This window comes from Amblyomma maculatum, chromosome 1 (genome assembly GCF_055883805.1).
Source record: "Amblyomma maculatum isolate TAMU_Amacu chromosome 1, ASM5588380v1, whole genome shotgun sequence".
Taxonomy (NCBI): domain Eukaryota; kingdom Metazoa; phylum Arthropoda; class Arachnida; order Ixodida; family Ixodidae; genus Amblyomma; species Amblyomma maculatum.
Window position 1 is genome coordinate 64696023 of NC_139344.1, and position 72089 is coordinate 64768111.

Here is a 72089-nt window from a genome sequence, read left to right on the forward strand (position 1 = left end):
ATGAAGTGGCGCCGCAATAGTTGCGAAATGCCTTATGAAACGCCGGAAATATGACGCCAGGCCGAGGAAACTGCGCAAATCTGTAGTCCGTTGTGGGCGAGGAAAGTTCAAGACCGCGCTGATTTTATCAGGGTCTGGACGAATGCCATTATGGCTAACCAGATGTCCCAATATTTTAATTTCCTTCTGTGCAAAGTGGCACTTCTTGGTGTTGAGCTGAAGGCCCGCTGAAGAAAGACACGTCAGGACTTCATTCAGGCGCGTGAGATGGTCGTTAAAAGTTGCCGAAAAGATAACAATGTCGTCCAAGTAACATAAACAGGTTCTCCATTTTAGGCCACGAAGTACCGTATCAATCATTCTTTCAAATGTCGCTGGTGCGTTACACAGGCCGAAGGGCATAACATTAAACTCGTAAAGTCCATCGGGAGTTGCGAAAGCGGTTTTTTCTTTGTCGCTCTCATGCATAGGTATTTGCCAATAACCTGAGCGGAGATCCAAGGTCGAGAAATATTCGGCCCCTTGTAGAGAGTCAAGGGCGTCATCTATTCGCGGCATAGGGTAGACATCTTTAGGGTAATTTTGTTGAGTGCGCGATAATCAACACAAAATCGTACCGATCCGTCCTTTTTTTTTAACTAATACTACTGGGGAGGACCATGGGCTTGTTGATGGACGAATAATATCGTGACGGAGCATGTCATTCACATTTTCTTCAATTACTTTTCGTTCCGAAAGAGAAACCCGATAAGGTCGTCGGCGTACGATCGAGTTACCTTCAGTAATGATGCGGTGGTGTGCAACACTAGTCCGTCCCAGTGGTGGGGAAGTGGCGTCAAAAATGGCTTGATGGGCTTGAAGCAATTCCATCAGTTCTTTGCGTTGGTGCGGCATGAGGTCCGGACTGATTGTGTTCGACAGCATGAGAAGAGAGACGTGCAATGAATCACGTTGCTGAGGTAGCGGGGCGGTGAGCACCATCATGGACATAGGGTGAACATCCACTATGCATGGCAGGGAAGTTCCTTTAGTCAGCACGGGGGATTCACGGGATGTGTTCGTGGCAGCTACTATCGCTGAGCCGCTGCGGAATCGTACAAGACTTGATGGGAAGACAATTCCACGTGCAAGATGACGATGAGATGGTGCGATGAGTACATCCCCGTCAGTGATGTGTTCTGACACAACGGTAACAAGCTTTTCGCACTGTGGAGGCAGTACAGTATCAACTGCGGCAATGAGGGAATGACGTCCTTCAGAAATGTCAGATGAAAAATCACTGTCTGTCATATGAATGACACGGTCGCCACAAGAAATTAACGCTGAAGCGGTCGACAAAAAATCCCATCCAAAAATCATCTGATGCGTACACGGTGAAAGCACAGCAAACTGCACATGGTGGCGGACGCCGTCTATAACAATTCGAACTGTACACTTTGCTGAAGGATGTAGAGGGACGTCATTTGCTCCACGAAGTTGAGGTCCATCGTATGGTGTCGTTACCTTCCGCAAACGGTGGCACAAATCAGCGCGAATAACAGAAATTGCATCCCCTGTGTCAAAGCTTCGACCGGTAATCCTTCAGCTGAAACGGAAATCATATTGTACGGGCGATGAGGAAGACTTTTGGTTAGTTCGCAGAGTACAGTTTCACCTCCGGAAACTGCATCGCTTAGTTTTCCGAGTGACGGATAGGAACAGTTGTTGCTGGTCGAAGTGGAGAAACAGAGCGGCGGTATGGGGAAAGGGACCGGTGTCGGGATACATGGGCACCACTTGGTTCAGACGAGGATACCGGCGGTGGCGAGGATCGACGAGGTGGGCCGGGATTAGGTCGTCGCTGATAATATGACGGTACGTCACTTTCGAAGGCGTCGTAACCACGCCGCTCGTTCTGAATGCGTCGACGACAGAAGCGGGATATATGTCCTCGTATTCCACAGTAGTAGCACACTGGGCGAGAGGGGCGCCAAGGTGCGTAGTAGGGTGGCGTAGGCTGAGCCGTCGTCACGGCGTTGATGTGGTTGTAGGGCGATGCCAGTTGGGGCGGCGGAACAAAAGGAGGGGGTGATGCTGTGACGTGCGCGTAAGTTGATGCTGGGCGGGGTGCAGGAGGGTCGGACGCCATAGGTCGGGTGATGGTTGCAAGCTCATCTTTAATGATGTTGCGGAGACCGGCGTCATTAGAAGGTACGGAAGAATGATCGCACCCATGTCGACAGACAGGCTTGAGGGCTTGCAGCTCTTCCCGGATGATGGCTCGAATCAGTGCTCACAGATCCAGGTCAGCAGAGGTCGGGCCAGCAGCAATGCTGGGCTGCAATCGGGAGGACTGCAGCTGGTCGATGCGTTGGCAGGTCGCAATAATGGCGTCAACAGTAGAAGGATTCTGGGCAATCAGGGTATTATAAGCCACAGAATTAATTCCTTTCAAGATGTGGTGTACGCGTTCAGGTTCCGGCATGGTGGGACTAATACGCCGGCAAAGTGCAAGTATGGCCTCTATGTAAGACGCGTACGACTCATCGGGACCTTGGAGGCGAGAGGCGAGCTTGTTCTTCGCGACCTCAGTCCGAACTGCTGGGTCCGCGAAATACTGGCGGAACTGCTGCTTGAATGTGGTCCAGTTAGTGGTGTGGGGTTCGCGGTTAATAAACCAGGTTCTGGCGACCTCAATGAGGTAGAAAGAAACATTCAGAAATTTTAGAGCATCGTCCCACCCGTTGTAGTTACTGCATCTTTCATAGGTGTCCAGCCAATCATCGACGTCTTCATCGCGACGACCAGCGAACAGCGGCTGGTCGCGTTGTCGTGTGGGCACAGTCGGAGGGGGTGGTGCAGCCGAGGTAGAGGGTCCTGCCGGTTCGTGGGTACTCTCGGTAGACATAACGATGGTGGCAGGTGGTAAACAGCGACCGGAACGCAGCTCCAGCGAGAGGCAGGGCACAAAACGGCAAGGGGATCAAGTCTTACCTCCACCACTTGTGGAAGAAGGCCACGTCGAGACGGCAAGGTCGAGACGGAAAGGCAACGGATTCCGTGTCTGGCGTTTTATTCCGATGGACAGAACCCAAGCGCGTGCCGGAGCCAGCGCCGCGGGACGATGATGATGGTATGTACAAGAGGAAGAAGAAGATCATGGTATGTACAAATGAAAGAAGATCCGTGGAGCCGATTACCATGTAAAACAGGTAATCGGCTCTGATATGTTCAACGCCTGATGCTCTGAAGAGAGCGACAACCATGTTCAACGCGCGTGACGGTCAGGAAAGAAAACGACGACGAAGCTCTATCTCCGACGCTCGTGCGTGCGCTTACAGAAGTGCAACGACTGACCGCAGAACGTTCCATTGACTATTGACGGCGTAGCGCCATGTTCAAGGAGTCCTATTTCAATATATATATATATATATATATATATATGTGTGTGTGTGACGCACGGTGGAAAAAAACTATAATCCGTCGTCTCTCCCGGGGTCCGGCCTTTTCCAAGGAATGCTCCTACATTCCTTGGCAAAGGCCGGACCCCGGCCGAAACGTCAGAATAAAGTATACTCTTTTTTCCACCGTGCGTCATCTGCTTTACGTTTATGCTCTACCGGACCCATTCCAGCTTCAACCCCCACCCTATATAAATATATATATATCAAAAAGAGTTCATGACAACTGATTAATAAATGTAAAATGAATCGCCAAGTGGAAATTCTAGTGGAAATTAAGAAGAAGAAATGGGCATGGGCAGGACATGTAGTGCGAAGAGAGGATAACCGATGGTCGCTTAGGGTAACAAACTGTATTCCAAGGGAAGGAAAGCGTAGCAGGGGGCGGCAGAAAGTTAGGTGGGCGGATGAGGTTAAGAAGTCCGCAGGGGTCAAGTGGATGCAGCTAGCACACAACCGCGTTAATTGGAGAAATATGGGGGAGGCCATCGCCCTGCAGTGGGTATTGTCAGGCTTATGGTGATGATGATGATGATGATGATGATTTTCGGCAAGATTAGTGGCACATAGCTCCCCTTGTTTCTTTAACCGTCGGGTTTTATGGTCGGGAACGAAGGCCTTCACGCATTCTTGCCTCTCGCCGGGGATATTTATCGATGCATAAGTGGCGATATAATGCCGGTTTTGTTATCCCTTTCACGTGGATATTTTTCAAGCTTCGAAGTTCTCATTGTGAACTGAACGTAGCCCTAGATTACCCTACTTCTTTCAGAATAAATTACTGTTGAATTCGCGGTTCTTATTCCTCCTTCATCTCGCCTTCATTCATTTCATGCTTCTCTTCCTGTCTGCGTGAATCTGCCTGATGAGTCTCTTCTCCAAGTGAAGCGCTACTGATGTTGGATCTTTTTTTACACCCCCTCCATTTTATTTACAGCTTTTACAATTTGTATATTATGCAGATATGTACGTATATGGTATGGTATGTGCGGTTAATATTCTCAAGATCCGCATGGGATGTGAGGGGTGCTATAATGGACGGGCCCGTGTTATTTTGTGCCACCTGATGTTCGCTAACGTGCGCAGACATCCCACCTCACACGGGTGTTTTTTTTTTTAATTAGCCTTCACTGAAATGTTTCCGAGCTGAGTCGCTGCACACCCAAGGTTATCGAAGCTGATTCAGACTCGAACTCATTTGCGTAGCCCGCTCGCCGGATGCGTGGTACTTAAGCGTGCTGTCCCGAAGCCTTAAAAGTCCGTGAGTCAAGAAGAGACAGCGAACCGAAGCGGAGCTATGAGCCCAAACTAAAGCACGGGTCGGCTGCAGCCATCAGTACAAATGAGGCCATAAGGAGAACGGATCCCCGAGTACGAATAAAGGCTTAAGTCAGGCATCCGAAGAAAGTTGCGAATTCAAATGAGAGCATTAGTAGGAAGAATTCCACAGTCTATATGAATGTATAGATCGGTGGACTCGTGGATGATGATTGCGGTGATAACTTCTCAGGACGTGCCGCCCGCAGGTATGGCGGTAGTTTACGCTGGCGTAGCTGCCCGCGATGGCTATAGTTTTGCTTGCACGCAGTCCTCCCCTGTGGCGATCGGCCAGCAGCTCCGTCGATGAAGGAGACAGCCGCGTTATTTCACTCAATGCGCATTGCAGTGGGCATTTATCGTTGGCTTGGACGAACGTCGAGGACGGTGTCATTTCGTAGTAGTTTCATTTATATATATTTTTTTCTTTAGCACTGATCGACCTACGGCAGTATCAAAAACCTCAAAGATCTCTTGTGAGACATTACATGAGGAAGTGGGCCTTATAGAGCAAACAAGTATACCGAAAATCACTATAAAACGTTTTCGATGAACCGCTTCAATACTTTGTGGTCGATGATTGTGGTGACTTCGGGGGGCATGCCATTCCAGTTCTGTGCTGTGCGCAGGAAAAATGATTGCGAAAACGTAGTAGTGGTATGTGCCTCTGGGGGATACACTGCATTAATGTGGATAGAGCGGGTGATTCGGTAGACTCTTTTTATGTACGGGTTATCAGAGCGCAAATAATGGAAAAATTTAAGAAAAAGGATCAGGGGCGCAATTCTTGGCCGTGAGCTAGACTGGGTAAGTTTATTTGGGCTTTTAGTGCTGAGATACTCGAATAATAAGAATAATTTGACAGAATGAATTGTGTCGTTTTGATCTGAACTGGTTCAAAGGCGTTAGCAAGACTATTTTGGTAAAGTTAAAAAATAGCATTAGGATATTCTAGTTTAAGATGCGCAAGCGTTTGTAAAGCAAGTTTTTTAATACGGGGAGAAGCGAGAGAAAGGTTACGTCTTATGGAACCTAGAGCACGGGTTGCAGAATTTATTATCTGGTTGACATGCTGTATCTATGTTAGGTCACATGAAATGTGCACACCGAGGTATTTCACTGATACAGTTTTTAAAATCTGGATGTTATTGATGCTTTAATCGCGAGCAACATAGTTACGATGGCGGTGAGTGGGTAAGTGAACATTTTTAGAGACATTTAATTACACCATTCCTGTATACGAGAAAGGTCCCTTTGTAATGCGAGATAGTGGAGTTTGTTATTGCTCGGTAAACAACACAGTCGTCAGCGGAGAGGCAGATATGGGAGGGAATATTTTAGGCAGGTCATTAATGTATGTTATGAAAAGGAGAGGTCCAAGCACGGTACCTTGCGGTACGCCTTAAAGCCCTGTTGTTAAGCTGTTGACGGTTGATTAAAAACCCTGGAATCCAACTCAGAATGCACAGATGAATGTTGAGACGCGATAACTTTACGAAAAGACGACAATAGGAAAACCTTATCAAATGCTTTTCCAAAAACTAAAAATACTGCGTCAGTTGGGATGTTGCTGGGTAGGCTCAAATGTAGGTCTTGAAGGAAAATAGCAAGCTAAGTGTCACAAGAATGATTTTTGCGGAAATCATGTTGATTTGGATTAAATATATATACGGGCGTTAAAAACTTAGTAATCTGCGAATTTAAAATACGTTCCATTATTTTTACAAGAGACGTTTGTTGTTAAAATCGGGTGGTAGTTACTCGCGGTGATGAACGGTTTTCTTTCTTGAAGACTGGGATGATCTTGTGCACCTGCCAGTCACACGAGACTGAACAGGTGTTGAGTGAATGTTAAGTGTTGTACTCCCGATTTTATTGTGCATATTCTAAAGTGCAGCTGTGTGTTTGCATGTTCTTATTGTCTTGTTTTTTTTTGTTTTGTTTTTTTTTTTGGCGTGGCAGATCGTCGATATCATTCTCTACAAAGTTGCATGTATATAAGAGCAACGCCGCCTCCAGATATGATTAGCTTTCCGCCAACCCCTTACGCAACTCGAGCAGCGGCGAGTTGCGCTGTCAGTCAATCATCTTTTGTTCAAGATGAAACATTGCTTTAGTGATCGCGCAGCCACAAAGAAAATGCATTTTAAAACAGCTCACTGTCTTCGAGGGTAGAGTGATGGCAATCGGCTCCTTTGCATCCTCGGTGCTTTGCGATCTCGACCGAACCTGCAGTAAATTCCCTTCTCATAATTGCCACTGCGATGCGATCATGTTTACATGCACTGCAAAAGTCGGCTTACTCCTCTCAGTCCACGTCGTCTGGCGCAATAATGCGACAAGCTTTCTTAGCGCGTTATCCCTGTTTAGATGAATGCGACGAGCTAGGAAGTCGAAGCGATGGGATGCGACGCGCCAGTTATTGCATTCGTGTAACCGGACTACTCACAGCCAGCGCGTCAGCGACGCTATATATATTGTTTGGGAATGCCGTTGTAGCCTTAGAGTCGGAACGTTCGGATTGTCAACCGGAAAGGATACCGCCACGCACGTTTAGGCCCGAATGTCAGATGCAGTGTCCAAGCTTGTTATACAAGCCAGTAATGTCCAGCAGTGCATACGTAGAGGACAAGCCACGAGACAAGATGATGACTAAAGCGAAGCTGCTTTTTCTCGGCATGACACTAAGGAAAAGACACTAAAAGAAAGGGCCGTTATATGGCTGTGCAGTTGCATTACTATGAAAAGGAAAGTGATAACCCCCTGAAAATGGGTGACTTTCGCAGACGCAAATGGCACGAATTTCTCATCTATGCTAGTATACCGCGTTTCCAAAGTTCACTGGCCTTAATCTGATCATTTATGTTGCAGCACGTGAGTACTTATTTGCATGCAGCAAGAGGACGAAACAATGTTTAATAATGATTTGGATAATAAATTGAACACGCACTTTGCGTAACGACCGAATGAGAATCTACAGTAAAATAGTTTCGGTATTTATTTTTTATCTAAAAAGTAGCGCATTAATTTCAGTTTATTTCTATTTTTAACACCCAAATACTGCTATTTCCTGAAATTAAGTTTAACTACTCAGCGTCCGTCCTCAATTTGAAGGAAAAAAGTGAATATTTTTTTTTTAAGCATCAATGCAGGAAAAAAGCGTGACTCGACTCGCAGCAAGATTCTGAATAAAGTTAATACTGGTACAAAAAAGCAGGGCGAGAAAGCCGCACTGACCATGCTTCAAACAAGCTCAGGTTTTTAGGCCTACAGTGCTACGTAGCTCTTTAGATCTACGATAAATCGGTGCGGTCATTGCTCACAAAGCGCACGCAGGCAAAGATCACCGACTGCATTCGTGGAAACCTAATTTGTAGCCCTCTCGGGCTCTTCTTGATGAATAACAATTTTTGTTTCCTATGTGCTACCGGCGTCGGTCATTTTCGCTAGCCATATTCCATTTTCGAAGCATTAAGGATTTCCAAGTATGATGCCGCGGTAGCTTTTGATACCGCCACACCTTATAATGGAATGCAACTAAATATAGGAACGACAAAGCTTCACTCGATTTAACGAAGTTCCCAATTTAACGAAATAATCACGGCTCCCCTCAAATTCATTAAATCGAGTTTTAGCTGTATTCATTTATTTACACATATTGCAGTCCCTAGTGCAGTGCAGTGCAGTAGCAGTGTGATTAAGGAAAATACATACTAAAACGGCTAGGTACAAAGCAAGCTTAATCATCATGTTTACACACATAATGGAGATGATATGGCACAGACAGACGCTGTGAAATGAAAAATAAAATAAAGCAATACATTAAACAGAATTATATAAGAATAAAAAAGGGAGTGGCATCGATGTCCGTGGATATATCTGCGCACGTGGTAGCGCTCACAACGAAAACATCAAAAACAAAATTAGGGGACATAAAGAAATAGCTGCAACCCCAAAGGGATTTCGCAACGCTAAATATGTAACCATGGAAATAAGCCAGACCAGACGAAGAAAAGCCTTCTCGAATTGCTGGGTACCGGATTGACGCTCCTTCGCAACCGTTGTTCACTTTGTTTCGTGCTGCAAAGTTTACACCCGTGAAGCTCATAAATAAGCCTACGTGGTAAGTCGGTCATCCAGATCGAAGCACGTGGTACTTGCTTGAGAAAAACTCTTTAGCCAGCAGAACCGGAGGAATGAGTGCACGCATAGCCGTGAGACAGCTCCGGCAGCCTGTGAGATTATGCAGGACTCCCCTTCAAGACATTTAAAAGCAAATTTGGGGAGTGGTGAGTCAGTTACTGCGCAGCAATTCATCATCCTTCATACTTTGCACACAACCGAAAGGAAACCGTCCAGTGATGCTGATGTATGTCTTTAATGAGTTCATTAGGAGTGTCGCGAGCGCGAAAACTCCCCGACTTCTACGTCTCTCGGCAGCTTCCATCTGCCAACCTTGACAGGTGGCAGGTTGTGCTTGGTAGGGATATGGAAGAAATCGCATCTTTTCAGTCTGAGTAAGTAAGTAAGTAAGAAAAGTAAGTAGGTAAGTGAGTGAGTGAATGAGTGAGTGAGTGAGTGAGTGAGTGAGTGAGTGAGTGAGTGAGTGAGTGAGTGAGTGAGTGAGTGAGTGAGCGAGTGAGCGAGTGATTGAGTGAGTGAGTGAGTGAACGAGTGAGTGAGTGAGTGAGTGAGTGTGTAAGCAACCAAGCACGCATGCAAGCAAGTAAGTAAGTAAGTAAGTAAGTAAGTAAGTAAGTAAGTAAGTAAGTAAGTAAGTAAGTAAGTAAGTAAGTAAGTAAGTAAGTAAGTAAGTAAGTAAGCAAGCAAGCAAGCAAGCAAGCAAGCAAGTAAGTTAGTTAGTTAGTTAGTTAGTTAGTTAGTTAGTTAGTTAGTTAGTTAGTTAGTTAGTTAGTTAGTTAGTTAGTTAGTTAGTTAGTTAGTTAGTTAGTTAGTTAGTTAGTTAGTTAGTTAGTTTATTTAGGCAAATAGCGTTTCACATTCATTGCCTGTCCACGCAAGCATGCATCCTTGTAGGCGGACAGGCAGTTCAGCACATATGTCACTTCTATACGCAAAACTGTAGCGCTGATCTCCGCTTTACAAAACATTTTAAGGCACTGCAAGCAGTGGAAAAAACTAAAACAGAAAATCCTTTGACACTATCAGAATTTGAAAAGAATATAAAACTTCTGTACATGTACTCAAGAAGAAGCATAAATTAACTGTTCAATAATAAAAAAAAGAAAAGAAAAGCAAAAAAAAACAACAACACAAGAACGTAATACAACTCTTACTGCATCCAAGCCACCATACCACAAATCTCTACCCCGCGAGATCACAGACACTGAGCGGAATCTCTTGAAGGATGCATCCACTCGGCTCCCGCAATCCCGCTAGGCAGAAACCATGAAAACAGTTAGCCGGAATACCAAAATCCGTAAAGAGCCCATGATCAGCGGATGAAAAATGCAATAAGAACACTCTTACCACAAAAAGCCAAACTCCAGCTTTACACGGACGAAGAAAGACAGTCGACCAATTAGCAAGTGACCAGGGCAAAACGCCGGTCACAATAGAAAGCACTTAGAAGCAACGGAACACACACGCAAAAAAAAAAGCAAGTATTTAGTCAACCATTTCTACTGGTTGTTTTCCCAAACCCATTCGTACACCTTACGCTTGGCAAATGTAACGGATGTTATATCCGGATCCACCGCAAACTTATGGAAGTAAAATGGAATGTAAATATCCTTCGTTCGTTTACCGTAGTTTGTACAGACTACAGCATAAGTTTCTATAGCGCGAAAACCATGAGTTTTTATATTCTTTGTTTTGAGTTCACAGTGGAAGAAATGGTTCGTGTGTACAATATTTAACAACAGTTTCTGCACTGTAAGTACTGAGTGCTGTCTCATAATTGCTGTAATATCTTTACTCTGCGTGCTAGTTCCGTAAGCTGTGTTTCGCGCTATATTCTTTAGTATTGCGTTTAAGAAATTCAACTTATATTGCGCTGCCCACCCAAAAACTGTTGCCCCGTGTCTGAGTGTTTATTCCCCAAGTGCCTTATATATGCTTCTGCGTAATGCTTTACTGCACACTAATCTTAATCTGTATGTAACAGCGGAAACAGCTCTTAATCGTTTCGCAGGTATTCAATGTGGGATGTCCGAGAGAAGTGCTCATCAAAATACAATCCTAGATACTTCACGTTTTTAGAGAGGGCGACTTCGGGACATTTACAATTTCGGCAATTGTCGCTGAGCATGTAAAGCTCGGATGACACAACAGTATTCCCTATGATGATTGTGGAAGCAAATTAACTTGGTTTTTTGTTTGTTAAGGTAGGTGAAATTGTTATTAAACCATGTCATGACTTTACAGATGTCTTGCTGCAGTAAACCCACCCCTTTGTTATATTTAGCTCCAGCCAGGATTAGTGCCGTGTCATCAGCCTACTGATACATACTGGAATGCATATGCAGCTGCGTAATATCATTTGTGTACAAATTAAAAATAAGGGGACGGATCTTTGTGGAACACCATATTTTATGGGAAGTAAAGAACTGTTTAACTCCACTTATTCTAACAGCTTGTTGTCTGTCCTTGAAGTAGTCATCAAATAGCTGCCTGTATGGTCCACGGAATCCCATCCGATATAAGTTTTCAATATATATCTCCACATGCCAGGCGGAGAGAGAGAGAGAGAGAGAGAGAGAAATTCAGGTTGGCAGATCCGGAGAGGTGCATACCTTGCAAGTGGGAGAGATCCGCAATAAGATTGACTCTACAAAAAGTAACGTAGCCAAAGAGCGAATGCAAGCGGAAATGAGAAAAGAATATAATCAGAATGGGAATAACATTCAAATTGGCAGACTAAGTGAGTGAAAGGTAATAGAATCAAAATATATTGGCGACTGAAAGACAGATGATATCGCATTTCCGTCGCATTAATCCACGTAATCGGCCCTAACACTGCGTTCTTTCCATATTTTTTTTTTTTCAGGTAGGCAAACTGCTCCATCACGCCATTGCATTAGCCCATCTCTCACTACGACTTCAGACACACTAGCTCAGCTCAAGTGGACCCGTGACACGCTTTAATAGAAGTTATTCGTCCATACATTACCACTCCATGAAGAAAACAAGTCCTGTGTATTGCAGAAGAAAAAAAAGAGAGAGCGCTTCCATGGAGTCAGTACTGGAGTCACCCTGCAGTTACTATGCCAATATGTCGTGAAGAAAGCATTATATATCGTTTTTTGTTTTAACTGGTACCAAAAAAAAAATTATGAAACAACAAACGCATTCTGTAAGCAGTTTCGTTCACCGATGGCGTTCGTAGCTTCAAGAATCGAATTGTTGGCATAAGCGTGCTCTAATTACATGTTGCGACTATACAGCTACATCCTCGTAGTGGCGGCACAGCGTTAAAGGCAAAAATTTAAGTTTTTATGAAATTACATCGATACCATGTACAACGGCTTATTTTTTGTGTTCACGGATATCTATACAAAAAATTATGCTAAGTCGGCTGACCTCTGAAAATAGTTTCAGTGATATTTAGTTAGAGGTCATGGGCCGCCACAACAAGTGTATGCATTATTTCCTGTCTTTTGTTTTTGGACTTTTTTGTTCCACGTTTCCCACCTTCATCTAATAAATCCAGATTACTTTCTCAGGTTTTGTTATTTTTTTCTTTGTTTCTTATGACCACCAGCAAATACGACTTTAGCGTCATATTTCACGACGCTAAATCACGATGGCTGCGTAGCAAGCAACTTGAAAACGCTGGTCTGCGAACACCGAAATTTCCTAGCTCTTGGACGTGGTTACGATAACTTTACTCATTCATGATAATCAAGCAAGCCGGCAAGAATATCATGGTGTTCATACATTGGCTGCAAAAGAGGTGGTAATAGTGATAAATATTGCGTCTGTAGGGCCCGAAACTTCTGGGCTATCTCAGGCCTGTAGGGTTAACTAAAAATGAAAAAAAAAAAAAAAAAAACTAACGAAATTAAATTTCCTAAAGAAAGAAACAAGAAGTCGTACCTAACAGTGTTCTTGCTGGACCCGCAGGGAAAAGCTGAGTGGCGTGCCCCGCTCTTATTGTTTACACCTCTGAGCGGCAAATAAAGCGATACAAGGAGACGAGGATGCGACAACCGACGAGGAGAAAAGGCATGACCGAAGGGACCACCCTCACTGTTCCTTCTGTGGCTTCTCTTCTCTCTGCGCCGAGATAGAGCCTTACTCGGGGCGCATTGGATTTCAATTTCTAGTTCGACTACTGACCCTTACATCAGCATCCCGCGAGTACCCCAAGCCTCCGCTGAGACTAGTCTGCGGTCACATGTTCAGCGATATCTTAACCTGTGTGGCGAGGAGTTTCTGTCAACCAGCTGTTAAGCCCCCCTCGCCTGTCCCGTACTGTTGATTTAAGAAAACTAGTAAGGGCTTGAAAATATTAACACTAAACTACCCAAGAGGCTTTCATGGTATCGCGTGCTTGCGTCCGCTGCACAGCAAAGTGCAGACCAGTCTAGCGGAAATGAATCGAGCACAGATTGATGCAGTGCGTCGGTCAGGTGGTCCTTGACGTGAAAACCTGAGTAGATTCTCAACCCGGATGCACTGCAGGGACTTTGGTGCTGCAATAATATAAGATTTATTTTCATTTCAGTGTTTAAAGAAAACTAAGTTTATAGGCTGTGGAATAGCGCTGTGCGCAAACGGTCTTCATTTTTTTTTTCATATATTTCTGAAAAAACAAATTTGACCCGAAACTTGTTTTTACAGGCGCCTGAAAATTTAATAAAATTTGTATTACTAGAAGAAGGGAAAACTTTTTTTTTTCTTTCGGTTCCGCGTTCCCGGTGCCCCCTAGAGCGGGGGCTCTCCAATGCGATAGCGTCTTGCGAGCTATGTTTATTCACCCTCGGAGCGTCGTCGTCTCTCTAGCCTTAGTCGGCACCGTGGGTCGGATGAGTCCCAGCCTGTTGCACATCTCCCCCTTTAAAAGCCGAATCTTTTCAACAGGCTTAACTGCACTACCACATTAAGTCTTGTACAGCTTTGGGACAGTGCGCTGTTATGGGAATTTTTCTTCCCCTAGAGATTGGCATTCGCTGTCCTAAAGAGGTTTGAGTCCAACTTCATTTTCTTCGGGACTTTACGACGAGTGACGACATACTTATTCCACGTTCGGCAGCGGTGCCAAATGAAATCTACACCTTCTCATATTCTGTCTGTTTCCACGATGTTGCACATCAAAAAGTTTGTGGGAAGTGCGGCAATGCCATTATTCTTTTTTATTTTTGCCTGCAGTTTCGCCTGGCTCTAAATCTCGACGCGGGCGAGCTCCACGATTCATTTACTTCTGCTTAAATACTATCCTTCATTCCCATTCCTGCAAATCCTGCTTGTCGATGAATGCAGACTCCAGTTTGAGGCTTACTGTGGGCAAGGATGCAGCCTTCATCCCATTAGCATTTACGCAGGACAGAAGCCATTTAGGTGGCGGAGTATCCCTATAATTCCCGCTTACCAGACAGACTCCAAACTTTGCTCGGTGCTTCACAGTTTTATGATAGTCGTGGTGAATCTCACCGAGGATCACTTTTTCGCATGGCTTGAGGAATTAGATCCCAGATGATTTCACTGCGACTCCGCTTTCAACTGTAATATATGATCTGTGTTGCCAGCAGTGTCTACATGCGAGTGAAATTTGATTTTGTCTTGGCCATCTATTTGTACTGTACGGATTGATAACGTTGCAGATGGCACCAATTGATTAATACCGTCGAATTTCAATCAGCCTCTCCTCAATAACTTCTACGTAGGAACGTAGGATGCAACTTCTCTCTCATGATCACCGCCATAGTGTTAAGGAAGTGGCCGCCGAGACAACGTGTCAACAGTAACAAAATTTACTGCCGGGGATAGGCACTATGTTGCAGGAGAAACACATCATGCGTATTCTTATTCTCTGTAATCAAGGTTCGGTGTCTTCAGAGTTCTTGCCTTAAAATGCGCAATAACGGCTTGCGATTGGCTTCGAATGTGAAGGGAAGGCCAGTGGCGCACTCGCAACAGATCTCACACGCCCAGGTTAGTGCAAGACCTTCTTGCTCGATTTGCGCGAACTTCAATTTAGCCTCTGGCAAAGTACGGGATACGGGAGGCGTACGCCGGTATGCGCTATCTTCCTGCTCTTGTCGAAGACTTGTACCTAATCTAAACGATAAAACGACTAAAGGTACCATTGTGGGGGTCATATATTGTTAAAGCGCTTTCCGTTAGTGTAAATTTCTGCCACATTTTGAAATGTTTCTATGAAACTCTGGTCTACACCCACTCATTTAACGTAGTCAGCAAAATATTCGATCAATGAGCAACACCGAAAATCTTCGGAACACACACCGCTTAGTGGCGTGCTGCTCGCGCTCTCTAGACCCGTGTAAACTGGGTAGTGTTCGATGGCTAGATAGGCACGCAAATGCGACCTTGGAGCATAATTATGCTGGTGAGTTCAAAATTTTATTACCACCTTCATTTTTCTCGGCATCGAGCAGAAATGGCGAGCTTAAGCTTTCCACTGCCTACTCTCATCTCACCATTTTTCATCTCCTTCTCGCGTATGGAGTCGCATATGAAGTCGTCATCATGCCCACTTGACAATCTCTCATATTTTTTTTCTTTGCCTCCTCATCTATCCCCAACACGTTTGGAAACGTTCGCGAAGACATAAAGAACAAACTCGGCGCAGATTGCTTCTACGGTTGCACCACATACTGCGCCGTCGTCTACACAACTGTATAACCCATATCGAAAGTTGTCTAAGGGCTGACTTTCACAGCAGTGAGGGAAGATAACCGCATATTTTGCTCGTTAGGGCAGAGTGTTTCGGTAACGCTTCGTTAAGGTGAAATTCGTGACTGAGCCTGCACAGACCTTATATGGGCATGCGAGAAATGCCTACAAGGCGCAAAACACTTAGTGTTCGTTCGTCACTTGAACCTATGCGTCCGACATTCGGTCATTACCAACGTCATTCAAACCTATCATGGAGCTTAGATAAGACATAAAGATATTTTCACGAACCATATTGACATACGTCCCCGTCCAATGGGAAGCCGTGCTGTCCGATTCGGACTTGGATGGCCAGCGCAAGCAGGTAGACAAGGCCAGGCTTACAGAAGCCACCGCATAAGTCCTGAAGCAGTCTTCTATGCGCTTTCATTTTTTATTTCGAATCCATTTGGATATCTGGCATTGGCCACTCCTGTTGGATGGCGAAGCCGAAGCTGACGGAATGCGGCCCTGGACCGAGGACACCTCTGCGATGAGCCAGACTTTTTAATGAAAGAAATAAATGTTTATCCTCCACGTCCTCATAGAGAGGGAGATAGAGCGAAGTGGAGCAGGGAAGGGGTATGATGAAAGGCTGAGTTCTGCAAACAGCTCCATAAACAGCACGTATTATACCTTTTGAACCGCCTGTTGTTAGCAGTTCTACATGCCAGATGCATAACGCAGATTCTTCAAGGTGCTTAATACCTGTATCAGGGGAGTTGCACACGGCGTCACAAAGCATATGCGTACTCTGGCATTTCCTAAGACCTTCTTTGTGCTTCCCGTGCTCTATAAGCTTAAAGTATCGTTGCTCTGTGGCACGCATCAGAGAACACTGAAGCAAGTCTTTCATTTAGAGTACCGCCAAAGATTAGCAACATGAAGGCACACTGCACGTCTTAGCTTATCTCGCTTATTTCTTGAAAGCGACAAACCATCATGAGTTTCGCTCTACTAAGACGTGGCTGCAGATCTTTGCGAAAAAGCCAGGCTTCGAAAACATCTTTAAGCGCCCTCATCTCACGAACTCTGGTGAACGCCACTAGGCAGGGCACTTCGAGCGAGAAGCAACCATGCATCAGAATGTAATATAAATAAGCGTCTTAAAGGCGGAGAAGAAACTGCCCAGGAGTTGTTTTGGCGTGAGTACGTACATCATACATAATATGTGCGCCTAGAGTTGGCACCTCTCGTTTTTAGTTGTGCGCCCCAGTCCCTACAATGAAAAACGCAACAGAGCGACGTAGTTGTTAGTGTTCAGTAATAAGCAGTGCGTTGCAAAGTCACTCAGGTAAATGCCGTATGAAACGTGAACATGATATTGAAACCGCGAGCAGCGAAAGTAAAGGCTTTAATCGAACGAGATTGACTACTAGCCAACACGGCATTCGCTTCGATGGCGCAAATACCCCTACGTAGAAGGGTTTACGGAGTCCGCCTTTATTTCATATCGTGCAAGTAATATTTTTGTGCTCTTACTTCACGTTACAGTTGTCCTGTTAGTGTTTCTTTTGACGCTGGTAGCACACAAAGTAAATACATCGACAAATGAAATGATAAATGAGTAGCACTTCTTAATATTGTGTCTGTTTCCCAAGAAGCCCGTGTACAGCGCTTCAATATACGAAGGTGCGTCGCGGCCGCTTCGACTTGCCGCTGTTGAATGTTGTCGAAATTATAAAGCCGTTTTCTTAGTAAAGGCAAGTGAGTTGCATTCCAGAAGCAAAAACAAAAACAAAAAAAAAGGTGTTTCGGTTCGATTGCTCTGGGCTCATGACGGTTAATTATTTCTGTGTTCACCGATCTCCAGCGCAAAACCCTGACCGAAGGCGTTTAGTATCAGTGCTTATGGATCATAGCAGTTGGCAAACTCCATTTCAAAAAGTGACTGGTGGTACGCACTTTTCAAATGCCTATGAATTGTCGCGCCATCTAGAAGCTGTCAATAGAAGCTTTTTGCTATTGGCGTCTTCCCTTCTGGAAATAAACTCGTTTTTTCCTTCTTCTTTTTCACCTTAATTACCTCTGCGCAGGACATGTAGTAAGAAAATAAGATAACCGATGGTCGCTTAGGGTACCAAACTGGATTCCAAGGGAAGGAAAGCGTAGCAGGGGGCGGCAGAAAGTTAGGTGGGCGGATGAGATTACGATCGCAGGGGTCAAGTGGATGCAGCTAGAACGGCACTACAGGTTAATTGGATAAATATGGGAGAGGCCTTCGTCCTGCTGTGGATATAGTCAGGTTGATGATGAGGATGAGCTCTGCGGCTGTTATGTATGAACATTTTTGCATGCAACTCTTGAATATATTTTGTTGTTTTCCGGGTGATTGTAAATTTATCAGCAATCAAAGTTTTCACTTTAGACACAGTTTCTTTAGAGGCCGCGGGCGCCGCCACTCTTCGTAGACACCCGAATTTCGGCCAATCAAAACCATCGTTTTTTATACATGAGCCCGGTGGGATGTTTCGCAACTGGTAATAATAAAGAGCTCTGTTTAGCATGGAGCCTCACGGCTGAGGAACAACGCCTAGTGTAAGGTGTTGCTCTAGCTGCGACCATGTTTTCAAGACTAGTTGTTTAAGTAATGAGCCGCCAACTCGAGTGCATCCCGTACACGCACGTGCCAGTGATAGGACTGATATTTTTCTACGCTTGATTTATATTTTGTATAACGCCTTATGTGGGAGGCAAGAATGTGCGCCTGAACTGAACGCTGCGAAATAATTCTGCGAGTGGCGTAAATAAGCAGATGCTATACGTACTACGTTCACCTTAGATTTTGTACAGCGAAAAGAACGTGGAAAACAAAAGGCTCAGTCACTGACACCAAAAGTCTCCATGGCTGCTGTAAATCATGTGCAGTTTTTGTTACGATAGCTATCGGCTTCCTTCAGTATGTATGTCATAACGAGCACCTCATTTTCTTATATTCATCCCTCACGAGCATGGTATGATATTAATAGCGATTTTACGCTGCCGATCCCGGTGGTAATTCAAAAGACGTACTGATGTAGCCGTGTCTAGGCAGCTATGTTTCGCAGCAAAAGATGGACAGATGCAAGCTAAGTCACATCTATTGCTGACATCATTACCTGTAGTGTTTTCATTCACTCCTCAGAGTCACTTAAATCGCTGAATGCTCGCAAACGTGCCCCTCAAATCCACGCCACATGCTGTGAGTTTCCACTTGGAATAAGTTTCGTAATACCAAGAGACATCTTTTAAACGTCTCTGTACAAGCGGGGACTTTCGGCGCTTTCAAAAGTGGCACAATTGTCGTTTTTTCCCTAAAGTAGTAGTGCGCATATAATTCTCGTAGCACAAAATGAAACGACAAAAACATGCTAGACTCAAAAAAACTCTTGGAAAGGGTGATTGACCGCAGATTAATTAAACGCGTGGTCATGGCTTCCTGCGCCGAGAGATCAAACAGCCGGAAGACGCGGCATCCTACAGGTTAATCCATCAGCCTTCGAGCAGAAGCGCTCTTGGTTGAACCAAGTACAATCTGCGCCGTCATCCCGCGACCATACTGCGTTAAGAAGGAGGTAAAGTGTCGCGAGGTGACCAACATCTCTCTAGGTTAATTTTGCAAACAAAAACGCGCGGATACGATTCATGGAAGAAATAGCTTACCAGTGGTGGCTTGATAGGCAAATTGATAAGCCAAGGTTCTAAGAAGCGCAACGCACTTCTCTGGCAGTCTCTGCGGCAGTTCATGCTGAAGTGCTAATCGGGTGCTTTTGTGTTGGTTGTCCGCTGTGCTTCAGCCCCATAAAGGACTGCTTCGCTTTAAAGGGATACCAGGGACTGAGCTTCAGGTGCGATTCTATTACGGTGTACGATTTTTTAAACGTGGTAGTTATGACGAAAAGTGTGGTGTTGGGATTTGAAATACGGAAACTGAGCAACGGACGAGGCACATAAGCTAGACACAAAAGACGAGCTGATACACTGCTCGTTTCGTCTACCTTTCTTCTGTGTCTCGTCCGTTTCTCAGTTTCCATAGACCGTCTCATAGCAAATAACCATTCATCGTAAATACGCTCCTTGGATGGACATGAAACAGAGTTTGCTCGCAGGAGCGTTCCCACGCAAAATAAGGAACTGAAAATTAATAACTGCCCCGTTGACAGTGTGATGTCAGCGCGCACGGTTGACGATTTCAGCTCGGACCGAAGGCGATTCGGCGATATGATTGTTTCAATCACCACAGCGAAAAAATGAGAAAGCATGGAACGTAGGTTGGTCATGTCAGTTTTCGAAACCCGTCCACTCTAAGAGCGGAACGAGTTGGGATTTGCGTTCTCGCACAGTTTGTACGCTAGCCGAAAGCGCTCTGCAATATCGATCAGATGGACAATATCGCATGCAAATGGCTGCAGGGCCTACGTTTTCGCGGGCAGCATTGCTCCTTCCTCAGCATTCACCACGTGATATCAGCCATTCTCTGGTTCACTGCAGCGTAGCCAGCCAGATTGATAAGTGGAATTCTTATTGAAAGTTTACTTATTCCTTTGCCGTATACTTGGTCTCTGTGACGCAATGCCATCAAGAAGTCGTTGCCTTCCACTCGAACTTCGTAACCGATGCCCGTGGGCACGCGCTCACGCGAGCCATTGCTGCGGAGCAATTGCTGCGTGACACCGGTGGAAGCGTCCCTGAGACCTACCTCTCTTCCGGGACTCTATAGGAACTACTCTAACTTGTTCAGCAAGAGAGCATGATCTCCGGTCATCCATTCTACTCGCAGCGCGCATAAAATGCGTTCAAACTCCGCAGGTGTCAATAAAATGTTAAGGCACAAAAATAATTCACAAATTCACACTATTCTACGCTAGCAGCCTCGGTAATCCAAACCTTATTTTGCAGCTACATCCTGTGTTCGAAACAGTTTTCTATTACTCTCCTTATTACGTCGCATGAAAAACACGCTGTCTGTATTTAGGCGCCAGCAGTGCTCTGATGGTCTGATGGAAGCAGGCGCGTTTCGATCTTCTCAGAATGAACGGAAACCGGAAGTTCGAAACCTCAGAACGTGTTCTGGATCCCCAAGCGTCCCAAACGAATGCGGGAACCCAACGTTCTCAGCTTCTCCTATATGCGTGGAGATGCGTACTCCGCACCTCCGTATTTGCAAAAGGCATTCGTATGCAAATATATGTTGTGTGCGTCTGTATCCACGCCTAAAAGCATTTTCCGATTCGACCTCTTTACAGTTGTGAGGCCAGCATAGCAATGGGTAGTCCATTTTCAACGCAGTGAGCGCTGGCGTAGCCGGCGTCATTTGTTTATTTTTTCGACTGATGGTAGCGGGGGGCAAAGGTGCTGCTGTACGAGAAGAATGACTTCATGCTTTCAATTATGTGTGAGTTCAGTTCCCCAAGTTTTCGTTATTTGCGTGTGCTGAGCAGGTATACACGTACAATAAAAAGAGTGTATATAGTTACAGCAATAAGTGTTAGCTGCACTCTCCCGGGAACCAATATATTGCGGACTTAGCTGCTTAGTTCAAGCGCACACATATGCGCGACTTCAGGCTGGTTCACGGCAAACGGTACACGGGGTTGAACGCACGAGAGCATTACGGCTATGAGGAATGCAGTAGTGGAGGGAATCAGATCTATTTCGAACGCATGGGGTTCTTGAACCTGCACTGACATCGCACAGTACACACGCGTCCTCCGCGACTGGTATCGAACAGGCGTCCTCGGGCTAAGCAGCCGAGTGCCTTAGACACTGCGCCACCACGGCATGGTTTACAATTGTTCAGTTTTGCTCTAAGTGGTCCCTAAAGACACACACAGTGGTCTCTAAAGAGATAGCATGCCGTGTCTTCGGAAATGTGCGTCATTTGGTGTTCACAGATGCGCCGTATTCTAATATTTCGCGCCTACGAGCAGGCTTGTGCGATTTTAAATTGACAGCTGTCTCATTGCGTCGGCGTCGGGGATTTTTATGACCAAACGCTGACCAAACACTCACGGTTTACCTTGAAGCAAGAATCAAGATGACAGCATTGTTTGGGAAAGTACCCACTGGAATGTAGATTTAATTGAATTCCCGATTTAAGCAATGAAAGTTTAGTAACAGCATTATTCGTTTGTACTCAGCTGGCAATGGCCACGTGTTCAAATACTTTCCAACCTAAACACGTAGTGCATAGTTTATTTGGCGAAGCTGTAATTAGATACAACATAGGAAATCGTAGCCCCGATAAGAGAAGAACGTATCAAAGGGCAGGGGGAGGGGGGGAGGTTAACTAGAAGATGTCCAGTACGCTACCCTACACGTGATATGGAAACAAAGGGAGAGAAAGGGAGGAAAGAGCAATTACAAAAGGAGTTTGTCATGAGTCTATAGACCACTGTGATGACGGTGCAGAGGGCGCACACTTAAAGTTTATAGTCCGGAGCTCGACCCGAGTCCTATCCCCGCCGAAGTGTCTCAGTGGCTAGGGCACCCCACTATTGAGCCGCGAGACCCCGCTGTGATCCTTGCGAAGGCGGCGCCGTGAGCTGTGCTATGTCACAACCCGTTCGGCAACCACAGGTAGTGGAGACAATCTGAACCCCTTCTTCATAGCTTGTGTCGATCTCGGGCGTCAAACCCCATAAACGAAACCAAACTAAATCATTCGTAAAGGGCGCCTCGCTTCTTTGATTTCAACTCCGCACATGTATTTCAGTGAAAGCATGATATTCTAGTTCTGGGCTAGTCGGAGCGGAGGAAAAGTCAGCAAAAGCTACCAAGGAAACGACAGTCTGAACCGTCTCGTGTGCTCTTCCCTGCGTCTTCTTTCTTGTTGGCTGTTACTAGCTTTTCGATAGGCAACTATGAACAGCAAGATAAGGTTAATATGGTAAGGAGCCAAGCATTCATAGGCAGACGTTAAAGCCCTGATAATGTTTTTCAATAAGTATCGCGCAAAAGGTTTGTGATATGATGCACGAGATAAATCATGTTACCTGCTTTAAAAACGCCGATTAATGGACGCAAGAAGATAATTAATCTACGTGTCCAAGTACCGACAAAATTCAGCTTAAATAAAAATGCTAAGGACATAAACGTCGGAATTCTCACTGATACATAACCCCACGGTCGAAGCACTCTTTGTCTGGCGCCTAAACGCCGTAGTTCAAGTTAGATTGCCCTCTCTGTGCGCGCGGGGCACATTCAGAGTGTTGTTTCTTGCGTCTACTCTTACCGCGACAATGCACTTTAGCCTAGTTGCTCAAAAGAGCGCTCTGTTGCTGAAACACTTGTCCGTAATAATGAACCCACGGGCGTATCTGCAAATTATTTTTCAGTTTCGTTCAAGTCGCAAGGCAGGCAGTGGAGACAATTAAGCAACTTTGCCCAACTCTTCGCTAATGCACCTATATGTTGCCGCTCCATGCCTATACTATGAAGCACGCGCATCAGCGAGCAACGCTAATTGGCTGCCTTTGCCCTCCGATCTGGCTAAGCGCCCTTCATTAAAAAGCGCAATGACTTTTCGAGCGCTATTCAAGCTTGATATCAGCTTAAAATGAGTCGAGGCCCTTTACGTAAGCAGATACCTGTCGTATATAACGAGCCCCTGGTGGATTATGTGCAGTCAGGTTCGAGTGGGCGATAAGCGCGCACGCTGTGGGTATAAGTGAGGCAGTGAAAGCCGCTCCGTTAACTGGCTGAACTGTTTAGTAAGTACCTAAATAATGGATGACGTAGATCAATTCAGCAGTCGCAGCATTGAACGAAGCCCCTACTGCGACGCTCATTTGTTGAAGGAAGTGGCTTAGCGAAGGGGCTACGCAGAAAAGTGGAAAAAAGAACTCATTCTACAGTCTGCGACCTGTGATTCCGGACAGCGTACATATCTGTCTTCTCCTCTTCCATCTCCTCTGTTAGCGCTGTTCAGTTCTTTCCTTCAATATGACCGAACCAGACTCAAGCCTTTTCAACGGCTAACGCACGAACTAACGCATCGCATAGAAAACTACAGGGTAAGAATATTTCAAAGATGCCGCAAATCTACGGCGCTTATACAAGCGCATAAACGCGGCAAGAGAAAGCGAAATTCGTAGATATAAAAAGACCTTTGCGACGATTTCCTTCAGAACAAATACACACGCGCTGGTGTTCTTTTTTCTTTTTCTTTTTTCAGAACGATAGCCCACAGGGATAAGATGCATCTTCCTATGTAGCCAACTTATCTTCGGCTGAATCCAATTTCATTCCTCTCAGTTCTTGCAGTTAAGTTCGATGAATTTAGTACTTAGTTTATTTGATATTTGCAGTGTTTTATATTGAATACGGTTTCTTTATTGAGTTTTGATATACATATAAAGTTCATTTCTCCTTTGTTAAAAGCTTGCTCTTTGTTTTTATTTCTGCGGTGCCTTTCTTTGCACCTGCTACTTGGTATCTTCGTTGCCTTTGTCTTCGTTGTGCTAAGTTGCCGTACACATATAACTCATCCCAACTTGGCTGCCAAAAGGCGACCGGCAGTATACTGAATAAAGTGATATCCTAATAAGAAGTACGCAGTCCCGCACTTCGCTATGTACAGCTACAGGGGTATTAGATAAGCTGGCTGCTCGAGACTACTTAAGCCCTCATATATCAGCGGTTAATCAATATTTAAAGGCCCAGGTTGTGGTACGCGCTTTCAAGACTGTCACAGAACTGGCGGCATCCCTGAATTTATTTATGATTGAGTGTATATAAAACCTCGTTATATCTCCTTTCCGTAAACATGTCCACGGAGCCGGCATACGTGTCGATCAGTCGGGCATGCCAAAGTTCTTACGTGCACAGCAGTTTCTTTTGGTTAGCTCCAACTCTCCTTTCACTCGATCAGGTGTGTACGTGCTGCTTGCTTTGCTTATTTGTCCCTTTTTCTCATCTCAGCCTCAACCGTACATCTCAAAGTCAACTTTGGCCGTAGTAATGGCCAAAGTCTAGAACCACATTTGTATATTCTTAACTTTTCCTCCCGGCAAGGTGACCCCCAGCAGAATCGAAGTTGTGGCGTACGCGCGTTCCTTTGGTTTTGTGTTACTTATTCAAACTAAACATGGCGGCCATGCAGTGTCAAAGTGTGATGCATCTACGTGACCATCCCCTTTTGAATGAACTACTTTGTGCGCGTCTTGCGTGTGTGGTCTTTTTTTTTTTTTTTTGGACTCGGACACTGGGCACAAGGCATCGTTCGCGATTATCCGTTCGCAGTTTCCGAAGGTTTAAAAAGGAGTCGACAAGACCCCAACGGCACTCCGCTCGTCAAATAGAAAGCTGAGCCACTGCGTACTCCCGAGGTCCCGAGCAGCCGCCCCGCCGCATTCCCGAAACCGCAAGCTGCGCCAGAAGGACAACCGTCTTCGAGGGCCGCCCCGTCTGTGTTGTTCGGTGATGGAACGCCGCCGCAGTCCCCGGTCAACTGTATGTGCACTCGTATTCCAAACCTACTTCCTACTGTTGTAATTGCTTGCATCTTGAAAAGCGCATTTAACTCTCGTTGTAACATAAATTAGGGTGTTTGATTCGATATGTTCTTCTCTCGTAGTGTTGTTGTCCTTTAGCATGTTAATGTTGTTTTCCGCTGGAAGCGTTGTACCCTTTCTGAGTAGTGATTGTTGTTGTTACAATTCAATATGCCTTCATCGCATTCTGTGCTTCGCTTGCTGGTTATGCCGGGCATCGAACGACCACCCCTCTCTTGTCATGTCTCGGCGATCCCCTCGGGTAATTACCGAGCGCGTGACAAAGACGAAGCTTAGCTAAAAAACACGTCAAAAACACCTGCCAAACCTTAGCTCCGAGAACCGTTTCAAGCTTCGGTGAATCCTGTCAAGTCTCTGGGACCCCCTCCCCCCCCCCCCCCCCACACACACACACAAAACTTAGACTACGGCCAGACACTAACTCCAAGCCTAACCACCTCTCAGTCAAAAACTTGGGCTTTCAACTTTCTCACAGATTCCGCTGCGGCAAATAGCTTTTAACATTCGCGTGATTTGTACATATTTTTCAACTCATTTCAGCGATGTTCTATAGCAAGAATAAATGCTCAGCTGCTTTCTTGTACACTGCTGCAGCGTATCTTCTTTTCTTTCTGATCTACCCTATTTCTAAACATGAGAATTTCTTATTTTTCATTTAGCGCTTGATGCAGGCAAAATACTGTTGGAATTCCGCACGTCCTATCTTCTTCGCCAGACAGGTCATTTAAAGACAGCCGCAGGATGTGGATCGATTGCCAGCTCATCGAGGTATATTCTTTATACCAGCATATGCATAAAAAGTAAAAATATAAAATCCAAAATATTTCTCCTTACTGCTTCGTCCTGACATCTAAAAGAGCAGCGTCACACATGAATTGACCAGAGTAGTTAACAGCGGTTTAGTGTGCGCTGTACTATTGTAAGTTGCACAGTAATAAGGAATGCTGCAAGATAGGCGCGCATCAGGAGACCGTAATTTTACTACTGTTATGTCTGGGGTCCCAGCCGAGGTTCATGAGGCTGGAACACAATAACCAATCCAGTCCGGCGAGCGGCAGACATCGAAGACGCCCATTCCGCGGCGACAACGACGGGGGTTTCATCGCCACCACGTGCTGGTGATCAACCACCTCGCTGAGTCGGAAGAATGGGGAGCGGCCCGAGGAAGTTTTTTCCATTGTTGGCGAAAGCAAAAGCAAGCAGCTTTTCCTCGAACGGGAATGCCTGTCGCATTCGGAGAACTAAAGAAAGTGACCTTTCCCAGGGGCGGACTTCTCGGACATCCTGGGCTGTCTCAACTTAATGCTGTATTTCCACCCAGCGCAAGATCGCCATCGCCACCAAGGAAGTTCATCCTCACCGCATGAAGGTGTGCGAGGAGGTTCAAGTACCACCATCGGCCGTTGACGGCACAGTGGATGCTCCCTGATTGGCCTGCCTGACATGAACTCTATTTCCCCAGCTCCCTAGCTAAGGGCAATAAGGAGTGTTTAAGAAGTGGAAATATATATATCTACCATCACCTCAGCTCCTGTTCTCATCTCTCGACCTGTACAGGCTTCACTGTGTAGAAAGTGTACATAAACCTATTTTCTTCTTTATCTTCTTGGTTGCATCTGCCTCGATGTCTCGTCTGCTCCTGACAAGTCTTCGGTGAAACCTAAGCGCCCCGAACCTCGATCACATCACTACTTTTCATTTTTCAGATTAACGACAACGGCACGACGCCACTGGTGCGTTACGATTTAGTATTGCAGTAAGACGAAGCCCAGCAGTAATTACAAGGGACATCCCAAAATTAAGGTCTCCATTTCATTTATAAATTGAACGAAATGTTTATTTTAAGCAATTTACAAATCACTAAAAGGCAGATCATCCTTTTACTTTTCTACATAATTGCCGTTGCGGTCTATGCATTTTTGCAGGCGCTGGAGCAGTTTTTGTATGCCCATGTCATAATACCAGCTCGCTGCCATGTCGTTGATGAAGCGTTTGACCGCTTCTGTTTCCCGCTTCTCTCTGCGTCGTGAATTTCGGTGCGACCCGCTGCAAATTCCCTACACCACTTGAGAACGGTTTTAACATCCATGCATGACTCTCCGTAGACTTCGGTCAACCGGCGAAGAATTTCGATTGGTTGAACGCCTTCTGCGTTCAAAAATAGAATAACTGCACGAACTTTGCACGAAGCTGTAGCGACAAACGAGAGCTCCATTTTAAATGGCTGCCGTGCCAAGAGAGTCCTTTTCGCGCTGAGTAATGGCCTGTTTGGAGGATGGGGAATAATGAACACAGCGTTATGGCGAGCAGCCGCTCAAATAGTTTCCCTGCGGCCGCAACCTTTTCCATTTGGAGACCTTATTTTTGCGATTATCCTTATATCAGAAGGAACTTACCGTGCCTTGCTCGCAATTTAAGCTTTTGCCAGCTTTTAGTCATGTCGTAAACGTCCTTTGGCGCTTTTATTACTCGGTCGTGGCAGTCAGTCACTGTCAGCAACAGAGCGTAGCTGACGTGCTCTCGTGCGGCCTTAGTGGCACCGCGTAACGGAACCCAACCCTTGAAAAGGACATTATTATTATATTGAGCTCTGGTCTCATTTCGCCTTGAAGTTTCGTCTTGCTCGTCTTGGCTCCTGGCCATGTGCGGAAGCAATTGATGGCATCACGACATCGATCATACCGTGTAGCCAATATCTCGGAGGACAGACAGCTAAAAGGCCGCTGTCATCTATCCGCTGCCCAAGCGACCTATTGACACTTATGATGACGCAAGACCATTTTCTCGCCAAAAGTTTTTGCTGGTTCTCAGATCAAACAAAAATAATTGAACAGGCACCGCCTTTCAACACTCAGGAATCAAAACAAGGCCGGGTATTCAATGTGGCTACTATTTTTGTCGCACCCGAAACCATTCTTTTTTCCAATGGAGCGTTTCAAACGATGCAGGATGCACTGGTGTGAATTCAGTAAGTCGAAATCCGCCAGTATTGGTTGTCTTTCTTCCTTTTCCCCTCTCTTGATCGACCCGTCTTTGCTGAAGTAAATGTATTATTCCATATTTTGCAGCGCCAAATGGAGGGAGGGGCTATCCAATGGCGGCCACGTTCAACAAATTCCAAGCAGGCTACTGCGTGATTTCCCAAAGATATGGGCATTGCTTATAGTAACTACTTGGCGACTGCAACCTTTCAAACCAAGTATCTGTCAGCGGCATAGATCTCTAGCAACATCGTCTTGAATCTCCATGCGTGACAGATTCGTTTTCTTCTTTCAACATTTGGAAAGAATGCATGGGGACATGGTGAGCCCCCGCACGTGGTCATTCATAACGAACTCGTCTCCTTCTGAAATTGGCATCGTGCAGGAAACTCACCAGGTCAGGATTAATGCAAGCGCAGTTCATTCTGATGAGCCAAAGACGGGAGGTAGCAGAGTTGGATCGCGCTAGAGCTCAGCGATGCGCAATAATCGCAACTGTCGCTTAGAAAGTTTCTTTGAGGCCATGACATCAATCATTCTGGGTCGCCCTGTGAGATCCCCTGTTTAGTGATAGCGTGTGAAACACCGCTAAAACAGGCTACCTCAAAGGCTGTATTTATGCGTGGTTTTATCTTAAATAAAAAAACGAGAGAATTAGAGTGAGTGAGGCGTGGGGTCGTATTACCATATCAGCCCTAGGAAAGCCGCTTTTACTAATCACAAATGCTTCTGTACTGGCTATATGCTGCCTATAGCAAGCAGGCCACTCTGTCAACGATAGTACATCTGAACGTTTGTGCGGGTACGCGGTCGGAAGTCTTTCAGTGAGCAAAAACCCTCATATAGTATCAGCGGTGCTCTGAATAGGGAATATCCATTTCCGAATACTGCAGGGTTCAAGTGGGACTGTTCAGAAAAATTAAACGTATCGCATTAAGTGTTACTGAACACTCCGTTCTTGAAAGAGAGAAAGCCTTTGGGGTTTGTTATAATTTTAACTTGTGTGCAAAGGAAGGGGCACGTGTTCTTAACATTTCTGAAGTTTAGAAATTTCGCCAGAAGTGTCCGTCCGAGGAAAGTATACTAGCCTCTTGTACGTACTGTTCAGTGTATCGTTACAGGCAACGACTGGCAGCAGTCGCATATCGAAGGCGAGTCTCTGGTGACGTTTTGCTAACGCTTTCATGCATGAGATAGGACGACTGATTGAGTAGCCAAGACGCAAGCTTAGTCGCCTTTAAGATATCTCTCATCAGTTATTATTAGTTTTGGACGTAAAGCCAGGTGCATTTCGATTACTTTAAATTTGAGTACACGTCGTATACACCGAGTGAAGAAATCCTCTGTTCGAACGTGAAAGCTCTCTTAAAGCTACGAATTTACAAGGCTGTGTTAAATAACATCTGGTCATTAAAGAAAGTAAAAATAGTTAGCAGGGGTGCACATCGGTACAAAAGGAAGAAAAACAGCTTCGATGAATACTATTACTCTCGAAGAAGAGTTTCGAGTAAGAGTGTAGAAGGTTTTCAATTCTGTATTTCCGTTCTGCTCTGGAGCACAGTGAACAGTATTTAGTGCAATGTGGAATGAAATAAATGAAGAGGCACGAGGCCTGAGATCCTTAGCTACGCAAGCCGTGCTCGCGGCAATTCATTTGATGAAACGCATGTATATATCTTGATTCTAGTGACTGAAGAAGAAGGAAAACGGTAGCCGCAACAAAACTGATTGAATAGAAAAACATGTAACGAAGGCAAGTCGGAGGGTCAGTGCACTCAACTCAGTGCGCTCATCATTGCACTGCATCAACCTGAACAACCCAGACATTTCCCCGATATGCCCTGCGATTCTAAGTAGAGCTAAGGCCTGCGAGCCATTCGCCGCGTGCCTACCTCGATGCGCTGGACATTTCAGTGTATGTATCTGTACTTTTACTTCGCGTTTTTCATTTTGTAATTAACGCTATCCTCAGTTGAGCTCTATAGTGAAGCTCGGAGCAGAAGGGCCACAGATAACGACGTTGGTATTTTTTTTTTTATCAAAGTTATCATTTCTTAAATCGACTCCAAAATATTTCCACACCCGTAAGATGCCCAATCAGAAACTTTGCTAAGTAGCCGTAGAATTATACGCCGCATGCCTTAAAAACAACAAGGTACTAATCATGCGCATGGCTATTAGCTCCAACCTGCCACGCGTGCCCCGTGGATACAAGCATTCGCACAAAAAGATCAACGATCCCCGATTTGTAATTTTAAGTGTCCTTAATCAGTCCCTCATTAATTGTGCACTGTGAAAATCGTCATTGGTGAATTACTTTTGGAAAATACAGCGCTTCAGAAACACGGTCCTAAAAATTCTAAAGGGCCTTTTGGACCACTAAAGAGCGATGAAGCGAAAGCCATTATAGCGCGGTGGATCGTAACCTTCCACTACGGCACTTCGATTTCCCTCTCTTCTTTCACTCCCATTTTTCTTCCTTCCTTTACGGCGTGGTACATGTGTCCACGGAGAAAATTGTGACAGATACTGCGCCTTTTCTATCCTGTAAATCAATTTCAAACGCCGATGATGCCTGCTCTACTAACGCCTCCTAAGCATCTTGGTCTGTTTCTGTTTGCTTTATGGTGCGGCGGTCGAGGAAGCGGCAAATGAAAGGCACCTCACGTACGCCTGGATCGGACGCTCGGCGGGGTCAGCTTCGCATATGCATGAATCGCCTGGTGACGTCATGACCTGTCGTGCTGGTACATCGCGCGCCCCTTGTCGAACACAACCAGCATTTCATTGAACGCATCAAAGTCCACCGCCATTCTATAATTTGTTTACAGGGAAGGAAAGGTGCAGTACCTGTCACTCGCGAAATTCCGCTATCATCCTCACGGTAGACAAGCGGAATTATGAAGAGTATTTCACGATCCTGGGCGCGGCACAGTGGTCAAGCGCTCGATTGGGGATCCAACGGTTTGAGGTTCAATTCCCAGTGGAGACAAGCCTTATTAATTTATTTTTAACTCTCGCTCTCGAAACGCTGATACATTTGCCAACGACAGTGTGAGGCATTAAAGGCGTTCGCCTTAAAATAGTTTGAAACCTTCCTTACTGTCCTATCTGGAATTCGCTCTTCAGTATTACAACGATAATTGTCAGAGTACCTTCCTCTGAGAAACATGGCGTCACCAACGTATAGTATGTGGTTGAAGAAAGCTCGTGGTCAAAGAGGACAACGACCCGGTGGTCTCTGAATCATTCATTACAGGATTAGAGGATCTTGAGTAGACTAACACTCCACACGCGTACACGCACGAACGAACGCTTGCTCACTCGCACACACGCATGCACGCAAGCACGCACGCCCACGCGCGCGCGTGTAGATTGAGAGTATCTTCAGCCAATATACGCTTCTGATCCCCTGAGCAGCCACTGGAGGGATGTCTCGTTGAATTTGAGGCACTTTTTTACTAATACGAAGCCGAAAATGTGAATAGCAAGATTTGCCTCTAGGTTTTTCAGAAAATACTAGAGTTTCCAGAGTGAAACTAAGAAACATCGAGCCGTAGAGAGCTCAGTTGTAGGCATCGCTATACGCTCCATAAAGTTTCCAATACAGCTTGCGGGGCAACTGACCAATAGGAAGTAAATTCGTAAGGAAGCTTTCCAGGTTTCAAAAGAGCGACCAGGTGGCTGATCTTTTTTTGTTCTGGAACAATACTGGAAACCTAATCGCATTCCTACCATCCATGCCCAGGTGAGATAGAGTTGATTAAGAAGTCCCGTTAGAACCATGTGCCGATTTTATTTTTATTTTTTTTTACATACTACAGCTCCATCCGGAGCTATAGCAGGAGTGGGAGGTGAACATGATATACATAAAATAATTATACTATACAGTCAGTAGAGCAATAACAGGACAGAATTTAAACAGAGCAACAACACTAATTAGAGCTATAGAGGTTACTTAACTGTATGAAATAGTGTGCGATGGCGTCAGTAAAAGTTTGTAAAGGAAGGAAGCGATTTGAGTCAGGAAGCTTATTCCAAGCTGCGATGGTGGGAGGGAAGAAGGCGATTTTAAATGGATTATGTCGAGCAATGTAGAAGACAATATTAGGCTCATGGTAGTATCTGGAGGTAGTAGGCCAGGCTGTAGTACGGTAGCTGTTAGATGAAAGTCGATAATGAGCATGAATGATACAACAAGAATATTGACGGTTCCAGATGCCGGCGACGTGATAGTGTAGTCAGCTGTAACGAAAGAAGGGCAGAAGTAGGCGAAAAATCACGGTGATACTGGTGACAAATGAAACGAATGGCTTTTTTTTTAACTCTTTCGATCTTCGTAATATCAGTTACTTTGTGAGGGTTCCATACAATGCATGCATAGTCTAGTACGGGACGGATTAATGATTTATACATTAGTAACTTCACATCACTTGGAGCTTGGGCTAGAGTACGTTTTAAATATCCTAATTTCATGAGGGCTTTGCTACAAATTTAATATGCTTGAACCAAGATAAATTGGTACTGCAGATAACTCTCAAATATTTATAATTAAAGACCTTTTCCAGCGACATGCTATTACATGAGTAGGCGAAAAAAGAAGGGGGGGGGAGCTGCTTTTAGAAAATGTCATGACTACAGATTTACGAAAATTAATACTCATTTGCTAGTTCTTGCACCATTCAGAAAACGTAGTTAATGAACTGTTCAATTGATAATGATCCTCAGGGCAATTAATGATGTCATAAATAACACAATCATCAGCATATATGCGAATCTTAGATCTGATATTATTCGATAGGTCGTTAATATAGAGTAAAAACAGTGAGGGGCCTAAAACGGAGCCTTGCAGCACACCAGAAGAAACCGGGGCCACATAATTCACCTGAATTATGTGTTACGTACTGGTAGCGGGCTGAAAGAAAATTAGATATCGAATTAACCAAACACGGATTCTTTAAAATAAGGTTTAACTTGAACAGGAGCTTAGGATGAATAACAGTGTCAAAAGCCTTAGAGAAGTCAATAAATATTGCATCAATTTGATTACCACAATCTAAGTTAGAAGAAATATCATGTACAAATTCGGACAGTTGTGTTATCGTGCTAAAGCTCCGTCTAAAACCATGTTGAACATTAAACAAGATGTTATTAGTTTCTAAATACTCTTTAATATGTTTATGAATGATATGTTCTAACATTTTACATGCTGAGGATGTGAGTGAAATGGGCCTGCAATTGCATAGAAGCTGTTTATCACGAGATTTGAAAAGAGGAAGAACTTTCGCCAGCTTCCAAGAAGCAGGAACAGCGTTCGAGGTGAGTGATTTTTTGAATATGATGTGAAGATAGTGAGCTGCCCATAATGAATACTGCACTAAAAATGTATTTGGAATAGCGTCAGGGCCACCACATTTCTTAATGTCTAGGGAAAGTATTAGGTTCAGAATACCCTCCTGAGAAACTACAATGTTAGAAACTGGAGGAGAAGTACTAAAGAATGATGGCAACACTTGGTTATCATGAGTAAAAACTGACTGAAAAAAGGTGTTAAAAGCGTCTGAAATTTTTTTAGGGCATTGGATGATCTCGTTGTTGTCTAGGAATGTATTGGGATGGAGTGGCCTTAGGAAAAATGCTAGACCAGAACTTTCTAAGATTAGTGGTTAGAAAGCTCTTTAATTCAACACGAAAAAAGAAGTCCTTCGCTGATGACACATGGAGCTCGTCTCTTGCTTGCTTAAAACGAATGATACTGTATGGATTGCTTATTGATTTTAGACGCCTAAGCCTTTTTATCCGGCGGGGTAAGTGCAAAATATTGCGATTCATCCATGACAGCTTGGTATTTTTCTTTTCTTTTTAGTTTTAAGAGGAACAAAGCGATCAATACATGTCTTAACAATGCCCTCAAAACAACTAACAAGATCATCAATATCATTTGCATTGCTGAGCGTCAAAAAATCATCAAAATAATTAGACAGATAGTAATGGATAGATCATCAGCTTTGTTAAAATCCCGAAAAGAAGTAACATGAAACTACGGTTTGTAAATGGCGCTTGAGATAGACGCAAGAACTGCTTTATGATCAGAGATGCCATCAATAATTTCATATTTGTAACCTTTAGTAATTATATCAGTAGACAGAAAAAACCAAATCTAGGACAGCATTATTCTGAGTAACTTCAGCAACAACCTGGGTGAGTCCGAAGCTTAACGAAAAGTTCAGCAATTCCCTACACACTCTCGATTCTTTCCCAGAAGGCTGCATAGACTGCCAATGAATATTTGGCGTATTGAAATCTCCCGTATAGATAAAATTAGATGCACTAAAGTTATTTTCGAACATGAATCGGTTGAGGCTAAGTATGTTATCGCTACTGGAGCCAGGAGGTCTGTAAAAGGCACAAATTACTATGGAACATTTAGACAATCTGAGTTTGCACGATACAGACTCGGTATCAGGAGGACTAGGTAAAAGAGTGACTTTAAAGTCGGCTCGGAAGAGTGGAGCCATGCCTCCGCCTTTACCAGTTTGCCTATCAGCTCTAAATGCAAAATGCAAACAATTAGTTGAGAGACGACAGTCAAAAGGGAGTCATTGGATTCTCCAATCTCCTCCGAAAGCCCATAGAGAATAATATTGTTTCGCCGGTACCTGTTTTCTAGATCATCGATCTTATTAATTAAAACAGACACAATACTCGCGGTTGACGAGATTTCAGATTGCATATCTACACATGCTGGGTTAGGATCACGATAAGATTCAATGGCGGATACTCTCAACTCCAGAGCCTCGAATCTAGCATGAAACTGTTGCTTAATGTCAGCTATGTCCTGCGCGATTTCTTTCTGATTTTTCAGTTATTCAGAAAACAGACTGAATACTATCGTTTTCAGGTCTCTCGGGGCGCGATCGAGGAGATTCGTTCAGTGAAGAACTGATAGGTTCATATTGGAACGGGTAGTCTTGTTTTCCCTGGATTAACGTCCACGTAAATTGAGTAAAGCGAACAGCCGTAAACAAACGCTCACACCTGAGCCATCAACCGCTATCGAAATTCCCCAACTCGTTGAGACGAAGAGACATGAAGAACAAATCGAAGAGTGCCCGCCTTCTAAGAAGCGCGCTTTAACGCAACCGCGAACCACGAAGGACGCTATGGACGCCATGAGCGAGGATATGAGGCTAATGCACGAGAGCATGGTGCGAATGAACAAGAAAATGGACATATTTAGCTCACGAGTACAGAAAATGGAAATGTATCTAAACAATACGGTAGTACCGGCAATGGCAAGGATGAGTTCACAACACATCGGTGCGCAAGGCCCACCTCGCGATGGTCTCACTGCAAGCGAAGGAGGTTACAACGGCCAACATGACAGTGCCGAATAAGACACGCAGTCTCCGCGTCTGGCAATGGAACTGCAGGGGGATCGCCTCAAAAACGGCGGTCCTCCTGCAGATGGTCAAATCAGAAACCGAGAAACCACACGTCATCATGCTACAAGAAACACTCACAACCGAACTGGCCATTACGGGATATACGGCCGAAGCCCACAGAAAAGAGCAGGGCAGAGGCGTCGCTTTACTGATTGGAAAGAAGATCCCGTACATTCGGCATGAGATCCGCCACACAGCCTGCTATCTAGAACACCTCACGATTGAGATCATACCGAACGACCACGTAGGGAACAAGCAAAGCATCTTCCTCACCAATCTGTACAGCAGCCCTAAGGATACGAGGCAAGGATTTAGAGGCATTCTGGCCAAGATTGCGCACATCGCCAAAGACAGTCCGCTGATTATAGGTGGAGATTTTAACGCCCCACATCAGGCTTGGGGTTACGCGTATCCCTCTAGCAAGGGAAATCGTCTTCTCACGACAGCCTCCGATCTCGACTTCACGCTGATCACAGACCCGGAGACCCCAACCAGATGTGGCACTTCCACATGTCGAGACACCACACCGGACCTTACTTTTGTCCGGGGCCTAGAAAAATGTGCCTGGCACAACTCAGGAATAGACCTTGGGAGTGACCACTATATTCTCCGAATTGATGCAGAGATACCGGGAAAGAGGCAAAGGGAATACAAACTTATCGATTGGGACAAATTTTGTGCAATACGGGCGCAGCCATCCAACTCATCAGGAGCAACCACAAAGCACACGATAACGAGCTGGACCGAGCAGCTCAAAGCAGACATCGCAGCCTCGGAACGGACAATTACCACGGACGTTAAGGTAGAGAGGATGGACAGTCGGCTAGCGAATCTTCTCGAAGCCAAACATTCCATTCTAGCCAGGTGGAAGGGTCAACGTCTTAACAGAAGACTACGAAGGAAACTTGCCGAACTCAACAAAACAATTGAACAATACTGCATGGTTCTCTCCCGACAACAATGGGATGAAGTCTGTAACTCCCTCAATGGGCAAATACGCAGAGGAAGTGGGTGGGGACTCATAAAACACCTTTTCGACGAACACGGAACAAAGTCCAAAACTATGCAACGGATCAGGCTAAGTAAATTAGTACATCGCGAGAAGCAAATCAGTACCGCCGAAGCCCTTCTGGATGACCTTGCCAAACGATACTTACCGCTTAAATCGGGGTTACCCAGTACCTTACAAAGGAAAAGCTATGACGGTGCGCCAAACTCAGAGCTAGATACGGACTTCACAGAAAGCGAAGTACGCTTCGCAATTCACGAACTCAACAGTAACTCTGCAGCCGGCCCCGATGTTATCACAAATCGGGCTCTCCGAAACTTAGAGGACGACTCGGTCACGTTCCTAACGCAACAAATCAATGAAGTCTGGAAAACTGGCCAACTACCTGCAGAGTGGAAGCATGCCAATACGATCCTCATCCCAAAACCGGGCAAGCCGCTGGGCCTACCCAACCTAAGGCCGATCTCACTGACGTCCTGCCTAGGAAAGCTAGCCGAACACGTCATCCTGAATAGACTATCGGAATACGTAGAAGAAAAGGAGTACTTCCCTTACAATATGATTGGCTTCAGGCCAGGTCTCTCAACGCAAGGCGCTATGCTACGCATCAAGAAAAGTCTGTTGGATCGCCCCACACGAGACACCAAGGCGCAACTGGGACTCGACGTGGAGCAAGCTTTTGACAAAATCCAACGTCAAGCCATTCTCAAAGCCATATCTGACCGCAATCTCGGAACACGCTTCTACCACTACGTCAAGGCATTTCTGCAGGATCGAACGGCCACTATCCGGATAGGCGAACACGTCTCGGAGAGCTTTAATCTGGGCGATAAGGGAACACCACAAGGCTCAGTGCTTTCACCATTTTTATTTAACTTGGCGATGACAAAGCTTTCTCGCGCATTGGGTGAAATTGCTGATGTGGAGCACACCATATACGCAGACGATGTTACCATCTGGAGCACCGGTGGCAGCGATGCCGAATTAGAAGCGCGCATGCAAGAAGCCATCACGGTTACCGAGGCCCATCTTGCCCCAATGGGACTTCTTCTAGAAAATCCGAGCTACTCATCTACCACCCCCCAAGACCAGGCCGCCCGTCCAACGACTGGCGCCGACACCACACACCATGCATAGAGTTACACGACATGGATGGAAATCGCATACCCACGGTCGATAAAATACGAATTCTAGGACTAATCATCCAAAGCAATGGGTCCAACTGGGCGATGCTTGACAGCATCACGATCAAGATTGCAAACGCGATCCGGATGTTTCGGCGCATCATGAATAGGCACAGGGGACTGAGCGAGGACAACGCTATTCAAATGGTCCATGCTTTTGTACTCTGTCACATCACATACGTGGCTGCAATGCTCAACTGGGAAAAGGAACATCAGAGAAGGCTTGAGGTACACATACGCCGAGCTTTCAAGACAGCGTTGGGGCTCCCCGATAATGCCTCCGCTGAACTACTCTTACAGCTAGGAGTGCACAATACCCTTGCCGAAATCATCGAGGCACAGCACACGGCACAGACTGCACGCCTATCAAGCACCAGAGCAGGCAGAGAGATTCTCGTTAAGCTCGGCCTGAACACCATAGTAGAAAAGGACAACGTCCTGCAGTTACCTAAAGTCGTGCGAGAAGCAATCAAAGTGTCCCCCTTCCCAAGAAACGTACACCCGATCCACAATCAAGGAAGAAGGCTCGCCCGCGCCAAAGCCCTCGCTGCGGACGCGGCACAGTTCCCCGACCAAACAGCTTTCGTGAATGCAGCGTACATACCGGGAAAGCATGCCTACTCGGTAGCAGTAGTCGACGGACACGGGCGTACGCGCAACTCACTCACACTTTACACCAAGAAGCCAGAGGTAGCTGAACAAGCAGCGATAGCACTAGCTCTAAAAGACTCGGACTTCATAACTGTATACAGCGACTCTAGAGCAGCCACTCGAACTTTCGCCAAGGGTGGGATAGACAAGACGACGCTACGGATCTTAGGCGGAAGTAACATCACCGATCACTCCATCGTATGGTTCCCGGCAGACATGGGCAGCTTAGGGGGCGGCCTGCGGAATCTCAATGAGATCGCACACGAGGCGGCGCGAGGACTCATCGACCGCGTCCCTCCGGTTTCCCCTGCTAGTCCACATATCGAGTACAGAGATCAATTATTCACGTACAACGAGCTCACTAAGCACTTTTATCTAGGCAGACGAGCATTTCCCCTCCCGGATAAGAAATTAACCCGCAGCCAATCAGTCACGTTACGCTTGCTCCAAACGAACTCATACCCCAACCCCTGGTGCATGAAGCACATCGACCCAGACTACGACGGACAACATGTGTGTGAACGGTGCAGTGACCGTGTAGACTTAAACCATATGCTGTGTGGTTGTGCATCGAGCGACGCCTACGCCAAGAACAACGAACGTTGGGACAAAGTTTTAAAAAGTGCTTCACTGCATGATCAGCTTCGGGCTGTCCAGGAGGCCCGCGCGGCGGCGGAGAGCTTCGGGCTCTCTGTTCCGACGTGGGAGCTGCCCTCTACACCTGGCGCCTAGCCGAGTGTCCTCCAGGACCCCTACTGTGGGAAATAAAGTTTTGCCAAACCAAACCAAACCGATTAGTAAAAGTCGACTAAGATAGTACAGAGAATTCGCACAAGACAAAAATACACTTTGTGGGCAAGGTAGCAGCAAGAACCGATCGTAGGAGCGAAAGCAATGCGCATAAGGAAGGTAGCATACTTGCGCAAGAAAGCAGCAACGGTTGAGCAACATGCTTGTGCTGCTGCCACCAAGCCCACTGAAGACGAAGTTCGAGGGCAGTGCTTTTAAAGCCCCGTCGTGTGATGTCACAGAACAGTAGCCAGCGATGATTGGTTCCACTATGCAGGTGTCATGCCAGCAAGAAGGTTGTAGAATATTCATGAAGACAGGCTCATCCATGACATCGCACGGAAGGGTGAACAGCTTGTCCAAATGTATATTCATGGCCAGATACACATGCACACCACTCGGCACAGGTGAAGCTGCAGTCAAAGCAATCGCAGCACCGGGCAGGATGACACAGGGGAGAAGGGATCCAGCGATGCATTCTAGGCACTGCGCAAGAAAGAAGCAACGGTTGAGCAACATGTTTGTGCTGCTGCCATCAAGCCTACTGCTCCAAGCACCAAGCACCAAGCCTGCTGCCACCAAGGACTACAGGAGCCAAAAACAGCGTGTAATTCAGACATTGAAAAGAGCAAGTCACAGTGCTCATTAAGGGAAGGAAGGTGGAGCAAACTACCTCTGAACTTGGTGCTCGTTCCATTGTTGTGCCCGCAACCATTTAGAAAAACTCTTCTGCTACATATACGATCAGTGCAGCATTTGCAAATGGCCAGGGGACGGAAAGGGTGCCTTTCTTGCGCAGATGAAGGTAAGCTGCTGACATGTCAAATGTGTGTCAGCGGCTTGTTAGGATCCAGCGATAAATACAAGCATCCAGCTTTGTCTCCTTAACGTCTCGAGTTGGCATGTTATTTGTCGTTCAGCTCGGCGACAAAGGGCAAGATCGTAAGCAAATTTTGTTCTTTTATTTTTTCCTTTCAGCACGCCAACAGCCTATTGAATTCCACGTCAATAGTAGACACTGGCTTGGGCGCACATATAAGCCGCGTGTTCTCACCGAGAGAGCATGCATAATCAGCTCATGTTTTTGTCACGGTGACGTGAGGTTAACACAGGACGTCTCCACAGATTTCGTAAAGCCGGGCCAATCTGTTCATTGCACATGAGACGAAGTGGCAGATTCGAATCACCGTATGTTAGTATGTGATCCCGCTCATGTGTTTCGTTATCGATGCACCCGTATAAAGAGTTGAAAACTCTGAAACATACAACACACACAAGCAGCTGTTCCACGATGTTGCACGTAAAAATGCTGGTGAGCCGTCGTTTATATTAACGAAATCCTGGGTACGCATAAGATAGGCCAGACATCTTTCACGATATTTAATTATGGCATCCCCCTACCGAGGGTGTTGAATATTAAACTCGCCGTGCAACACAGGACTAATGGAGGTAGATATTATTGATCACAGCCATCTGTGGATGAAATGTGGGCGCAACCACAGAAAAGACAGGTCTTTATAGCATCTATGTCAAGTAATGTGATCCGTATTGTGTGGCTGTAAAACATGAAGTGCGAAATGTCGCGGAGTATACGCAATGACACTTGATTTGTTTCGTCTGCTTCTCCGAACCACAGTAGAAAATACCCAGGAAGGCGGAATGCAGACGGCATGCTGAGCTCCAAGATCAAATCCCAGGGAAGCGGTGCTTATAGATTAGCTGTTGTAAGCCATTCGAACAACCACGATGTCCTATTAGGAATTCCACTGCATCACTACACAGCGACGCATGTGCATCGCCAAAGAGCATGTGTCAGTTTCTAGCGCCATGGTGAACTTACCGCATTGCCGCCAAGAGCAGCAGCATGCGACGGCCTTTATTAAAGCAGGCCACTCAACTTCAGACGAAAACGGTGGATCCTGCTGGGTCAGGCGGACCATGACGCGAGATGCGAACAGTGGCACGCAATGCTTGATAAAAAGATATAAACGTCTATGTAATGGCTCGCAATAAAGCTTGCAGAGTCTTTTTTTGTTCCTGCAGCAGCGGTGCCTGTCCCCCTTCCTTATCAGCCAGACGGGTTTTGATCGAGCGAATAATACGAAAGCATCTGACTAAGTCTTCCGGTTAAACTGGGGCACTGCTGGCGATTTTCGGCTCAAGCAGCTGTGACAACTGAGCTGACACGATCTGTGGCCTTGGCTTATAAGGACTAGGCTTGCTATATGACCTCGGGTGTCGACATCAACCACGGCCCTTGCAGCGATGAACAGACGCAGCTGCTTGCTGGTTAGCGACCGAATGGTCTTTCATCTGTTTAATAAGGCTCTCATTCATCCCTTTTGGTCAGTCTTTAGCCGTCGCTTCATGGCATCCGAGCAGTTGACGGACTTGAAAGTTAACGTCCTTCGGGTGTCACATCTTTGTACACCGCCGCATCGATGGCAAAATAGCTCATTTCTGCAAAGGGTGCTCACATGCCCCGTCTTGTGGCATTTGTGGCATTGAATATGCCTTGGAACGTACAGGCAAACTGAATGGATGCCTCACATAACCCCCTTTAAGAAGGGATGGGAGAGAGTTTCAAAATTTAAGGAGCTGCCAAAATGATGAACGCCGGTGATCCGAACCGTAGAATTTATGAACGTTTGGAAATCGCTATTCCTTACTTCTATGTCAAAATCAGTAATGACATCTATGATAGTCATTTTTCATGAGTACGAAAACAGGAACCGGTATGTTGCCTAACATACCATTTCCTTTGCACTTGTCCATCGTGGTCAGGGGTATGACATCAACTGCCGGGTGTTACATTTGGGGGTCGCGCGCCCCTCGGTGGCGTTGGCCTGGCGGCTCCGTGGACGGCGGACGGCATCAAAGGTACCAGCAAAGACGAGGCGTCTTTTAACGAAACAACCTTTACTACAACATCGAGAAGATACGGGCAGAGAAGCTGACCCGGAGAGATTACAGACACACTCACACAGCTGGTGCCTAGCGTCGTCTCAACGGCGCGTCAAAGTAGTCTCTGTCCCAGCGGAGTCGGCCGCTGCTTTTTATAGTTTTTCCAGTTCACGGGGAAAGGGTAAACCCTCACAGGAAAGGGAGAGCCAAACATGTTGGTTCACGACGAATGACTCAATCGCAGGTGTTCCGACCTCATCTCCTCCACCTCCTGCAGACAGGAGAGGGCGACGCACTTTCCCTCGATCTCCAGGCTTGGCCAGCTTGTGCACACACACGCACGCACACACATTTGGCGCGTGGCAGGAACACGCTGAGACTTGTCGGCGGGAGGAAGCGTTGCGCGGCCGATGAACGGCGTCGAAATGGCCGATCCGCTCGCGGTTCTGCCTGTTGCTATGCGGTGGCCGCGTCAGCTGTCCCACTTCTCGGGGGAGAAACGTAACAGACTGCCCCGCCGGGGGAGGGAGATCCCGAAGGGCAGGGGACTGCATCCGCTGTCCGGAGGGATCGGGATGTTGCTGCTAGCCGGGATCATCCGACTCTGTTTCTCTTGAGCCAGTCAGCCTGAAGAATTCCTTGGCAAGTCCGGGTTTCCAAGGCACTCTGCAACTTGTCTTCAGGAGAGATTTCTGGCAACCCACAACGTCACAACCACGCTAAAGACTCAACCGGTCAGCCAGCAAGCACGGCACAAACTTCACTAAGTTTTGCCAGACTATTTCCCTCTTATGCCCCCATCTACATTAAAGGGCAGCTTAGCAGCACTTGGAACGCGTCCACAAATTTGAAAATCGCATTTTCAAAAACAGCATTCTCAAACAAAAATGATGCAATGCAATCTGTTCAAAATCCTATGCCAGGAAGAAAAACACCAACTAGTGAATAAAGGCTTTTTCTCACGTTATAGGCTTCGACTTAAGCCATCGGCATTTCTGTTGAGATCACCTTTTTCACTAAAGCTTCGGCTGTCCGTTTCACGGAACAACCGTACCTTCCTGTTTCTGGGCAAAGACCTACATGAGGATGAATCACTCACTTTCATGTACAACCTATCCCTCTCCTTACGTGTGGCGCACCAATCACGCATTTTCTGGGCACGGGCGCATTTGTGCCTTTGGGATAGTCGCTTTCTCTTTCGCGATAGCTTCAATTTGCTCCATTGTTTCTCGCGCCTGCCTTTCCGCTTTTTTCTGCGGCAGCACTGAAACACATGCTTTGTGCTTTCTTTTCGCAATCTTTGGAGTTTGCTCTCCTTACGATGGTAGCATTCTTCCTCGCGCCTGCCTTTCCGCGTTTTTCGGTGGCAGGACTTGAATACTCTAGTCCTACTTTCTTTCGGCGCGAGCTCTGGCAAGCTAGCGGTCAACGTTCTAGCGGTAACCGGAGCTAGTAGGACATGGTTGTCGTCGAAGTGGTCAAAGTGCGGCGCTGCGTCTGCATCGCGGCCAGCAGCGCATGACTCACTTTCCGTCAAGTCCGAACGACAACTGCTCACGCCAGCCCTCAAGCTAGGCATTTCCTCTGGCGGCGCTGCGGCTGCATCGCATGACTCACTTTCAGTCAAATCCGAACAACCGCTTATGCCAGCCCTCAAGCTAGGCATTTCCTCTGGCTCGCCACTCACGTTACACGGGTCCTCCGATGAGCCGCATCGCTCAGCGTTAACCGGCGCACGATCAAGCTCCTTCGACAGCTGGGGCGCTTCGGATTGCGTGAGGGTCATGTGTGCCACGTCCGCGTTCGCACTGGGGTTGCTTTCGCGAATACAACCTAGCGTGCTATCGGAGCACGAACGACTCTGACTCTGCTCTGGTCGCTCGCTGTCGCCTTCGCAAGTCTCGCCGCTATCGGAGCACGAACGACTCTGACTCTGCTCTGGTCGCTCGCTGTCGCCTTCGCAAGTCTCGCTCTCTACAGCGTACGCGCACTCCTCGTCGGTCTGCCCTGGCTGATCACAACACGCGGGTTGCGCAGCTTCCCTGATTGGCAATTCGCTTTTCTGCGCGCCCTGCTCTACGACACAGCTGATTTCGGAAACTGAAAGTTTCTCATTTTCTAGCTGATTTCCATCTCCGCCATGGTCTAGACCAGCTTCTGCATTTAACTCGAGAGGCGGTTCAGCTATTATCAGTTCCCCACACTCATTTGATGGAACTGTATCTCCTACAGCTACTTGGGTCGTCATGCAGTTCACCTCGCTTAACGGCGTCCCTTCGGACTTCTCGCCGATTAAGCCTGTGCTAACCGTCTCAGCTGGCGGCTCGACCAAGGTAACACGATGCTCTTCTGTTAGAGGCTCGGTCGGCTCACTACTGCGGTCACGTTGCTCGGCCGCTTCCCCAAGCTGTGTCTCACACTCCGGTGCAAGTTCGATTTGCTTCGGAATTTCCGCACTGTCTAGCCATTCACTTACAGCGGCTTTCAACTGATAGGCCAAATCAAAGTATGACTTGTCACAATGTTTCTCGCTCTCATATCTCTTCCGAAGATCATGAGGCGTTATCTGATATCGTATCAGCAATGACTCTTTTAGTTCATCGTAATTTTTCAAGCGGTCGCCAACCAATCGCTTGATTTCTTCCGACGCTTCAGCGGAGAGAAGAGCTACCAACATCTGCGCCCAACTATCTCGCTCGAAACGTTTACTTCTGCAGACATTCTCAAAGTCTGCCAAATACTCGGCCACATCCTCGGCAATGAGGAACGGTGGCGGACCATCTCGCGGTATTGAACCGTTACACTGAATGGCATTGCAAGCTTTAATCCTTTCCACGCTCATTCTATGTGCTGATATCTCCAGCTGCATCAGTTTCCTTACGCGAGCGTCCTCTTTCTCGAAACGTTCCCTACGTTCACGCATCTCTTTCTCGTGACGTTCACGTTCCTCTTTCTCGTGACGTTCTCTACGTTCACGTTCCTCTTGACGTTCGTCAATGATCTCAAGGCATTCCAAAAGCTCGTCATCTTCAGCTTCCAACTCAAGAATAGCCTTTAACACTTCTGATTTTCTGAGTTTGTCTGACAAATTCAGACCCAACTCCTCCGCAAGCTCCAGCAATTTCGGTTTGCGCAACGACTTCAAATCCAAATTCATGGCTGTTCCGAGTGCTGCCTTCTCTACTGCCCACTATTGCCTTGCTGCAATTAACCCAGCAACAACGACAACACAATTACCAGCTCTGTTCTCTACTTAACAAAAGCCTGGCAAAACTCAGTAGAAGAAAGTCCCGCACTCACCAAACCTCGCAGCCAAGAATCCAACGCAGTCGTTCCGCTGCAGGCAACCAGTCATCACACAGGGCTCGTTGCACTGCTCCCGCCTTTCCGCTGAGCTGCTTTGATTCACGAGTCACGCCTCGGACATCTCCGCTCTTCCCACCAGATGTTGCACCTCGGTCAGGCCTGGCTCGTTTCACCGACCACGGTCACTGCTTGGTCGTCCTCGTACCTCCGCTGTTCACCAGTTGTTGGACGACGGTATCGTCTGCCTCGTCCCTCCAACCACGGTTACGGCTTGGTCGTCCCACCGATGCCTACCAATTGTTGCATTTGGTGTCGCGTGCTCAGCCCACCGCTGACGCCAGTTGTTACGTTTGGGTCGCGAGCGCCTGGGTAGCGTACCGCTGCGGCGCGCGGCCTCTCGGTAGCGTTGGCCTGGCGGCTCCGTGGACGGCGGACGGCATCAAAGGTACCAGCAAAGACGAGGCGTCTTTTAACGAAACAACCTTTACTACAACATCGAGAAGATACGGGCAGAGAAGCTGACCCGGAGAGATTACAGACACACTCACACAGCTGGTGCCTAGCGTCGTCTCAACGGCGCGTCAAAGTAGTCTCTGTCCCAGCGGAGTCGGCCGCTGCTTTTTATAGTTTTTCCAGTTCACGGGGAAAGGGTAAACCCTCACAGGAAAGGGAGAGCCAAACATGTTGGTTCACGACGAATGACTCAATCGCAGGTGTTCCGACCTCATCTCCTCCACCTCCTGCAGACAGGAGAGGGCGACGCACTTTCCCTCGATCTCCAGGCTTGGCCAGCTTGTGCACACACACGCACGCACACACATTTGGCGCGTGGCAGGAACACGCTGAGACTTGTCGGCGGGAGGAAGCGTTGCGCGGCCGATGAACGGCGTCGAAATGGCCGATCCGCTCGCGGTTCTGCCTGTTGCTATGCGGTGGCCGCGTCAGCTGTCCCACTTCTCGGGGGAGAAACGTAACACGGGGCATTATTACATGAATTGATTTTGTATCTTTAGTTTGGCCCAGAATCGACTGATTGAAAAACATGGGTCAGCCGCTGTATGTTTATGGCATTGAAGTAGCCGTCGGCATTATCTATGCGCAAGCCACGGAGAATACCTCTGCTTTGTAAACAGTCTGTTTTGTTCCCTAACCAGCGTTGATGTTCAGTGTGGCTTCTTTTTCGGGCAACGCGACTCAACAAGTCTACGGCTTCTGTCGGAATTCATCTCAGTCATTGTGGAGCCATCATCCGAACCTGGAAGCTCAATTTTAGCGACGTTGAGGTAACTGATTGGGTATGCCGAAGTTTGCAGAACTGCGGTCGCAGGGTGCAGGGGGTGAGCGCCAGGCATCCCGTAGGATGACGAAATAATGTTTATTTCACTGCGAAAAATTAAATGCAGAAAAGTGGAATAACCGCTAACAAGAAAACGTTCTGTACCCTCACTTATTCCGCCAGCAAAATTCAAGTGCTCGTCTAAGAAACATGCCTGCTGGACGTAAAGTTTCATTCCGCTTTTTGTGGTAGATTTCGCCACTTGGCGAGTATGGTGCCCGTGGGCTTAACTAACTCGGCATGGCGAATAATTTAAGAACTGACAGTGCAGCCATGCAGACACAAAAGATACGCGTAAACGTGCCTGCATTGGCACTCCCTGGCACATACTCCTTCTGAATGCGACAGAAATGAGTCCACACAGTTTCACATCTCCAAAAGCCTGTGGAGGTGTTACTCAATTACTCTAACAATGATAAAGACGGCATTCGTATCCATGACAGCTTCAGTACGACTGCCGCGTCGGTTCAAAAGGGGAGTACTCCGTGATCCTTTCTGTACCCAATCACGCGAGGTAGGTTTTCAAGTATGCATTTTCCATGCGATACCATTTTCAAACACTGAAACATGGTCTGTAGTTCCACACGCTCGCTTTCCGCGCGTCGTCGACGACGGCGAAAGTGAAGCCGGCTAATCAATTTGGTCGGTTTTACAAGAATGATCGAGGTGGAGGAGGAAGATTAGGAGGAAAGGCAGGGAGGTTAACCGGTAAAGGAACTGGTTTGCTACCCTGCACTGGGGGAGAGGGGTAGGTGGGTATAAAAGTTGTGGGTGAGAGAGGGATGGGTGATGACAGTACAGTTACATCACAGACATGTCAATGATCGAAGTTTCGTAAGTTATTTAATTCCGGCAGTGTATATTGGGTGGTTCCCGTAATTGGATAAGAGAACAAAACAGCTTCATTTGAAATGCGCTCAAAGCCGGCTAGGAGAAAGAGATAAAAAATATATTTATTCATGTTTAGTTCTACGTGCTATACTGTTTGGTTCCTTAGAAAGCCGGTATATACGCCGACGTGTCTGTGGTGCGCACGCTTGCAGGTATTTTCCACGTGTTTCCAGTGGCATTTCATAATGAATTTGCACTGTCAGTGAGTGTCTATTTAGTGTTGTAAGCTTCTTTTTTTTGTAGAACATAATTTTGTGATATGAAAACGTTTGTTTTGTAACTGTAGTTCCAGTTTCAGCGCGAGATGAATTTGAGTGTTAGTAAGGTTATGACGCCCCTGATGCTGGGTAATGAGCTTGGCTGAATGCCCCTGCCATCCTCGTTCACTTGCAACTTTAGCGCTGCTCCACTGCACAATCATTGCACTGAATTAACTGCAGAATCAAACATCGCATTAACTTTGACCACAAGACACGACGAACGAGAGACTGACCGAGACGGGCCACACATGACCACAAGACACAAGAAAAGACTCGAACGACCATGTGACCCCACGACCCACGACACCACTATACTTGACATCCTCCCTTGCCTATGCCATGCGTTGCGTGCCTTGACCTGCGCTATCGAGTCGTGGCAACGGGTGGCCCGAGAGTGTCCTGGGCCAACGTTAATCGGGAATCATCGTCTGGCCAGCCATTCTATTCTTCCTTCTTCCTCTTCTTCTCCAACCATCCAGACACGCCCATCATCATGCCATGGAATCATCAACATCGGTGACACGATCACTCGGTGGCCCCGGGTCATGTTACGTACGTGCGAGCAAGGAAGATTAAGAGAGCAGTGGCGCGGACACGCTAGCGCTAGGCCCGGCAACATTTCATTGAACGAAATCTCACTGTCATCGAACAACTTCTCTCCGTCCTCTTTTCTCCTGTTTTCATCGGCTTACCGCTTCGTAACAACAATCTTCGATTATTCATTTCCTGTTGCTGCTCAACCGGGACCTGTGGGAATCGCGCTATAAATTGTCTTTGTAAAAATGTCTCTGACTGGCCGCTAAGGGACGCTGCTCAACCGGGCGCGCTGCGAATTATGGGTCGGTACCGTTGACAGAACGGATGCACGCTCTCGTTCCCGTCACAAAGGTGACATCACGTTTTCTGCGACATAACGCTGCGCTCAAATCTCGCATTATCAAGTATCGTAATCGTCGGTATAGTTTTGTTTACCACCACTACCCAACTAAACAAAATATGTCAAGTTTCGCGTTATTTCGCTGCTCGCTTTAATTGCCCTTGCTCTACGCGCGTCTTACGCATGTGTAGATGTCCACGATATTGTCACGTCCTAGCCAAAGGACAGGACGGTAACAGCGACAGCCGGTCAGCAGCAGGAACGAGCGCGACGGCGAGGATCTTCGGCTACAATATAACGGAGCTTTTGTGACGCCCGTAAATAGTTCGTCTCACAGCGCTATAAATGCGAGACGTGCCTTGCACGCCATTGGATGTTATTTGGTGCATTCAACGTTTAGATAGTCCCCGTGTGCTGTTAGTGTCCTGATGAATTGAGCAAAAACAATTAAAATCTTAGAGTAATTAACGATAGGGTTGAAGTTCGGAGAAGAATAAGAAAGCACTACCAACACAGCACAGTCAGGGAGGATAGGGATTGGAAAGAACACCATGAACGGGCTTTTAATATTTTATTTCCGTTCTGTTCTGACTATTTTTCACCCTTTAGCTCTGGTTGAAGTGCTACCACACACTGAAACCTTCAGGTCTGCTACACAATGCTGCAGATGGCCAAAACAGAATTAATCTAAGGAGAAGAATCGTTTCCATTGTACTCTGCTACAGATACACTTAACGGCCACTTTAGAATTCGTTTTGTCGATGGCTGTTTTCGCTTTGTAACGGCACTGCTTATAATCGTGAGGCGCTTCCATTGTGTCATTTTGATAGCCCGTATCACAGCCAGAAAAAAAAAAAGCAACTTTCATAAAGAGCAGTTATTCATTATCCTAATGCGCGCATACGCGGCACAAAACCTTTTCACGCAGAATGACCTGCATATGGCTGTGAGCGCAGAGAAAACAAAAAATTCACTGGAAATTAAACCACAATAAAAGCTACAGAGAAACAAAAATAAGGAAAGAACTGGAGAATGGAATGAAAAGTTTTCGTACTGTTTACGAAATATTTTAAAAACTTGAACAAAAAAAAGATGACCGTGCCTCATGTTTACGTGCATGCAATATATAGCACGAAAAATAGGTGCAAGACTAGCCCTGAAACCAGGAAGTGCTCTAGTTTTCAGGTTGTCCGCATCTACCTATTTTCTTGTTTGAAGAAAGAGAGAGCGACAGAGAGAATATTGTTCATGCAAGGCCCTTCTTGAGCTTAAAATACTGGCTGTCACTGCTTAAACGACGTTATTCATCATTACGGCTTGCGCTGGGACCACTGGGCTCCTTTAGATGGCTTTCTCTAATTCCTTTCCATTTGCTTCGATGAAAGCTTTGCTTTTACGCCCGGCTCCCTCAAGGAGAGGGGAAAGAATGTGGACCAGTTAGGAGAACTTTATATTAGCGCGGAAGAGTGCACAAGTAGACACAGGTGCAGAAAGCGCACTCGTCTTTTTTCTTTTTTTTCTCGTTTTCCCTCGTCTTCAATAGTGGTGTTTCACCCCAAAGCGTAATACATACAAGCTGATAATTGTTTAGTTCGTATAGAAACTTCAGCCTATAGAAAAAAAAAAAGCTGTGTTCATCGGAATCAAGGACCATGGTGCGCAACTAGTAACACAAAACGAAAGTCTTACTGCGGAAAAAATGAAACACGTCTTACATAACATAAAATTGGTTTCAGTTTCGTTTTCCCTTCAGTTTCATTTTCTTTCGGTTTCAAAGTACAGAAACTGCAGGGTTGTGCTGTCTACCACGCTTAAACACGTCGCTGCAGCCCTGGTATTTGGAGAGCACATCTGTGCTCTCACTATCGGCGTAGCCCACACTGCAAACACAACTTAACATGAGCACCTGCTACCGTCATCTCGCTCCTCATCTTTATTGATTTACCTTTAGTCGCCCTTGAAGAAACCATTGCAATTTCGCATCGGTCCAGTTATGATCACTGGCAGTTGTGAGCGCTAACTTGGGGAAAACTGGACCATCACCATGCGTGCCGTAGATCTCACGCCCCGCCGCCGATCAATTGGCCGTTTTCAATATTTTTTTTTATGAAGCCAGAGAAAACAGCGAACATGGCTAGGTAAATCCTGTTGCGTTTGTTATCGCTTCGTGGCACGGTGCTGACTATATAAGCTCACCTGCATCAGCAGGAACTGTTGTGAGCACATGTGCTGAAAGAAGTGTACAGACCATTCCATGTTGGTTTTTACGTTCGTCAGCTTTAATGGAATGCTTTTCGACAACATATTGATAATGAAAATGATCTCTGTCAGCACGCCGTTGGGGCGCATGGTCAGAACGACAAAAAATAATTATGGGCAAAGACACCAGTTGGAAACACTGAACTACCCTCCTGCAGTAGCGCTGGTATGAAACACTTCCAATTAGTGGAGTTTACAACTGAAAAGGAAAATTCAGCTCTACGACAGAATAACTGTTCCGGGTTTCGGATCAGTTTCAGCAATCTAGATCCCTGAACGAGGAATGCACCTCAGCCGACAATTTAGTGCTTTCATGGAAAAACGAGTTGGAGTATCCGGTGATGGAGGTTTCCCCGCAGCAGTAATAATGTATAGTTACTGCGCTGACTCTGACCAGAAACGAACACACTGTGTATGCGAAATAGTCTTCACACTGCATATACGTGTCAGAAATGTGTCTGCGCGTATTTCGTTCTTTGTGACACAAATTTTGCAAGCCCAAAAGTGTATAGCTAGGAAAAAGTGTCAGTCTATAGACCTCGCAAGCAGTGCCATGCCCTGCAGTGCACATACCGTGAGGCCCACGTTTGTGGCCAAAGTTATCTCGGAGATGTTGGCGAACGGTTTGTCGGCGCCCCAGCACTCAACGTGCTTGTACATCTTGGAAGTCGACCGACGCCGGTTGTCGTTCTTTCGAACCGCCTGTGGGCTCTCCTCGGAGGTCTCTTTCTGCAACACAGCGACATCAGAACGTAATTCGTGGAGGCCATAGGGCCCTGAGGTTGCCCACGAGTCACCCACGAGTGGCCTGTTTTAAGCATTTTCTTCTCCCGAGGAAAAAATTACGCGACGTTAAAACTACTTCAAAACGCCGTCCGTAGCGCCATACTAACGTCGTTATATACGGAGATCCAACGGTTCTGCTGCAGGAAACTGTGGCCTAACTCTGCTCATATATATGCCGGGGTAGTAATTGTATATTCGTTCTATAGTTAATCGACGCCTGTGTATAGTAACGACAGCCAAGAAGACAAAAAATAAACCACGGGCCCATCGCAGACCATTGTTATTCATGAACGGGATTTGCGAACCTAGACCCTATTTCTCTTAGCGAAGAACAGAATAAATTGCGAAAGTTGTCTTAACTGGCCTAAAAGCTGTAGCAGTAAGCGTTTAATAATTTGGAAAAATAATTTAGCGCGAAATGTTTGGAAATGCGCAAGGTGGGCGCGAAGAACATCCGCCCCACAACTCTTCCGCACTGTTTCTTGCAGTACGACCTCGCCTAATACACCTGTCTACGGTACTCGCACAAGAATGCTGAATTGGGCGAGTTGGTGCATTCGCATTTTAGGAAACGTAGCGCAAAGAAGACGAGGACAAAAAAGAAGGATATGCACACGAGCGCTTACTTACTCGTTCTTGGCACATAGCGCAATCAACGTAAAGAGAACTTATAGAGGCATATCATATCATGAAAGGTGGGGATAAGTGTGTTAGCGAAGCATCCATTAACTTAACAAAAGTAGAGATTACATACCTTGAATCAGTGGTCAAGTAGTTTTTTTCACGCGTTTTTGTGTATCTTTGCAGACTTGCCTTTTTTCCACATTTTTGTCATTGTTTGTCAATTCACCTCCTTTATTTTATGTTTTTGATAATTGTTTGTACCCTATATATTCTGTTAGCTTTTCTAATAAAAAATCAGTTGTGAGTAAGCGCTCGTGTGTGCATCCTTCTTTTTTGTCCTTGTCTTCTTTGCGCTACGTTTCCTAAAATACGGTACTCGGTCGAAGGCCGCGCCCACTCTCACCTTCTGTGAGGCGATGAGGAACGTCTCGGCCTGGTGTTCCACCAAGTACTGGTCCCGCTGGTGGCCATTCCCTGGCTCCGTCTCGAACTTGCCGTCCAATTGGTAGGTGGTTTTCGTGATGTGCACGCGCCTGGAGAGAATAAATGACTGAAGCTCAGCTCTTTAACACTTATTTTGTTACAGAAATTACGAACAAGTTAGTTGTTTCCTCATCACGTTATCACGACCATACACTAAAGACACACGCTGCTCTATAATATCCTAATTCTCGATTTGAATTACCGGGCTTCGAACCCTTTTTCTTTTATGATGCGTCTCAGAATTGACGGACCGTAATGATTTGGTGGACTCCGAGTCGGTGTGGCGTAGCCGACACGTAATGCTAACAGTGTCGAAATCTCCATATCCCATACTGTCCATTTTCTGTCGCTGGGTCTGCTTTGCAATAATGGCAGCCGCATTGACAGGTTTGTCTTTGCAATAATACTAGATTCATGTCTGAAAGAGCACTGAAAAAGAGTAGAGGGGAGGAAGCCTCAGTTAGCAGGTTGAGCCAACATTTCGACAAGTGGACGAAGACAAACCTACTTGTCGAAACGTTGGTTGAACTTGCGAACTGAGGCTTCCCCTCCTGCCCCCCCCCCCCCCCCGCACACACACACCTCTCTGCGCTTGTTCAGTGCTTTCATACCCTGTAGCCATCTTTTTTCTCTCATTCTACCCTGGACTCATGTTTGGGGTTATAGCTTCTGCATAACATTAGATAAAGCCGGTAAACCATACTCCGCATGAAATGGCTTGGCGTCGCTATAATAAATGCTGCTTCCACAATATTGGCCTGGACGCAACGCAGGAAGGAAAAATCCTCTGAAATATATCACAGATACTTTTCTTTGATCCCTCTATTGTGTTTTCAGCATGCAATCCAGACGAAAGCAATCCAAGCATTGTGCCGTTTTCTTGGACGCCCGCTTCCTCTGAGGAAGTCATGGGTGTTGTTGTGACCGTGCATGGTCCGCGCTTGCGCGCACTGTTGTTCGCCTATGGGCATGGTATTGATATGTGCTGTTGGTGCAAGGGCTCTAAGTGAGCCTGTTTCCATGAATCGTTTTGTGTGAGCATGTTTTGCTTTGTCGTGACCCTGCAACGGCCAAGTTGGCCCTGTCAAGGGAACGTCAAGAAAAATACAAAGAAACGTCGCCCTGTGAGAAATAGCCAGAAGTGCTTTTGTTCAACTGTTCACCCTTCCCGTCGAGAGGCGCTATTGTCAAGTGAGGAATGCCTATTGTCCAAAGGAGACCGGAGTGACACATCCGCTGACGTACAGGAGAAGAAAGGAGCATGATGATTACGGCCATTAGAGGATTTCCCGGGAATGCAGGAAAGAGTTGCCATTACCGGAAAGGGACAATGCTGGGAGCAGTATTCGTGGCGCGCACGTACACTTGGGTTTCTGAGAAGGAAATCCACTTGCCGGAACCACCATATCGGATCTTTGCAGAAGAATCGAAATTTACCTCTCTCGCCGTTCCCAAGCTCTACCCGCCAACAAGTGACCACGCCCGACGAAACCATACTGGACCAGTCAGTGCATCAGACCATCAGTGCAGTGATGTGATCGATTGGTTGCGGATATCTGAGGGGTGTGCCCTGGAACTGATTGGTAAGCATCTTCAGAGAGGGGCTGGACATAGGGGGATTTAAGGACGTTGCAGAGCACGAAATGATGCTCTGAGCCCTGGGTAAACGGCTCATCCAGACGCTTCTCGCTATGAACTCTTAACGCTTGCCACTTTGCTGATATACCCTTTTTTTCATGTAAATAAGTTTTCTCAAAGTGCCATTAAACCTGCTTGTATGTATTTTACCAACTTCAAAGAGTCAATCCTTCATCAACCCGGAGTCTCTGCACGCTACCAAGTGAAGGCCGAGTCGACTTAGTCCCAGCGTCACGACAGTGTCTAGGAGGATGTAGGTCAAGCTCTGTCCACAGAGAAGTGCAGCACTTCAGTTTCTACGAGGAGGTGGTCTAGCACTCTTTCTTTCACGAGCTGCTTTAAGACGAAAGCCTTTCATGGCTCATGAGTACCGTCCACAGAGGTGGGTAAAACGAGACAGATCTAAAGCCAATCCAATAGAAGCCACATAACAAACCAGACTATAATTTAACGTTTTAGAAAAAAATCGTCCTCCACTGAAAATCAACCTCCTAACCCTCTGATCACAAGCCGAGGGCGTTAAGCAACTACGTCACGCCGAGAAACTGAGAAACAGTTTTAATTCTCCCTGTTTAGCGTTCCTGTTGTCTCTATTGTAACGTAGGGGGCCGTCGACGACGGATTTACCTCCGTCTCCAGAGGAGAGCGTGATCGGCCGCAGCCGCGCGTCGAATACCGCGCATGCCATCTATCGGCAGCTGTGAAGACCAATTAGCGCAACGACGGCACGCCATCGCCGTCGACGGCCGCCAAATGGCTTTCGCATTAAAAACGTCTTGAGTGCGTCTTACATGTTTTAATGTATATTACATGGCTTGTGTCCGTATGCGCGCGCGCATTTGTGTGTGCGTGCGTGCGCGTGTGTGTGTGTGTGTGTGTGCGTGTGTGCGTGCGCAGTATCTTCCATGCAATGTGGTGTGCACCTCCCGTAGCTTTTTTGTGTTGAGTCATCAGCTTTATCAGCCATTATTTACCTCTCACTGGCCGTCCCCTTCCTTTTCTCCAGCGTGAGCTACCAGGCTAAATGTAATTTCTTTTGACACAAGCACCTCCCCAGTTGTTCCTGACGTTAAGCTGCCCTCTAATAACCTGATCGAAAACAGGAACTTATCGCTTCACAGCTAATATTTATCATCCTCACAGTGTGGCTGTGCGTCGCGTCCTAAATGTAAACGTGAACGGTGAACTGGCGAGGATCGTACAACCGTGAAGCCATATGCAAAGATAAAACTGCGTTTAATGGCTGCAACAGTAGTCATTATGGAAGTGGAATGGCAACAGATGCAGAGTGCAGCCAACCTATGGGTCAACCCTTCCTCTAGTGTTCCTTTACTGTTAGTATCACCCGTATTAAAACAGAGCCCAGTGCACATGATCTAAGGTTACAGCACACAATTTTATAACTAACGTTTCCGTATTCAGGGCTTGCAACTATCCTCGTCTTCGCTGATTTTTCTACAGCATTTCACTCAGCTTTGCATCCCATAGTAGACCAGTCACCGACACAGTGGGCGGGTGTTCCATCATTCAAGGGACATAACACCGCATCTCACCAGCCAAGAGCTTGAGTTTAACTTTCACAGCTGCACCTACACACATTTCATCCTTTTCTTGTTTCGATTATTTCGGGAAAGTATAGCGAAGAGAGCATTCTTCCATCCTCGTTTCTGCCATTGACCGCACTCCCGCCTTCGGGAAGGCCGTCATTCAACCGTCTCGTTAAAACCGCTCCACTTGACAAGTGCAGTCGAAACGTGCCTTTGCACGCTTCGACTTTGCAGGAATAAAAGTATGCTTTCTCGCTCAGTGGGAGAATGTTATTTTGCAGCTAGGAAGCTTCGCCTTGTCAAAGGATCGTCCAGCGTCTCTTCGGAGAGCTCCGCGTCTATGAGCAGGCACGCATGTGGAAGGCAGTGCGCAGCGCCGAAGCGGCCGTGAGCGGGGTGCGACAGAGATCCCAGGCCAAGGCTGATACGATGCGGATTCCACGCGATGGCATTCCTTTGGGCGGGAGCTGCGATCCTGGTCTCAACGAAAGCGGAACGTACGCCTATACGCCGAAGCAGAAGGGAAAAAGCGAACCAAAATATCATCGTTTTTTCCAACCCGAGAGATTTGATCCCGGTTCCTCTGCTCCCAAACGGTAACGAGGTAAATCCCGCTTGGCGACGGAGGCCGACACATGTCGCCGAGTACACCTAAGGCTTTGTACTTAGATTGCAGGGTGAACATATTTACGACTCACTGTAGGGTATCCGTCAGCTCAGCAATAACAATGATTGAATATTTCACCCAGTAATGCTCCAGCACGTGCATAGCGAGCCATCGCTTCTCCAAATAGTTTTTCGTCAGCGCACGTGGAAGAATTGCATTGACAAATGCGAGCTGCCTGGCATTCTAAACCACACTTGCGCGCTCTAGCTTGACTTTGCGTGGGCCACCGTTGTAGAAGCGGGCGAAGAAAATGAAAAATGCAAAATTGAAAGAAAGCCTCAACGGCGGCCACGCAACCTACAGGAGGATCCAACGCCTGCGGGAATGTCGTTCGCCATGCAAGGTTACTGCAGCCTTCGTGGCGTCTCGGCTCCTAGTGAACTAAACGAAACAACCGGAAAATGGAAACCGCTGCATTAAGAGCATCCAGGCCATAATTGCTGATTTTGGTTTTCGTGGCAATTAAGTACCAAGTTACGGCCCATTGGATCTACGTAGAGAGTTTATGCAGTGTTTTGAGGCAAAATAAAGCCGCTGACACCTAGAAAATTAATGTATGCCGTTGTTAACGTGTATTGTTTCTAGTATTGAACTACAATCTGCGTAAAACCCAAGTCCTAGTGGTATGTCTAGCTGCTCGTGGCTACGCACAACCATACGAGAGTACTGTGTTCTTTTCTCACAACACATTACGAGGCTGGAATATGAACTAATATTTTTCAATGAAGTTCACATGCAAACCCTTCGTGACCACAAGACATGGCTATTGGATTAAAAAAAAAAATCTTTCAAGTGAAAGAAAAAAAACACACACTCCAGGCACGTTATGTACACGGTACTCATCTAAAAGCATATGTGTGGAAACACTGTAGAGGTGTTTAAATGCGAACTTCACAAAAATGAATTCAACATAAAGTCCAGCTTCGTTATGTGTTCTTGACTGTGTCTACACGCCTTTCGTTGTTTTTATTCTACGTGGCCATGAGCCAGTGGTTCTAGCTCATCACTCTATCCAGTTTTATCAGATACTGCGTGATATTATATCAGGCTATGAAGAGACTGAATCACATACTTTTGAATGTTATACGGTCGCTACTAATTGAGCCGATGCAGATGCTACATTATTCACCGATGTGAATGAAACTTTATGACAGGGCATTTTAGACAAAGGAGGAATAAAAGCAAAAGTGGTTTGAAGCCACACATCTCATTTCTAAGGGGATGCAAGCGTTGGCTCTTGACTCAAATGTTTGTGTGAGTGCGTGGAAGGAGCGTTCTCCTCAATATTTCTGTTAAATGACACGAGGATCCTATTTTTTCTACATTCGCCGGCTGCATTAAGTATGTTATGAGCATAGTACTTTCATGCTTTTCCCGAATATGAATTTAATTTTATATTGGTGTGCAACAGTGAAGGAACACAGAAGGATTTTAGGGTAGGACGCGGAAATCTTCTCGGTGCTAAGTCAGCCCAGTCCGGTGTGCACGCTATTTACTATGAAAATTTGCTATCCGCAAAATAAAATCAACGGCGCCTACACCAACTCCGTTCTGCCATAGTAAGCACTAGATAAGAAGGAATAAAAAAGGCGTTGTGGTACTGAAAGCCGAAGGGATGGAAGTGGGTGAAAAGTTCCACGGTACGCATTCTATCGCGGACAAACATAAGCGAAGACAAAGCGAGGCAGGCGCAAGGCGGACAGTATGAAGTCTGCTTTAGAAACTTAATATAACACACCCCTGCCGCGGATGAAAATAAAGCAAAAGGCGCAGGGAAAGAGCACGGATTACTCTGGGAGCAGTGCCACAGGGCTTCGTGCACCTTGAAGAAAAAATATCGAAAAGCAAAGCAAAGCAAGTATGAGACCGTGCCATCATTCAGGCCGTTTACAAGCGAGACACTGCACGGATGGGAGAAAGGGGGGGGGGGGGGGGGGGGGTAGCGCGGCTGGGAATCGAAGGGAAGCAACACTAACGCAAAGAAAGAGAGAGAGATAGCACTAGAGGTGCTCTGACGAGATCCGGGACGCTGCGCGCCGCGCACCTCTCAGGTGCTTGTCCTCCCAAGCGAAATCGGAGGCAGCATAAAAGGCGCCCGGCCACTGACCTCTACCCGTAAATTGTGCGCACGCTGTAGGCTGGAGCGGTTTATACGAACGCACGTAACGGCCCTGAACAAGGCAGATACCTTTGCAACAAAGCGGTATCCGTATCTCCTCCATCACGTCCCTAATACAAGTCAGGCTTTACATATCCGTGCGGTGGAAGCTCAGCACGTGCCCAAAAGGCCGGGATTTTGCTTGCTCCTTGCTAGCGGCGGATCACTAATTTTTCGGCAGCTACGTTTGCCTGACGGCGTCGGCGATAAAGGAGCAGCTGTTGATGCTTCCGCTGCTGCCGCCAGACAATTATAGCCGCAGGTTCCTGACTCTGCCTTTGTCGCTTGTTCGTCCAGTTATCACCGGCGGTGATGTGACGTTTTTACGGTCAGGAAGCAAAAAAATACGCTGTTGAGACGTGACAGGTGGAAAAAGCTGCTTGCCTTGTGCTATCCTACTCTCTTGAGCGTTGCTCGGCGAACTAAGACTGTGGCTGGCTGTTACTCTTGTGCTCCCTCGTGAGCACTAGAGTAAACAAAGACTACACTAGACTCTAAGCTGTGCGACAGCTACGCGCCTGAAGAGAGTGGTTCTCCTCAACTTAAAGGCCGTTAACGCGTTTACAGCACGAAAACTTAATGTGGACACCATATATTCGTTCAAAGTCCATAACTGGGGCGTGGACTTGAAAATAATCATGACTTATCACAGCGAGCAAAATTTGATATCGACCGAGTCACTCAACCCCCGCTAATCACCTGGGTAGCACCCTGATCCATGGGCTTTTTCGACATTTTATTTGTCAGTGCTGTGTATTCTGGACTGTAGCGAGTATAGGGCACAGTTACAAGTGAGCGAAGCATTCGACTGCGATGTGCTGTCCATACTTATGGTGCCACTTGCTTTGAGCGCCCAGGAGCTCTGAGCCGAACCTGATGTTAAAGGTCATTTCCGATGTTTCTATTTGGACCAATTTCCTTGAAAGCGTGGGCCTAGTTTTACTCCTTTTTTCATAACATTAGCTTTTACCTCGTTTCTCAATTTGGCTGCGCCGTCACCAGAGCAAGATGAAGACGAAGCGCTGCAGCCGAAGCGCTCAGTGGGACCCTGACCTTGTCCGGCAGCGTACTGATGGGCGAGTTGGTACGACATTCCAGGAAAAAGCAGCGCACCTGCATGAACTCGAGGGGGAAGGGAGAAGACACAGCGCTGACTAACAACTGGTTGTTTAATTCAGCTGGTCGAAAAGTGAAGTTATAGCGTATCACAAAGATACGGTCATATTATAAATCATTCAGGCTTCAGAGATTCCGAAGCTAAGCCCAGCGTGCGTTAACACTCCATCCATCGCCATATCAAAAAAAAAAAAAAAATAGAACACGAGTTTTTTGTATCATCGTGAATTTATCGTCTTGTTTTTCTGTGTTTTTTTTTTCTTTCTGGTTTATCAGAAGAGGCCACATGTACGTGAACAGTGGCGCTCTGAATAAAACAATCTGTTCTTAGTCACCGCTGTGTCTTAATTGTCCCTTCTTCCTCGAGTTTGTTCTGGTGCACTGATTTTTGGGACAGGCTGTCACTGCAGTCAAGGCCATTGAGCTCGAGGACTATCTACAGGGTTTATACCAATAAAAATGTCCAAAACAACAAGAAATCAAATCGCGCACTACTTCCCGCTTCCGCAGTCATTTTCTTGGCTTTTCTCCGACCTGCATGGTTTATAGGTGCTCCGTGCTATTGGGGTTGTAGTCGTTGCAGTTGCAGCGCCGTCGGAGGCAAACACGTGGGTACCGCGTCAAGATGGTGCGTGCCAGTAAACGTACGGCCTGTTCGTGTTTTAACCGAGCACTGAGGAGGAAAGGGGAGGGGGGATAAGTTAAGCTGCTGCAGTTGTTTTGCGGTGGAGTATGCGTCATAAGGAAGCTGACGGGATTGCGGAAGTGCATGGGTGCGCAAAACGATACTCATGACAGTAGGTACACTCGACGATTGGAGGGGTGCCATTAGTTTTGACCAGTACGCTATAAAAATTATTTGATCTCGCCCCAGACCTTAAGTTACAATGTTCGTGTTAAATGCTCGTAAAAGGTCTGAAAATATCTGAAAGCTGCCATACGATTTCAGGAAGCCTGCTTGAGTTCACGTTTCTTCCGTGATCAGCACATGCTTTATTCAAACATTAAGGAAGACTGTTAGGGACTGACTGTATACCTACGAAGAAGCGTAATATTGCGCGAAACAAAACCCCGATACATTGAGGCCTCTAGCGAGGATACAGTCGACGCATTATTTTTAATTGTCGCCCCATATTGCTGGATGCACACATCCCTCCAACATGGAAAGGAACAGAGTTTAAGCATGCGCTCATCTATTACTCCATAGTTATGCAAGACAAGCCCCCTGTTTCCTGTTTTGTAACTAATTTTCCTTGAGGGGGAAGGGAGGGAGTGTCATATTTAGCTTTACTAGGGAATAAGTAAAAATGAGGAGCTGCGTCTTTAACGGTTTGGCCAGATAGCCTTAATGTACTGCCGTCTGCGGCTCACCTTGTAGCTCTCTGTTCAGATGTACATGAATTTTGCTGCTTTCTCAATAAATTTCAGACGGCATTCTTAGCGTTAAAAATACGCACACGAGAGAAAAGGAAGGACACGGGACAGGCGCTTAACCCCTTAATCTGAGTCTCCGTTATCTTGTATGCATTTATTAGCATGCAGGCGTAGGCTACTCACATATGTGAAACACCACCCCATAGACCGTTTTATCACGTCGCTGCCATTTTTTGTATGTGGCGCCTTCTAGCGGCTAAGTTGAGAACAATTAACCGCAATGCCGATACCACCGATACCACGGCTGTCTCGCGGCCATCCGTGGAACAGGAAACAGGCAGCGCACATCGGCTTTTAGGAACTTTCGAAATCAATCTTTTGCGTTCTTTTAGCACCTGACTGAAGGAAAAAGGGATGGCGGCTCAGCTCGGTTAAGCCTGGATATGCGTAGCGAAAGCTACCAAACAGATTGCTCACAAAATCCGACCCGACCGTTCTCGCCGCCGATGCACCGGATGCAAACCGTATGGTGCGATCGGCGTTTCGGCGCATCTTCTTGGCGCCTTCCAATAATTGTTTCTCCATTTGACAGGCTTCTTCGTCTTCTTGCGTCATCTCACCGGCTTCCTCTTCTCTCCCTCTTCCTTCCTTCTTTTTCTTCCCTTTTATGGCTCGAAGCAATTAGTTGCCAAGGTCAACACTTCGCCTTTATGCGCCGATGAGTAGCCTAGTGTATAGTTTTCGCTGCAAAAAATAACTTTTCAAGAGCAGTTAAACTATTCAGTTAGAAATGACGGAAAAATATGTGCCTGATCGGGCCTGCCGAGTTCTACAAGCCGGATTACAATTCGAGTGTAACTTTTATGTTATACAGAAAGATTGCCGGCGCGCACCACTGGCCGCGAAGGCGCGGAAGAGAGCAATTTAGAGCAGCTTTCGATCTACTTTTTATCGTTGAGTGATTTCTAGTTTGAGCAGTGAAAGCAAGCGAACCGCTTCATGACATTATTAGGAACAATTCAAGTCGCGCTACATTCGTTGGGCCCACGGATCATGCATATGCATTCTTATTAATGCTTGAGCGGCTGCAGCATGGAGTTCTTACAACGATGTTGGGGTTATATTCTATAAGGATCCATTGTCAATTTCTGATTCATTTCGCCTACCCTAGGTGACTGCTGTTGGATAACAAAACCACGGCGTTCAGCCGTCAATTCGCCGCGAGATCGACCTAGAGGTGGCGCCACCGTCACTCCGGTAGTGTGGATCGGCAGCCGGCGGCGCTCGCAGAAACGCACACTGCGTAGGTCTGCTTCCGAGTTTACGGCGGGTTTGTTGGCGTTGAAAACGTGTCTTCTGCAGTATTTCTGCAATATAGTAGAAAAAAATCCAAGGATTTCGCCAATGCAGCAGAAGAAGAGCGGATTTTAGGAAAACAAAGCACGCAACCATCAGTCTTCTAGATTTACTTTGCACGTTCCTTGCGCTGTACCGCGCTCACGCGCCTAATGCTTGCGCCTGCCTAATGACAGCTTTGTTTTTCTTATAGACTTTTAAACAGTTTGCGCGTGTCTCATGCGAGTGAGACCGGCGAATTTAGTGTCAAGCCCACGTAGATACCTGCAGTACTTTTGATTGAATCGAGAAAGCTGGTTCATTATATCGTACTTGACTCGAGGATTAAGCCGGTTAAATGTAGCATTGGCAGCGCACTGCATGGCGAGTTGCTTTAGACTGAGTGCATGTCAACTCTGGCCCAGACAACCACGCACAACTATTCCACAAAAATGAGATCACGCCGACACTATACAGGAAACCTCGCCGCACAGGAAAGCTGATTGTTCACGTGTACAGCACTGAGTGGATTGAATTTGCCGAGATGCTTTTTGCGGCCACTGTCATAGAATGTGATAGTGTATTAATGCATGCGCCACTAACTGTAAATGATTTCCTGAAACCGAGGAAAGTATAAGGGATTTCTGATGTGTGTAATGTTAATATATAAAGAAAAATTAGTAGTGTAATTACTTTGTTTTGCAATGCGAATAAATTTCACCGTGCGAGAGAACTTTTACACACTTGACAGAATTTACAATAATCAGCGATTAATTTTCAGTGATGTTAAAGTGCAAGCTACAAATTACTCCCTGCGAAGACATCGTTATAAACTGCGCATGGGCACTGTCATGTTCTGGGAAGCAATTTTACAGGCTGAAAATTTCTTTATCACTAATTATTTAGCAGTAACTAAATCTTATGCTAAGTAAAATATTAGGGTTGCTTCCAAAACAGATGCCGGATATAAAACTATTTCGAAAGAAATGGAGGTCATCTTATCATGCGACTATAAAAATGTATTCATTCCCAGAGGTGGGCATTTGACCTCAAAAACCTCGACCTCACCTCAAACTCAAAAAATATTTGGCGACCTCACTCAACCTCAACCTCATCAATTGAGGTTGAGGTCCCCCAGGCGACCTCACCTCACTTTTCAGGTGACCATTGGCGACCTCACTCAACCTCACCTCAAACTCAAAATGTGAGGTTGAGGTCGGGCGCTCGACCTCAAAAAAAAATCATTAAATTAAACCGTAACTTAAAGCAAATATACATTTCTCGATAATCCTGGGGTATATAGGCTAGCCAGAATTTTGTTGTATGAAGGCTGTATTTTATTCCTAATTTTATACAACAATTAATATCCCGGATAAAAGCAGAAAAACTCCTGACACTACATGTCCAACTCTGCACTAAAGTGGCAATCCTCTCTTCCTCCTCGCCTACCCTTTTGTGGTCGGTCTCAATATAAGGCCTACATGGGTACCACGTTTCTACACATAGGCCCATAATGAAATACAAAGAGTTTATCCTATCTGACCCACGTGAATAAGATTCGTATTAGAAATAAAACAAGCCAGTTCTTACTATAAACTGAAAAGACAAATGCTGTTGACCCTAATGATGACGACAACATTGACGATATGCTCTTTTTCTTTTCTTGCAACATAGCGCTAAACAGACAGGGACACAGCGAGACACACGGGACAGGCGCTTTTTTTTAGCCCCCGTCCCGTATGTCTGGCTGTGTCCCTGTCTGTTTAGCGCTATGAGGCAAGAAAACCGACAGCAACTCGCCCAAGCTTCTATCCTTGCTCTTTTTCTTAATTCGCAAAAAAAAAAAAAATGATGATTGCCGAGCCTTGTTTTTAATACACTGTACATTGTCTTGCGACAGAATACATTAAATTAGGAAAAAATAGGAATACAGTCGTGCCTCGTTAGTATGGACACTTTGGTTTCCGACCAACACTGTCCATAAAGCGAGTCATCCATATTAACGAGTCATGAATAAAAACGAAAAGTATATAATTGAGAAAAAATGTAATTAATGGCTGCTGCATTAATTAATTTAGGCGTTTAAACACAGCCGAGATGTTGATGCTCCTCTTCTCCGTGAATATGTCGACCCGAAATGTCATGTTTTGTTCTTAAACCTTGTCAGCCATCCTCTTGAGTAGCTGAAGTCAGTAACGCCTAGACAGAGCGTAGAATAATATTTCTCAGTAAACATCTCCCTGTTTTACTGAACAAAAATTCCGTAAGTCATCACAGGTAAAACCTATCAAGACGGAGGAGAAGAAGCACCCTAATGTTGCCGAGACAGCGAGCCTTCTCTTGAAGCATTTCGTCGCCCACGACAGCACCATTCGCGAGCACATTCCCGAACCACATTAACAAGTCTGACTCCATTTCTTCGAACTGCGCTAGGCACTGTCGGACTGTGGCTTACGCTGTGATGCCGACGTTGAGCCATTTATCGGAGTCCGGTAGTATATATATAGATGGTATACCGTCGACCTGACGAGGCTGAGGCCTAGTTGAACTTGAGTCCAGTCTTTCACGGCTTGGATTGACTGAGATTGCTTTTGCCGCTTGTATTCACAGATTTCCCGCTTCGCGCCTAAGTTCAGCTCCATTCGTTTGCGTTTAACTCCCACCATGCCAAAAGTCAGACTAAAGTTGAGAGTTACAGGCTCCTGCTTCTTTGCACTCTTTTTCCCTAGTTAACCTCCCTGACTTTCCGTTCTTCTGATTCTCTTTCTTGCCTTGTACTGTTTTTGTAAGGAAGCGAGGGAGTCAGGTTGGCTACAGAGGGCTATCAAACAGCCCTTTCCTGTGCCGTTTGTATGTGTTCCTATGAAACAAACACTGCAAGCTGAAGTACAATTTAGAACGACGACTAGCCGACTACGAAGAGCTCAGACCTTGTCAAGGCCGCGTCGTTGGCTCAAGGCGAAGCCGACATGCGGATCGCTGTGGTGCAAAATTTGGTAGTTCGGCAGCGCAACAGTGACGAAAACCAGGAGCATGAGAAGGAAGGGCGTCCAGGACGGGACGCCCGGTCCTGGTTGCGTGGTCGTCGCGTTTCTTTTGTCGCTCTACTTCGTGAGTGTGTCTTAAGCCTGACCGAAAAGAGTTAACGGCTTCATGGAATACACTTTGTGTTCTGAGATAGAAAAAATTCAGTTCCCACCCCCAATTTTGGCACTTGTCTTTCTTCTTATTGTTTCTTTCTTACGCTTTTACCGGCCTCTCTTCTGTTCTGCGACCACATGTTCCTGTTTTCCCGACTGCGGCCTCTAGTTGCGGCGCTGCCGCTGCACCCAGAAATCTCCCGGTTCCCTCCTTTTGGGATCTTTCTTAGTTAGCTGACCCTCGGCTTGCTGTGTACGATCCCTGTCATGCACCCTCCTTTTCTCCTCCTCCTCCCTTCCTTCCCACTCTTGCGCCCCCCCCCCCCCCCCCCCTTCCCTCCTAAAACGACGACACGCCCGCTTTGGTTCTTTCCAACTCCACAGGACTCGTTCAGGCATCCGACCGTATCGGCTGTCGCATAGGTTCCCGGCTTGCGCACCCTTCTTTAACTTGCGTTCGGACTCTTCTGCTTTTTTCAAACGATGTCCATATTAACGAGACACAAATACATGGGCCGAATAGGCTGTCTGCATTCATCCCATCTCCATTGTTCAGAGAGCGAGTTTCTATATTAACGAGACATAAATACATTGAAAAATCTTCGCCCCTAGAAAAACTGTCCATAATTCGGGTCCTCCATATTAACGGATGTCATATTAACGGGGCACAAATTTTCCGTAAAAGCCACTCATGAAACGACTTGTGAAGACTAAATCCCCAACAGAAAAAAAAAACACAAAAGAGGAAAAAACAGCAAAACACCAATTAATCATAAAACTCGGCCAACGCCGCATAAACCTTCCGAAACCATGCTTACATTAAAAAATTACAAGGGTCGGAACTGCTAGGAAAAAGGGTAAACGTGAACCACTTTGCTGTCGCGAACATCGGCTCGCCCGTCAAATTTCGCCGGAGCAAAATGTCCTACTCCCACCCGCCTAAGAAACACACACACACACACACACACACACACACACACACACACACACACACACACACACACACACACACACACACACACACACACACACACACACACACACACACACACACACACACACACACACACACACACACACACACACACACACACACACACACACACACACACACACACACACACACACACACACACACACACACACACACACACACACACACACACACACACACACACACACACACACATACATACATACATACATACATACATACATACATACATACATACATACATACATACATACATACATACATACATACATACATACACACACACACACACACACACACACGATATAAATGCTTGTACGTCCGAACCGAATACTGGATGCCATTTCGCCAACAATTCTGAGACGAGCTTCTTTGTGGTATTCACTTGTTTTCCTTTGAAGAATGAACTAATAAATTTCACGGTGGTGTCTCCGAAGCTGCTTCGCCGCATGTACCGTAGGTGAATCTAGAGAAACCGTTTCCCCGTTACTGTCGTATAGTTACAGCACATAAACGTAAAATAAAGGCAAGAACAACAGAAAGGAGGCGAGCAAGCAGCCCGGAGCGACCGCGCCCCCCGCTGTGCACGCGCTCCTCCCTTCGTCGTCCGTCTGTAGCAGACATGGCAATAATTGAATTACAGTAATGAAATGACTGTAATTGAATTACTTTTCTCGGTAATTGTAATGTAATGAATTCCTTTCTCGGGTTGGTAATTTAGTAATGTAATGAATTGCTTTTTGGCAGTAATTTCGCAGCAAAAGTAATTAATTCCTTTCGAAATTACTTTTACTAAAGTGCGCCACTACTCCTTCAATAGTCAACGAAGTAGAGTGCCGCGAAAGCAAGAACGACGTGCGGCTAGCGAAGCCAGCGTAACGGATCGGCAAAGGGGGACAGATTAAGCATAACAGTGCGTCTGAGACCTCGTGTGTAGCAGGGGCAACCATTCTCCAAGTAGCAGGATACAAGGCGTCAAGGGAATCCCGAAGGGAGAAATGGTGCAAAAAGGCTGGAGCTGAAAACTAGTTGCGAGCGCGGCGCAGCGGCACTCCCTGCTGCGTCGGCTAGTGCACAGTGGTGCCTGGTTACACTCAACACCACGGTGCGAGGGAGGATTGGGGCTGGGGGAGATAGGCGGAAGGGTCCATGACGTGAGGCACCGTGGCTTGAGCATTACTGAGCAGTGAGCCCAAATGTGCCGACGTCGATTCTTGGGACTGCGGAAGCAATAAATAACTTAGCTTCTTCGGGCCCTTCAAATGGCGGAGACAGCTCCGTGCCAGCAAGACGCTGGGTTCGCCGGTCATTTCAGGACTGTTCGACCACGTGGCTTTTTTTTTTTTTTTGTGTAATGGCCCGCGCTGTAGGAGAGAGGGAAGGAATAGCTCTCTGGGACAGAATTTGGCGGGAAGACAAAAGAATGTGTGTTCTTCGCGTGCGAAGAACAAGCTTTTGTTTTGTTTATTAGCTTTGATTAGTTTTTGCATGGATGGAAACTAGAAAGTAATTTAAAAGTAATTTAATTTCTCAGTAGAAGGAAGCGTAATGTAAATTCATTACTTTTTAGGAGCAGTAATGAGTAATGTAATTTAATTCCTTTTCAAAGGTAATTTTGCCATGCATGGTCTGTAGGTATCTGGTTTTGCTCATGCGGTGAATGCCCAACTGTCACCAATACACACCAAACGGCAATGGCGTATGTGTGCTAGCTCCGCTTTCAGAGACTAGATCGCGGTTTCCAATACTTGCAAAAGAAATGAAAAAAAAAAAAAAACTAAATCACCACGCGTGTAAGTGGAAAGGAGGGTTGGGCTATGGGCCTCTGAAAAAGAGCCTAATGTGAGGGAAGAAGTCTGTTCTCTTTTCGGCAGTGTACGAACTTAATTGACATACAAGAAAATATATATAAATAAATAACATGTTGACGAAAGTAATAACAAATATCCCACACTAAAAACAGAAGAGAACTGCGCTTCCCAGAGCTTATAGAAGGTTTGAGACATCGACTTAATACGGCATTCCTCAGTGCTGGCATGTAATTGGCTTCACATCACGTACATTAAAATTGATTTTTTAAAGAAAAAAAAAAAACTAATATCTGAAAAAATTATTCCGACATCTGGCCACAAAAATTTTCATCCGATTGATTTGTCCGTCTCGAGCAGACGGGAGCACAAAAGAGACACGCTCAGTTCGCCACACCAATTCGTCCGTCTAGACACCAAAATGTCGAGCCGGAAACCATCTCAATACTTTCTAGCTCATAAAAACACGTAGGAGAACGCTGTTATCTTTCTTTTTTTTTTTTGCCCCTGAATAAGAGATTTCAAGAAAAAACCTGATATTATGAAGTTAAAAATCCCTTACTCTCCTCCTTCCTCCTGCATTGCTTGATTTCAATAGAATTTGAGAGAAATAAAGGGCCTTAGCGGAGCGAAATCATTTTTTTTTCATGGCGCTTGACTGCATACAAGCCCCATATATTTTTTTGTCTGTTCTATCTCGTCAAATGGTTAACATGCGCATGCGTTTTCCTGTATACCAGTTGCGTCTTATAAGATGTGCCGTCCATTTCATCCCATTGCAGTTGTTCGGGGCCACCTGTGAATCTGTATAAGAAACAAGCTGCACAAGACCAAAGAGAGGTTGTTCTGGAAAATACAAGAATATAAATTTACAGGACCGAAATATAGAACGATGACGTACAATTCGAAAGGGAGGACTTCGATAAAATGCCCAGATGGTATTGTGCCGGTTTTTCTGGTTTGTTCATGTTTTTTTTTTTCTTTTATCTGTCAGTATCACGTCCCCTAACAATTTTGCTGCACCATTTTCTGTTAAGTTTCCGTGTAATGTACAGCAGGGTCCTTTATCGAATGTAAGGCAGCAGCCGTTATAGCGCCTGGAAACGGGCATGCACAAGACAGTTCTGCTCCGCGCCGTCTGCGCAAAGACAATTTGCTTCGCTTTTTAGTTTACTGCTTTCTTTGCGGCCTCCGACAGAAGCACCGCAGGTCAACGTGAGTTATGTGCTTTGCACTCTCCTGGGTGTTTGAGCCTGCCGCAAGCATCGGCACAAACAAGTCAGAGGAAACGGGGGTGGCTGGCGGGGGGCATGAGGAGTTCGTGAAGTAAAAAAAAAAAAATATCTCCTTCCAAGTAGACCAGAGGGAAGCGGTCTCGGGCTGCGGACATTACGGTGGAATGCCGAAAGCTGGGCAGGGGCTGCCGCATCCGGTCGTCCGATTGGGGAGTAACCAAACACCGAGAGTCGGCGGGCACACCGCGGCAGTACGCTCGAGCTCCGCGTCAAAAGGGGCGCTCTTCGAAGAAAGCCACGGCAACAGCAAAAAGCCTGGACCTCACAATTTCGACCTCACACAATGACGACCTCACTCAACCTCAAACTCACGCGTGAGGTTGAGGTCCAATTTCGTGACCTCACTAAAAAAATTTCGAGCTGTCACCGACCTCACCTCAACCTCACCTCACTCCGTGAGGTTGAGGTCATTTTGAGGTTGAGGTCGACCTCATGAGGTCGAAACCTCATGAGGTTGCCCACCTCTGTTCATTCCCAAACTAAACACTGATATTTAAGCCCGCATGAAGCTGTTTTACTCCCCTTGTCAGAAATGACGAGTTTTGTCGGAAGACAGCACTTGGACGAAAAGGGAATATAATGATTATAATAGGCTACCAGTAAAGTACATTGATCTAGGCGTATTATGTAATCTTTAGGGTAACAATTAGGTGCAGGGAATATGTTTCCCAAACATTCGAGCATTTCTCTAAAGCAAAATGTGCTCACTAAAACTTTTACGGATGCGCAGAAGCCTTCGACAACAAAAGAAAAGAAAAGAAATGCATACTGGCACGGGTTTAACGCATGAAAGCGGCATCGGCTATGACGGATGATTGCAGAGGCTGGTTTTGGTGTCATTTTTTTTCATTATTAACACCATTATTAACACCACGTGGGATTGTTTATTCTGCAGTCAGATCCCACAGCAGAGCAACGCCTTTCGAAACAGTTGTGATTGAATCCCCCGTTCTCCAAAACAGCAGTCGAGCGCCCTTACCATTGAGACACCGCGACAGAGGTTTAAAAGCAAAAAAAAAAAAAAAAATAATAATAATAAATAAATAAAGGAACAACTCTATCATGCATACAGACGGCCTAGTAGGCATAGAGTGGTCTGTTCAAACTGCATTCTGCTATACGAAGCATTCTGCAGTGGCATATGTTTTAGTAGCTGCGGTATTCCAAACAGAAATGGGAATATGCGATTTCTGAGCGTTTGAATTAACTTTTATTGACGGCAACGACCTGTTTTGCTTTGACACGGCGGTAACGACCGTACCACTTAGTTTGAGACATTGCATGTCAAAGGATCTCAAGCGCCGAAGACCGCGATGGATGATGTTATCCAAGCATGACATGCTCGATACGGACAAGTATATATTTTTTAATGAAGCGTGGGGTTATAGACTGTTCATATTTATTTTGCAAGAGGCATATAGGTAAGCAAAAGCTCACAGGAACGGCGAAACAAACAAAAACACTCCTGTACACGCCGCATGCGCGCGCGTAAATCACTGCGGGCTAGCACGCGACGCGAAAACGCATCCACACTAAGTATGTTTCGCCGCTGAGCCGCAAGGTGGCGACTGTGCTCGATCTCGAGGCCAATAGCACTGGCTGCATGACTCGACCACCAGTTGGCCGGTGCGTGAGGCGAGTGCGGTGACTGTCGACGACGGCGGGACCCGCAATGTCGCTAGCTGGGTTCGTCTGATGCTGCCGTCCGGCGAGATGAAATAGGAAATGGATAATTGATACTTGCTGAATAATGATCCATAACTACCTCAATAAGATGTGCTTTTATGACAAATTATTTTATAGCCCATTTGTTGTCGCGAAATTTGCCTATGTTAATGAATGGCTGTTATTTTCACAATCTTATTGACATTTATTACCGGCAGCAAAACCTTGCGGGATGCGTGTTTTCATAAACAAATACTGTAGCGCTCTTTCACGAATTAATAAGCCGTGAACTAAATTATTAGGAATCGTTGTCTTCAAGCGGGACATGCATGTTCATTCATGCCTTCATAAATTTCAGGCGACTGTGTCGAAATAGTTTTTCTTCTTCTCCGGACGGCATCTCGAAAATGTTTGCCGCAAATAATATTGTCCGCTTCCTGCCCTAATTCCTGCTTGTTG